The sequence below is a fragment of the Athene noctua genome, unplaced genomic scaffold (genome assembly GCF_965140245.1).
Source record: "Athene noctua unplaced genomic scaffold, bAthNoc1.hap1.1 HAP1_HAP1_scaffold_193, whole genome shotgun sequence".
Lineage (NCBI taxonomy): Eukaryota > Metazoa > Chordata > Aves > Strigiformes > Strigidae > Athene > Athene noctua.
This window is the reverse complement of record NW_027437663.1, coordinates 147020-216620: the sequence shown is the minus strand read 5'-3', so window position 1 is coordinate 216620 and position 69601 is coordinate 147020.

Below are 69601 nucleotides of genomic sequence, written 5' to 3'. Positions count from 1 at the left end.
GCTGCAGTGCCCCGGGCTGCAGAGGTTATTGTGCAGAAAAGCCCTTGGTTAGTGGAGAAATTCTGTGTTGGAATAATTCTGCATCTGGGCAGTGGAATGGGATATTTACCTTGTGACACAGAGGTGCCTCTCGGGCAAAGCAAAACACTAAGAGATTTTTTGGAGGAATGTTCATTTTTGTTCTGATTTCATGCTGTCTGAAATGTCTCTTGCCCTTTTTTCCCCTTGGAGAAGTCTCATGAAGTTTTTGCAGCTGTCCTGACTCTCCTCCCCTGCCCTCCCTGGCAGCAGTGTGGCAGTGAGAGCTGCCCCCCGGGAGGAGGTGTGCTCTGCTGGCTGTTAAAGAGTTGGCAGCGCTGGGCTCTGTGCTCATCTCCAAAGGTTCCCTGTTCTCCCTGGGCAGTGGATTTGAGTGTTCTGCCATTCTGAGAACAGGAACATCTGTACAGATACAAACCCTCGAGTGCATGGATTGGGTTCGTGAAGGCCCGATTCTTTTAATCTCCTTTGGCAGCTCTATTGCCCCACATTTTCTCTCTGCCCTCTTCTCTGTCAAACTGTCTCACAGGTGGCCTTCTTGCCCAGGCTTTGCCTCGTCCCCTGGTCAGACTCGAGCTGTTCAGTCCCTGCAGGCCCAGCGGCTGCTGGGGGATCTGAGCTGGGCAGAGGCAGCAGGGCCTGATCGCTGAAGGAAGCAGGTGTTGTGCTCTGACTCTGATCTTGCTGAAGCTGCTTTTGTTACCCTTCCAGAAAACCAAGCGAGGGCTGAATCAGAGCTGGCGGTTTGCTGAAGGTACCAAAGAACAGGGGCTTTAGAAGGCAATGCCGAATCCCGTGGACAACCGTAATGCTGTTTGTTTGTTAACTTGTCCGAGGTATTTCATTGTGGGTTTTGTGTAAGGTGCTATCAAGCAATCCCATGCAGCTGGAAGCCAGAGGCAAGCCCGTTTACTTCAGGGCTGTGAAGATCTCTACTCCTGGGACAGCTGTCTCGCTGCTGCAGGGGTTGGTTTTTATTTTGCTGTGGAGAAACGGACCAAAAATTTTCATGCCACTTCCTTTTCCCTGAGGTGGGAGAATTCCTGGAAGTCTCCGCATAGAGTTAAGGGGAGCCTTCCTCTTTTTTCCCGGAGCTGGGCTGAGTGCAGCTCCCAGAAGGCCGGGCTTTGGAAGGCCGGGAGCGCTGACCCGACCAGGCAAGAGGACTCCTGACAGCAGGGCTGGGCTGCAGTTGTGGCTGCAGGTGCTGCGGGGAGATGCTGGGTGTCTGGGGGGCTGACCTGGCCGGTTTGGTGGTTTGAGGGCGCTGTACGCTCTGCCCCAGGTGCTGAGAAGGTGTTTTCTGTCGGCAGGGCTGGTGGCCCATCAGTCTGTGTTCTCAGAGGTGAGCCCACAGGAGTCCCTCGCTGGGGCTTGGCTGCAGAGAGCTCTGTGGTACCTTGAACGTGTTTGACCTTTCCCAGAGTGCTCAAACCTGCCAGTTGACGCTCTTTAACACTGTCCTCTGAAAGAGCCTTCCAGCAGGGATGCCTATCATCTCTGGCTTTCCCTTCAGAGAATTGTCACCAAAAGCTGCTGTATCTTTGTCACTTGCCAGATGCCACCTTGTTGCTCTGGGCTTTTCCACAAGAGGGCTGTGAGGAGGCTGTGGTTGTCTGACGTGTGGTGTAGGCAGGCTCTCGGTTGCCTCTGCGTGGCCAGCTGATAGCCTTCTGGCTCTCAGTACACTCTGGGTGGCAGCACAGGCTCTAAGACAACTGTAATGAGGATGTGAGTGGTCAGCTTTAGTCTCCAAGTGGCCCCAAGATGCTAGCCCAGGGGCTCTGAGTAGGGTCTCTGGCCAGCTCGGGTCCAAGAGGGCTGTGAGTAGGCTCTGGTTGGCTGTCCTGTGGTGTAGGCGGGCTGTAGGTTGCCTCTGGCTGGCCAGGTGGTGTCCTACTGGGCTCCAGTTAGTCTCTGGATGGCATGCTGGTCTCAAGAAGTACTCTGAGTAGGCTCTGGCTGGCCAGCTGTGCTGTCCCGTGCGCTCCAAGTAGGCTTTGGATCGCAGGCTGCAGGCCACCATGTCTCTGGGGAGGCTCTGTCTGGCCAGCGGCTGCCGCCCAAGAGGGCTGTGAGCAGGTGGTGGCTAGCTGAGCTGTGCTCCAGACTGACTCTGAAGTTTCCTCTGGCTGGCCATCTGGTATCTAGCTGTGCTCTGAATAGGCTCTGGGTGGCAGGCCGGGCTCCAAGGCAACTCTGAATAGGAGCTGTCCGTCCAGCTGTGGTCCACAAGGGATGCAAGTAGGCTCTGCCTGAATTACCTCTTGTCCAGGTGGACACTTAGTTGCCTCTGGCTGGCCAGGTGGTGTCCAGTTGGGCTTGAGAAAGGCTCTGGCTGGCACACGGGGCTCAAAGACAACCCTGAGTGGGATCTGGCTGGCAAGCTGGGCTCCAAGACGGCTCTGAGTAGGCTTCAGCTGGCTGAGCTGTGGTCTAGGCAGGCTCTATGTTGCCTCTGGCTGGCCAGCTTGTGTCCAAGTGAGCTCTAAGTAGGCTCTGGGTGCCATGCCGTTCTCAAGGACAAATCTGAGTAGGATCTGTCTGGCCAGCTTTGGTCCAAGAGGGCTGCAAGTAGGCTCTGACTGGCGTGCTGCAGGCCACCAGGGCTCTGAGTAGGCTCTTGCAGGACGACCTCTGCTGCAGGCAGGTTCTAGGTTGCCTCTGGGTGGCCAGGTGGTGTCTAGCTGGGCTCTAATTCGTCTCTGGGTGGCAGGCCAGGATCAAAGACAACCCTGAGTAGGATCTGGCTGGCCAGGTTTGGTCCAAGATGGCTCCAGGTGGGCTCTGGTGGTTGGCTTTAAAACTCCTTTAAAAAATGGACAGAAGATTCTTACCACCGTCCGGCATGATAGAAAAGAAATACATCAAGTGCTAATGAGACTCAAAAAGGATGGAGAACACTGATGGTGGGCAAGGTTAATTTGGTGGTCACCAACAGTCACAGGACTGTTTAATTCCATGTTTCACCCAGCCATGATTTTCCTAATTCTAACTTTAATATGTTTACTGCTTATAGTAGTATTGTATATTAAGGTTTGGGGGATGGTTAGACAGATTATGCAGTTACAAAAGTGTCCCCGTGTGTATACTTCTCCAAAATATATATATATATATATATATATTTTTTTTTTAATAGAAGCTAATCAAACACAAAATCGCCTCCAATTATAACTGGATTGTGGCATCCTCTGTTTATAGGCGTAGAGGCAAGAGGCAACCACACTGCCCCTCTATGGACAAGATAAATTGACTTCAGTCATGAGGTGGATTGTGGTGGTGCAATTCTGACCCCTCCCTGCCCCTCCTTGCTGGGCTGCTTGGTGCCAGGTGTGATTCCAGCTGCCTCCCCGGAGCTGTACACCCATCTGTGGAGATAAGGACTGATAACGTTAAGGCGCCCCCTTAACAAGCCTGGCTCCTGCCCTCCTGAGTGCTCGGAAATGGTTATAATTTCCCAGCGGCCTGGCACACCTGTGCCTGGGATGGGGTCAAATGGGAACAGTAACAGAGCTGCACATGCGTCAAGTTCTTGTGCGACTGCTGGGAAGCCCGACAATACTTTGTTGTTCAAGCTGGGCATGAGCAAAAGGGATCTGACAAAAGTCAGTTGTCTTGGAGCCTATAAATTGCGACCCCAAGGGAGACCCTTTGAGCTCTCCTGGATGGCAGCGGCCTGTGACCAGCATCTCCCCGGGGCTGGGAGCCTCTCGGATATCAAAACCCTTACGGTGTTTCTGCTGCCAGAGCTGAGGGAAGGGCAGGGCCAAGTCAACCCGCGCGAGTCTCAGTTATCGCCCGTTGAGGAATGCCGAGGCATTGTGGGTATTTACTCTAAACTCAAGAGGAGGGAGATTTTACTTTGAGCTACCTTCTCTTTCACCCACCCTCTTCTGCTTACTGGTGTGTGGGTACATACTTCATCCTACTGGACACTTTTGTCTCTGTGTGTGCGTCTGCGTCTGCGCTGGCCGTAAGGGTTTTGGGCCGGACGCTCGAGGCGGGAGCGGTCCCTCAACCGCACGGGCCCACGGCGGCTGGAGCGGCTGCTGCCCTCGAGCGCTGGGGAGTCCTGGGATGGCCCCGATCCAGCCGGGCTACCAGTGCCAGAGCCAGCCATGTCTGAGATGTCAGTGGAGTCTGTAAGAGGAAGCAGGATAGTCCTGGGCACAGAGGCCACTGTGCAGAGGCCAGAGCGGTGCCCCCAGCCCTCCCGGGGCAGAGAGGCTCTGCCAAGCCCAGCCTGGGCACCCGCTGCCAGGCCTTGCCTGGGCCCTGGCCCCAGCCCAGGGGCATGAAGGTGCTTTGCCTCTTACCGGTGCCCTGGCCAGCACAGCTCTCGCACTCCCAGCTGGTTCTGCTGGTGCTCAAGTTGGAGCAGCGCCGGTGGGTGCCCTCGGCAGCGCAGGATCTGCAGAGCAGCAGTTCCCAGGGCCTGGGGAAGCAAAAGGGTTCATGGCTGTGAGGACAGAGTGACCGCAGCACGGGAATGTGCGGCACAGCTCCTGCTCTCAGTCCTTCTGCTTCAAGCTCTTGGCGAGGCAGAGATCCCGTGCAGAGCCCAGGGTGCTGCTTTGGCTACTTACCCCCGTTCCTCTGCCTGCTCCCTGCCTCCAGGACAAAGGCACTGGCGGGCATCGCAGCGGCTGTGCCTCAGCATTAGTGCTTCATCCTGAGCCCCGTTGTCCTGTGATGGCAATCTGATGGAGAAAGGGAAATGGCTGAGCCCCTGCTGCCCCGGCATGAGGCCGATGCAGGGAATCCCTCCTCCTCTCCCCTGCCCGGTTTCCAGCTCCTGCGTGAAGCTGAAGCCCAGGCAGACGGGACAGCGGAGGGGCAGGACTGCAGGGGCAGCCCCGGGCACGGCACAGGGCTTGCAGCCTCCTGTGCTGTGAGCCGGCAGGACACCAACCTCAAGGGCAGTCGGATGCCCATGGTGACCATGTTCAGGATGAAGTCACGCCTGTCTCTGCACAGGGGGCACTTGAAGGCACTAATACCGCTGTACCGAGCCTGGCCCTGCGGCGGAAACAAAAGGAGCAGGAGTGAGGCCCTGGTGCTGCCCAGCGCCTGCCGTGCCCCGGGGGTGAGGGAACGGCTCCTACCTGGATGCAGCCCCTGTGGAACCAGGCGTGTTTGCAGGTGGGGCACACCATGTTGCGGTAGGACTTTGTGTCCTCCACACGCTCCAGGCAGATGAGGCAGGTGCTGTCGTCGTCCGGAGCCGCCTCCACCTGCTGCTCTGGGCGGTGCTCTCTGCAGAAGGACCTGGGGGGCAGAGGGAAGGGATGGGTGAGGTGAGAAGCGCTGGGTCCTTCCCCGGTGGGGGCGAGGAGGGGAGAGGGGGTACCTGTATGGAGAGAAGTACTGGGTGATGCATTCACCCTCGATGGCGCAGGGCAGATGAAAGCTGCGGTCACAGCCCTCCTGGCAGCAGGTGACGGCGGCCCCGCTCTCCCCGCAGACGAAGCATCGCTGGAGAGAGCAGAGCAGCCCCGTCAGCGGCAGCCTCAGGGCCTCCCCAGCCAGCCCCACGCCTCCGGGCAGGGCGCAGGACGTGGCCGCTGCCGGGCCACAGCCCACAGATCCGCCCGGCGCACGAGGCTCCTGGGCTGGAGCTCTGTGGAGCTGCGGGGAGCAGGGCTTTTGTCCCGGGGCTGCTTGGAGGGGCGGGGATTTCTTTCCTGGGCTCTGGGCTAAGGTGCCCCAAACCTGTCCTGGCACAAATCTCCCCGATCTTGTCAGGTCCTCACCTTCTGCTCGACCTGCTCGACTGTGCAGCGAATGTGCTCAGGGTCAAATCCCAGCACCCCTGATTCCTCGTCCTGCCAGTAAAGAAGCTTGTTGGCAAAAAACTGCAGAAGAGAAGAGAAGAGAAGATGAGCTGATGAGGAGAGCATGGGCAGGAGTGCCTGTCGGTGAGCTGGAGGGAGCCCTGGGGCACTCACCAGGCAGAAGAGGTGGGCACAGAGCCCTCCCTGCTGGATTTTCTCGCCACAGAGAAACGGGTCCGCCGCTGCCCGGCCACACAGCACGCACACTGGAGGGAGAGAGCAAATGCCGTCGGGAATGAGCACCTCTGCGGGGCCGGGGGAGGCGTCCCTGAGGGATCGTCCCCAGGGCCCTGCTCCGTCCCTGGGGGGTGAGGGGCAGGGCTGGGGGCCGTGGCGAGGAAGGGGCATCGCAGGCACTGCCTCCCCCTGCCACCGCGCTCGGCCCCACGCTGACTGCCCCGACAGCCCCCCTGCTGTGCTGCGGGAGGGACACTTTGCTCTCACCGTGCTCCATCGAGTCGGGGGCCTCCTCCTCTCTCCTCTCAGCCATGGACAGGTCCACAGCGGGCGCCGGGAGCGTCCCTGTCCCAGGAGCACTGGGCTGTCTCTGAGGGAGAAGCGGGGCGCGGGTCAGCTCTCAGCACAGCCCCAGCGCCCCGAGGCGTGGGACCCCCCCTCCTCCCTCGGCAGCCCCCCGCAAGCCCCCTCCCTCCCCTGCCCGCTCCTCACCTCCCAGGTGACACTGACACACAGCTGGAGCCACAGAGCCAGAGCCTCCCGCTCCTCCTCACTACTCACCTCCTCCTCGCTACTCGCCACCTCCTCGCTACTCGCCACGTCGTCACTGTGCGCCTCCTCCTCCTCCTCCTCACTGCTCGCCTCCTCCTCACTAACTCGCCGCCGCCTCCTCCTCGCTACTCAACTCCTCCGCGCCAACTCACGCCTGCTCACTACTCGCCTTCTCCTCCTCAAAGGATGGCCGCTGCCCTGGCGCTGCTGGTCACATCCAGCGTTACTGGGACACAGCAGGGGCGGGGCTTCACTCGGCCAATGGGGGCAGAGCTGCCCTGGTCACTAGGATACTGGGCAGGGGCAGAGTTTCGCTCAGCCAATCACAAAAGTGCTGCTGCCCTAATTGTTAGCAGCTGGAAGGGGGCGGGGCTTAGCTCGGTGAATGACAGCAGTGCTGCCCAATTGCTAGAAGTTGGATGGGGGCGGGGCTTTGATCGATGAATGACAGCAGTGATGCCCAAGTGCCAGGAGCCGGATGGGGGCGGGGCTTTGCTTGGTGAATGACAGCAGTGCTGCCCAAGTGCTAGGAGCTGGAAGGGGGAGGGGCTTTGCTCGGTGAATGACAGCAGTGCTGCCCAAGTGCCAGGAGCTGGATGGGGGCGGGGCTTTGCTCGGTGAATGACAGCAGTGCTGCCCAAGTACCAGGAGCTGGATGGGGGCGGGGTTTGCTCGTTGAATGACAGCAGTGCTGTCCAAGGGCCAGGAACTGGATGGGGGCGGGGCTTTGCTAAGTGAATGACAGCAGTGCTGCCCAAGTGCCAGGAGCTGGATGGGGGCGGGGTTTGCTCGTTGAATGACAGCAGTGCTGTCCAAGTACCAGGAGCTGGATGGGGGCGGGGTTTGCTCGTTGAATGACAGCAGTGCTGCCCAAGTGCCAGGAGCTGGATGGGGGCGGGGTTTGCTCGGTGAATGACAGCTGTGCTGCCCAAGTGCCAGGAGCTGGATGTGGGCGGGGCTTTGCTCGGTGAATGACAGCAGTGCTACCCAAGAGCTAGGAGCCGGATGGGGGCGGGGCTTTGCTCGGTGAATGACAGCAGTGCTGCCCAAGTGCCAGGAGCTGGATGGGGGCGGGGCTTTGCTCGGTGAATGACAGCAGTGCTGCCCAAGTGCCAGGAGCTGGATGCGGGCGGGGCTTTGCTCGGTGAATGACAGCAGTGCTGCCCAAGTGACAGTATCTGGATGGGGGCGGGGCTTTGCTCGGTGAATGACAGCAGTGCTGCCCAAGTGCCAAGAGCTGGATGTGGGCGGGGCTTTGCTCGGTGAATGACAGCAGTGCTGCCCAAGAGCCAGGAGCTGGATGGGGGCGGGGCTTTGCTCGGTGAATGACAGCAGTGCTGCGCAAGTGCTAGGAGCTGGAAGAGGGCGGGGCTTTGCTCTGTGAATGACAGCAGCACTGAGCAAGTGCTAGGAGCTGGATGGGGGCGGGGTTTGCTCGTTGAATGACAGCAGTGCTGCCCAAGTGCCAGGAGCTGGATGTGGGCGGGGCTTTGCTCGGTGAATGACAGCAGAGCTGCCGAAGTGCTAGGGGCCGTATGGGGGCGGGGCTTTGCTCGGTGAATGACAGCAGCACTGACCAAGTGCCAGGAGCTGGATGGGGGCGGGGCTTTGCTCGGTGAATGACAGCAGTGCTGCCCAAGTGCCAGGAGCTGGATGGGGGCGGGGCTTTGTTCTGTGAATGACAGCAGTGCTGCCCAAGTGCCAGGAGGTGGATGTGGGCGGGGCTTTGCTCGGTGAATGACAGCAGTGCTGCCCAAGTGCTAGGGGCCATATGGGGGCGGGGCTTTGCTCGGTGAATGACAGCAGCACTGACCAAGTGCTAGGAGCTGGATGGGGGCGTGGCTTTGCTCGGTGAATGACAGCAGTGCTGCCCAAGTACCAGGAGCTGGATGGGGGCGGGGTTTGCTCCCTGAATGACAGCAGTGCTGCCCAAGTGCCATAAGCTGGATGGGGGCGGGGTTTGCTCCCTGAATGACAGCAGTGCTGCCCAAGTGCCAGGAGCTGTATGGGGGCGGGGTTTGCTCCGTGAATGACAGCAGTGCTGCCCAAGTACCAGGAGCTGGATGGGGGCGGGGCTTTGCTCTGTGAATGACAGCAGTGCTGCCCAAGTACCAGGAGCTGGATGGGGGCGGGGCTTTGCTCTGTGAATGACAGCAGTGCTGCCCAAGTACCAGGAGCTGGATGTGGGCGGGGCTTTGCTCGGTGAATGACAGCAGTTCTGCCCAAGAGCTAGCAGCTGGAAGGGGGCGGGGCTTTGCTCGGTGAATGACAGCAGTTCTGCCCAAGAGCTAGCAGCTGGAAGGGGGCGGAGCTTTGCTCTGTGAATGACAGCAGTGCTGCCCAAGTGCCATAAGCTGGATGGGGGCGGGGTTTTCTTGGTGAATGAGAGCAGTGCTGCCCAATTGCTAGGGGCCGTATGGGGGCGGGGCTTTGCTCGGTGAATGACAGCTGTGCTGCCCAAGATCCAGGAGCTGGATGTGGGCGGGGCTTTGCTCGGTGAATGACAGCAGTGCTGCCCAAGTGCCAGGAGCTGGATGGGGGCGGGGCTTTGCTCGGTGAATGACAGCAGTGCTGCCCAAGTGCCAGGAGCTGTATTGGGGCGGGGCTTTGCTCGCTGAATGACAGCCGTGCTGCCCAAGTGCTAGAGATAGATGGGGGCGGGGTTTGCTCGGTGAATGACAGCAGTGCTGCCCAAGTGCCATAAGCTGGATGGGGGCGGGGTTTGCTCGGTGAATGACAGCAGTGTTGCCCAAGTGCCAAGAGCTGGATGGGGGCGGGGCTTTGCTCGGTGAATGACAGCACTGCTGTCCAAGTGACAGGAGCTGGATGGGGGCGGGGCTTTGCTCTGTGAATGACAGCAGTGCTGCCCAAGTGCCAGTATCTGGATGGGGGCGGGGCTTTACTCGGTGAATGACAGCAGTGCTGCCCAAGTGCCAGGAGCTGGATGGGGGCGGGGTTTGCTCCGTGAATGACAGCAGTGCTGCCCAAGTGCCAGGAGCTGGATGGGGGCGGGGCTTTGCTCGGTGAATGACAGCAGTGCTGCCCAAGTGCCAGGAGCTGGATGGGGGCGGGGCTTTGCTCGGTGAATGACAGCAGTGCTGCCCAAGTGCCATAAGCTGAATGGGGGCGGGGCTTTGCTCGGTGAATGACAGCAGCACTGACCAAGTGCTAGGAGTTTTATGGGGGCGTGGCTTTCGTCGGTGAATGACAGCAGTGCTGCCCAAGTGCCAGGAGCTGGATGGGGGCGGGGCTTTGCTCGCTGAATGACAGCAGTGCTGGCCGAGCGCCAGGAGCTGGATGGGGGCGGGGCTTTTCTCGGTGAATGACAACAGTTTTGTCCACGTGCTAGGGGCCGTATAGGGGCGGGGCTTTGCTCGGTGAATGACAGCAGTGCTGCAGAAGTGCTAGGGGCCGTATGGGGGCGGGGCTTTGCTAAGTGAATGACAGCAGTGCTGGCCAACTGCTAGGAGCTGGATGGGGGCGGGGCTTTGCTCGGTGAATGACAGCCGTGCTGCCCAAGTACTAGAGATAGATGGGGGCGGGGTTTGCTCGGTGAATGACAGCAGTGCTGCCCAAGTGCCATAAGCTGGATGGGGGCGGGGTTTGCTCGGTGAATGACAGCAGTGTTGCCCAAGTGCCAAGAGCTGGATGGGGGCGGGGCTTTGCTCGGTGAATGACAGCACTGCTGTCCAAGTGACAGGAGCTGGATGGGGGCGGGGCTTTGCTCTGTGAATGACAGCAGTGCTGCCCAAGTGCCAGTATCTGGATGGGGGCGGGGCTTTACTCGGTGAATGACAGCAGTGCTGCCCAAGTGCCAGGAGCTGGATGGGGGCGGGGTTTGCTCCGTGAATGACAGCAGTGCTGCCCAAGTGCCAGGAGCTGGATGGGGGCGGGGCTTTGCTCGGTGAATGACAGCAGTGCTGCCCAAGTGCCAGGAGCTGGATGGGGGCGGGGCTTTGCTCGGTGAATGACAGCAGTGCTGCCCAAGTGCCATAAGCTGAATGGGGGCGGGGCTTTGCTCGGTGAATGACAGCAGCACTGACCAAGTGCTAGGAGTTTTATGGGGGCGTGGCTTTCGTCGGTGAATGACAGCAGTGCTGCCCAAGTGCCAGGAGCTGGATGTGGGCGGGGCTTTGCTCGGTGAATGACAGCAGTGCTGCCCAAGTGCCAGGAGCTGGATGGGGGCGGGGCTTTGCTCGGTGAATGACAGCAGTGCTGCCCAAGTGCCAGGAGGTGGATGGGGGCGGGGCTTTGCTCGGTGAATGACAGCAGTGCTGGCCAAGCGCCAGGAGCTGGATGGGGGCGGGGCTTTTCTCGGTGAATGACAACAGTTTTGTCCACGTGCTAGGGGCCGTATAGGGGCGGGGCTTTGCTCGGTGAATGACAGCAGTGCTGCCCAAGTGCCAGGAGCTGTATTGGGGCGGGGCTTTGCTCGGTGAATGACAGCAGTGCTGCCCAAGTGCCAGGAGCTGGATGTGGGCGGGGTTTGCTCGGTGAATGACAGCAGTGCTGCCCAAGTGCCATAAGCTGGATGGGGGCGGGGTTTGCTCGGTGAATGACAGCAGTGCTGCCCAAGTGCCATAAGCTGGATGGGGGCGGGGTTTGCTCGGTGAATGACAGCAGTGCTGCCCAAGTGCCAAGAGCTGGATGGGGGCGGGGCTTTGCTCGGTGAATGACAGCAGTGCTGTCCAAGTGACAGGAGCTGGATGGGGGCGGGGCTTTGCTCTGTGAATGACAGCAGTGCTGCCCAAGTGCCAGTATCTGGATGGGGGCGGGGCTTTACTCGGTGAATGACAGCAGTGCTGCCCAAGTGCCAGGAGCTGGATGGGGGCGGGGTTTGCTCCGTGAATGACAGCAGTGCTGCCCAAGTGCCAGGAGCTGGATGGGGGCGGGGCTTTGCTCGGTGAATGACAGCAGTGCTGCCCAAGTGCCAGGAGCTGGATGGGGGCGGGGCTTTGCTCGGTGAATGACAGCAGTGCTGCCCAAGTGCCATAAGCTGAATGGGGGTGGGGCTTTGCTCGGTGAATGACAGCAGTGCTGCCCAAGTGCCAGGAGCTGGATGGGGGCGGGGTTTGCTCCGTGAATGACAGCAGTGCTGCCCAAGTGCCAGGAGCTGGATGGGGGCGGGGCTTTGCTCGGTGAATGACAGCAGTGCTGCCCAAGTGCCATAAGCTGAATGGGGGCGGGGCTTTGCTCGGTGAATGACAGCAGCGCTGACCAAGTGCTAGGAGTTTTATGGGGGCGGGGCTTTGCTCGTTTAATGACAGCAGTGCTGCCCAAGTGCCAGGAGCTGGATGGGGGCGGGGCTTTGCTCGGTGAATGACAGCAGTGGTGCCCAAGTGCCAGGAGCTGGATGTGGGCGGGGCTTTGCTCGGTGAATGACAGCAGTGCTGCCCAAGTGCCAGGAGCTGGATGGGGGCGGGGCTTTGCTCGGTGAATGACAGCAGTGCTGCCCAAGTGCCAGGAGGTGGATGGGGGCGGGGCTTTGCTCGGTGAATGACAGCAGTGCTGGCCAAGCGCCAGGAGCTGGATGGGGGCGGGGCTTTGCTCGGTGAATGACAACAGTTTTGTCCACGTGCTAGGGGCCGTATAGGGGCGGGGCTTTGCTCGGTGAATGACAGCAGTGCTGCCCAAGTGCCAGGAGCTGTATTGGGGCGGGGCTTTGCTCGGTGAATGACAGCAGTGCTGCCCAAGTGCCAGGAGCTGAATGGGGCGGGGATTTGCTCGGTGAATGACAGCAGTGCTTCCCAAGAGCTAGGAGCCGGATGTGGGCGGGGCTTTGCTCAGTGAATGACAGCAGTGCTGCCCAAGTGCCAGGATCTGGATGGGGGCGGGGCTTTGCTCGGTGAATGACAGCAGTGCTGCCCAAGTGCCAGGAGCTGGATGGGGGCGGGGCTTTGCTCGGTGAATGACAGCAGTGCTGCCCAAGTGCCATAAGCTGGATGGGGGCGGGGTTTGCTCCGTGAATGACAGCAGTGCTGCCCAAGTGCCAGGAGCTGTATGGGGGCGGGGTTTGCTCCGTGAATGACAGCAGTGCTGCCCAAGTGCCAGGAGCTGTATTGGGGCGGGGCTTTGCTCGGTGAATGACAGCAGTGCTGCCCAAGTGCTAGGAGCTGGAAGGGGGCGGGGCTTTGCTCGGTGAATGACAGCAGTGCTGCCCAAGTGCCAGGAGCTGGATGGGGGCGGGGCTTTGCTCGGTGAATGACAGCAGTGCTGCCCAAGTGACAGTATCTGGATGGGGGCGGGGCTTTGCTCGGTGAATGACAGCAGTGCTGCCCAAGTGCCAAGAGCTGGATGTGGGCGGGGCTTTGCTCGGTGAATGACAGCAGTGCTGCCCAAGTGCCAGGAGCTGGATGGGGGCGGAGCTTTGCTCTGTGAATGACAGCAGTGCTGCCCAAGTGCCAGGAGCTGGATGTGGGCGGGGCTTTGCTCGGTGAATGACAGCAGTGCTGCCCAAGTGCTAGGAGCTGGAAGAGGGCGGGGCTTTGCTCTGTGAATGACAGCAGCACTGAGCAAGTGCTAGGAGCTGGATGGGGGCGGGGTTTGCTCGGTGAATGGCGGCAGCGTCATCAGCATTCAAGTTAGAAGATTAACGTTGTCTAAATTAATGACGCCCTTGTCTTAGAAGATTAACGGCGTCTAGATTAACGACGGCGAAAAGCGAAAGAATTTGTGCTCCTTAGGGAAGAAACAGAGAAGAAGGGGATCGGTAGAGTAACAAAGCAGAAATTTATCTACCGGTTGTGCACGCTTAGTAGCGCTTGTTGAAAGTGCTGAGAGGAACGAGTTGTTGAAATGAGCATGCGCCAGAGCCACACACGGGTTTGCTGTCACAAGAATATATAAGGACTTGTTTTTCTAATAAACGTTGGAGCTTGACTGTTAACCATATCGGGGTGTGTCTTGTCTCACAGCCTCGTCCTGCAAATAAGGGGGTTCCTGCTACACCCGCTGTTCAGAAGAACAGATGCAACCTTCCGCAACTTTTCTTTGCCTGTTGCTGACGTAGAGCACAGGAAGATGGCTTATGGCAGAGGCTGTTATTTTCTCTGACCTGAGTGGAAGGAGTTCCAGTTGTGCAAAAATGAATCTAAAGACATAATTTTCCTTTGCTTTCTGCTTGAATTGAAGCCATCAGCTGGTGGCAGAAACTCTCCAGGTTTCTAGTTCCGTGGATCCCATGGAACAGAAGAAGCATTCGCTATCCTGAACAATTTTTTTTGGTGGATAATGGAACAGAGGGGTGTAGAATATCTGTGTGGTATAATGCATAGCCATGTGATGTATTCTGTATGGGTTCAGAAGGTTGTTACAATCATTATCCTTGCTTTTTTTATATCAGTAATAGGAAATGACAAGTCACACCTGAAGAACTTGCACACTGTCTTCTCTGACAGCACCTTCAAATCACCAGGATTGGCCACAGTCCCATAACAAGGTTATGCCCAGTTTAAGAGCTCCCATGAAGAAATCAGCAGTGAGACAAGTGATGGTCAGTCACAAGTGCTTTTTTCCTTTTTAAGTGAGACTTCATTCTGAGAATTAAATGAAATCCTTTTGGCATTTTTTTTTTTTTTAAATTCACTATCTGAAAGCTTCTTTTTAAGTGAAATTTTGAAATCTAGATTTGTATTAAAGGGCAGAAGGCAGTACCATATCATCCTCTTATTTTTAGTTTGAAAGGAGAATGTGTGTGTTTGGTTGAAATCCAAGTATAACAGCGAATGTGGTTGGACCGGCACACAGAGTTAATTAAAAGTATGCCAGAAAGCCGTCAGGTCTGCCCTGACAACAGCAGTAATGATGGACTTCTTACATTCTGAGCAGCATTAACATTTAAATTCCTACACCTCTCCATTAGAGTTAAAGTTTCTGACCCAGAGCCCTGAGGCACCAACCGCAGGCAATGAGGCTGCATATCACTGCACCATTTGTCTCTGTCAGGGAGCCAGGAAGGGATCTGTTCGTTGTGGAGCTGAGAAATTAATTTTTGATTACCTGATTTTCTGAACACAAACAGACGGCCCACTGCAATTCAAAGTCATTCTTTTGGGGAATGCATCAAAATGAGGATCTGCAGGCTTTCTGCGGACTCACGTGTGTTTCACCAAGCATTTAGTTTTCCTTTTGGCGCCGTGGCGCTCTGGAAGTGGCAGCGTGTTGCTTTGGGGCTGGAAGGGTGGGAGGTTGCTCAGCAGTAAAGCGGCCTGATGGATCAATTGCCACGGCAAGTCCAACGCTTCTGTTGAAGTTCTTCAGGGTGAGGTGCCAAGCTTCAGCTTCAGCGTTGTGTGGTGTGGCCGACGGGGAAGAGATGCCCCAGTGCCCTGGGCAGCTGTTAGGCTGAGCAGTTCTCCTGGGGATGCAGAGAAATGCTCTGAGTGCTGCCATGGACAGGCCGGCTCCGCAGAGTTTTACTCTGCCTCTGTAGGCAGCAAGAGGCTGGGAAAGGAATTTGCAGCTTTCTAGAGAGTTGAGTTGGAGTATTCGGTAGTTCAGGGTTGTTGGTCAGCAGCAGGGCAAGTGCTATAGGGGAGGGAAAATAAAATCCTACTGCAGTGCTGCCTAACAGAGGTCAGGCTTGGGTTCCTCGTTACTGTAAGTTGTCTCACACATTTCAGACAAGAATGATTTAACAGCACAGAGACACTGCACACAGATTTCTCTGAGACGGCACCATGCCAAGGAAAGGCGACGCTATCTTGTGGATTTTCTTTATGTATTCCTGCACGAAGCTGCGGCTATTTCTGTTTTTCAGTCTGTGACTCTGGCAGGAAGACACTGGCTGGGCGGCACACGGTGTTCTGCAGAGGCACAAGGTGCTGCCGACGGCAGGAGCTGCCGTGGCTGGGGCAGGCGCAGCTCTCTGTGTTCCACCGGGCTCCTTCTCTGCCTGGGAAAGGAGAGTGGGATGGCATGCTCCTGGGTCGCAGAGTTTACATCACAGACTGTTACGGCGAAGGACCTTAAAAATGCATTTTCCCACTTGTAGTGGCACCTTGTGGAAGTTCAGTACTGAACACTTGTACCGTGGGTCCTCGTAAGGTTGCGGTGAAGCGGAGGAGGGATGGAGCAGAGAGCTGGGGTTGTGATCAGCTCTGCCTGAAGAATCTCCTGCTGAATGGGAGTGCAAAAAGTCACCTGCGGAGTCAGTTGTTCAGAGACTTACTATTTGAGTAAGCCAGACAGACCTGGAGTAGGAGTGGAGACAGGACCTTCGGGTTGAAGAGATTACCTGAGGTGATGGAGCAGAAAGTGCTGAATTATGTAAAAGCTCCGAGTTTCCTCTGTGACTGACGTCCCTTTAGGTTATGCTGCCTTTCAGGTGCAATGTTGGAGTCCTTCTAGTTGATAGTTTGGTCAAACTCAAAAAATAAAAGCAAAATACAAGCTGGTGACAAGTTTTTATCTTCTTTCATATCCAAACAAGATAAAGTACAAGATTAATATTAGCTGTGGTAAGTCAGAAGACTTTCACAAGCTGTGTAACCAAGCAAATCATCTCCTGGCTCCGATTCCACTGAAAATGCCTTTTTGAAAGCAGAGAGTTGCTGAGTCAGAGCAGATGATCACCTGCTCTTTTTCCAAAAGGCATGAAATCTCCTTTTCCTCGGACACTCAGGCCAAGCCGTGCGGTGAGTGGAGCAGATGAAGGCTGCTGCTTTTGTCAACGCAAGCAGATCTTCCCTGGCAACAGTCAAGGGTGTTAGTGCGAGTCCTGGCGTTTTATGGCCTGCAAACCACAGGGCTGTTAATGTAACCTTATAAATAATGAGAATATATAATTTTGGAGACTTATTTTGTACATGGGAAATACCATGTGCGTTGGTAGTTTTTCTCTGCTTTATCTCTGATAAATGACACAAGAATCTTTAGTGTCATATTTTACTTTTTGAGATAGTCCGTGGAAAATGAACAGTTATCGATCTGTTCAGGGGTGGTACCTGCAAAACACTGTCTGACATGGGGGTTTGCACACCAAGATTTTTTTTAACGTGTGATGTTTACATTCTCGCAGACTGATCTGGAACGTCCCCAGGGATCAGGATGCCCAACTGTCCCTGACCCACTGTGCTGTCAGGTGCTGTCGTGCCTCCCGGGTATCCTGAGCGAAGGGGAAACAACAGCCCCATCACATCCCTGCAGTTCATCCTTCTGCGGACAGCCTGAGTCACCGTCTGGAAGGAGGACGCACACAGCACCCAGTTATTTGCAGGGTAGGAGGGCGCTTGCCTCCAGTGCAGGACTGGAGCTGAGAGCAGCGCCAGCTCAGCACACCTGTGATGAAGTACTGCCCAGGCAGGGACCAGGAGAAGGAAAATGAAGTCTTCATTTTTGTTTCCTTTCTCATCGCCTAAAGGAACCGATGAACGCTGAACTTAGTTCAATGTGCTCGTAGTTGTAAGCACGTGTGATTTGTTGTTTCGGTGTTCGTGGTTTTTTAGTGTTCTAGCCCAGTACTTTCCAATTCTGCCACTTGCACCCCGATGCAACCGATGTCCCAAACCCCCAGGACGTGGCAGCACAGTCTGGAAATCCTCTGTTCCCAGTTGAAACAAGTGGGAATTTTCAGTAGAAAAACTGCAGAGCTGTGCAAGGCCTTTCCTTCCTCTGGCTCCCTCTGCTTGGAGGAGGCAGGAGCTTTGCCTCTGGCTGCTGAAGGATGTGATTTTTCAAAACCGAGTTGGAATCTCTCTCTGTCCTCTTACCTGCACCTCACTGGAGAAGGTGGATGCTGTTCCTCAGTAATGAGGTGGCAGTGCTGGCAGGGGAGTTTGTCAAAGAAATATTACCTGTCTTTACTGGTAAAAGGAACCTGTTGGGTTTGGGGTTTTGTAAGATGCTAAACACGACTCTGGCTAAAGGTAAAGCCCATTTACAGAGTCTGTTTTGGATTACTGCTTTTTGTTCTTGAATCCTGTGCTGACTGAGGGTCTTACTGTATAAAACTTGTCAAATTCTGTCATTGCTCTGTGTCTGTTGTTACAGATCACGGCACCAGAACAGAGTCCAGCAGCTTCCGTCACCGTCAGGGCCGTCAAGATGAGGAAGGAGATGGAAGCCCGGAAAGGGCTCTTGGCCTGGGCACTCCTTAATGTGTCTCTCGCAGGCATGATATATCCTGAAATGTGCGTTAATTGTCACACCTGAGTCAAACAAGCAAAGCCTCCTCCTTCCTGTCTCCCGAAATATTTCCTGGGACGGAGTAGTTGCAAAATGCTAACTTCTCTTTTTTCTTTTCAGGACTGGAAACCTCATCAGCTCGTATTACAACATCGCGTGCTGGCCGCTCTGGTGCCTTGGTGAGTTGCTGCAGCATATAAATTGGTTTTCAGGGTTCTTTTCTTGTTTTCACTTGTCAGTTTGATTGCTGAAGAGGTAGACTTTACACTAGCTGTTTTATGAAAAAAAAAAATGGGTTTTTTTGTTTATTTAAATTGAAACCAAAGCTTGGGTTTGCTTTCTGCTGTGTCCCTTGAAACTTGGCATTTCATCCAGTGTAGTGACAGGTAAGGAGTGTTAACAGCTCTCTTAGATAGGAAGAACTTAGTTGGTGCCTTAAATCTGTTGACCGTGTAGAGGAAGGCTTTGGGGAACACGGCAGATTTCCCTGCTCTGTTGTACTGCGGGCGTGGATGGCATTTCACAAGAATTCAAGTTTGTTTTGGAGGAGCAGACTCTAAGCCAGCTGTATCAAATATGGTTAGAGGATGAAGCAGGAGGAGGAGAAAAATCCTGAGATGAGTGACAGATGAACTGACAGAAGATGGTTTTTGAGAAATACTGTGCAACTTCATTGTAGTAGATTTGGAAAATAACTGTCCATCTTTAAACATTCCATTTTAGCCGTACCGATTATCTCAATACAGGAAGGAAAATAATCTCCAAGGGTTCTGGTATAAAAAGGTGAAGAAATCTTGGCTGTTGCCCAGATTGGTACTTACCGACAGCACTAATAACTAGACCTGTTTTGAATGGGCATAAGCCCGTTTTTGCAAGCAAGACACTTTGGTTACTCCCCGTGCTCAAGCGACGGTAAAAACTTCTCTGTTTCTTCTAGAACTCCCACTGGCATCCCTGCTCAGCCTGAACGCCGCCTTTGGTTTCTGGGTGTGCTTCAAATACACAGGGGCACCGACCAGCCTGGTCGCGCGTCCTCGCCAGCAGAGCCTGCTGGGGTTGCAGAATGCAGGTGGGTGCAGTCAATCTCTCTGGCAATTCTGTTTTTATTCTTTTCTTTTGTTTCCAGACGGTCTCTGTCTCAAGGGCAGGATTCTCTAGCGAAGCGCGCTCTGAATCGCCTCCTCTGACAGGAGCGGTAACCTGAATTACCCGCAGCGTATTAAAATTCCCCACGTCAAGTGATCATTTGATGCGTGTTTGTGGGAGAACTGGAGGGGAAACAAACGCAGGCGGTGGGAAAGGGCAGGATGAGAGCGGCTGCTGAAGGACAGGGAGGGACTTGAACCCTGTGAGGCTGGGCAGGGAATCTGTGACTTGTCCACGGAAGTAGGAGCCAGGCAGAGAGCGCAGGTTCATATTTAATTTTGATGTCCTACTCCTGTCACGCGGGGCCAGGAGAACCCAAGGAGAGGTGTTGTGGTAGAGATGGACACAACAATGTTTTTGCAGCAGAATAGCCTCCTTTACGGCTCCTCTCATATCTTATCTACTTTATCCTTTTATCCACACATCATTCTCATTGGTTACACGGATATTAGACTATTATTTTATTGCTACTTTTCTGGAAATTCCACACTGCTCAGGTATCTGATAACCACAGTATTTTTCTTCAGCTTATCATTTCCATTCTCAGGCTGGCTGACAGAGCGCTCCTCCGGGACTTGTCCAGCTGCTCGGGGGTACACAACAAGCTGGTCAGGGTCAAACAGTTCTCTCTGTGTCAGGCATTTGGCGGAGGCGCTGCCTCCCCCGACAGTTATGTGCCAGGGTCCCAGGCCAAAGCGTGCAGGCGGGGTGTCTGCCATCTCCCAGGGCTGGTGAATGCCTTGCAGCCAGGAGTGGTTGAAAATGTCCTCCAGGGATGGTCTGTCTGAAGGTTGCAAGGACAAGCACCACCTGATAAGATGCTCGCACTCTGGGGAGAGAAACCAGACACCGCCGGTCAGAGAAGGCTCCTGTCCACCTTCCCCCACCGTCCGCAGTGCCCGGGCCGTGCTGGCTGTGCTCAGAGCTACCCCCAAACCTCCCAGTCCAGGAGCTGTTTTGGAGGAGAGCGGGATGGCAGGACACGTGCCACCTCCCCCCGGTAACCGCGGGAGATCACCCTCCTCCCGTGCCACCTCCCCCAGCTGACCCCGGGACATCACCCTCCTCCACAGCCCTAAGAGCGGGGATGCTCCTGCGCCCGGGGCCGTCTCCCACACCCGCTGCCCGCCACGACGCCGGGTACCCACCGAGGGAGATCGGCTGGGGGAAGAAGAGCTGGCCCCTGACGATGTCCTCATCCTGCTTGAAGGGGACGTCCCCGCAGACCAAGTCGAAGAGCAGGATGCCCAGGGACCAGACTGTTGCTGACCAGCCGTGGTAGTAGTGGAAGCGGACCCACTCCGGCGGGCTGTACTCTCGTGTTCCTGCAGGAGACAGGCGGAGCTCGTCAGGTGGATGGTGCCCAATCCCAGATCCTCACCCGAGCGTCCCTGGGGACACGGGGGCTGCACCGGTGGCGGAGGGGACAACGCACGGTGTGACCCGCCACCCCCTCGCCAACATGGGACTCTTGCTTACAAACTTTGGGTTGTAAAGAAAGCCACCGGTGAGAGAAGAGGGCAGCACGGGCCCGGCTGTTACGTGCAAAAAAACCCCTTGCCAAAGAAAAAAAATCTAAAAAGCCAAGGCAAACAAGGGGAGCGGAGCAGCCCAAGCCCTTCCACGCCTGCAAACCAAACTGGCCAGTATACGGGTTTTGCAGGCCCCCCCGCACCCACACCCTCTGCAACCCCACCGGTGTTTGTTTTTGTCAGGCTGGCTCCCCCCTCCCCAGCCCCGGGCAGGGTGGGTGGCAGCGGCTGGGAGCCGGCTCCCATTTCACAACATCCACCCCGCGCCAAAAAGCAACTTGGCAGCCGGATGAGTAATTAATTCCCCCACGCCCCCTCCCAAGGGGGAACCGGTGCCCGGCCAGGCTGGGCCGTGCAGTGCCGGGAGCAGCCCCCCGGGTGTGGGCTCACCTGCAAATTCGGTGTAGGCCGCGTCCTGGAGGAAGGTGCCACAGCCGAAGTCGATGAGCTTCAGCTCATCGGTGGCGAGGTCGATGATGATATTTTCCGTCTTGATGTCCCGGTGCAGGACACCGCAGGCGTTGCAGTGCCGCACGGCCTCCAGCACCTGCCGGAACAGCCCCCGCGCCACCTCCTCCGACAAGGATCCCCTCTCGAGCGTGAAATCGAAGAGATCCTGCACGAGCTCGGGACGCTCCATCACCAGGACGAAGCTGTCCGGCAGCTCGAACCAGTCGAGCAGGTGGCTGATGCCACGGAAGCCGGAGGAGCCCACGGCGTTCAGCAGCACGATCTCCATCGGTACTCGAGTGCCGCTGGGCTGCGGGGGGACGCGATGCCGTCAGAGGGACGGGGCAAGGGGCCGGTAGCCCCCGCCTGGGGTGCCCCAGTGCCCCCACCCGACCCCACCGGTGCCTGGGGGTCCCCCCTGCCAAGGGGGTGCTCCTGTGCCCCCCTCCCACCCCGCCCCGGTACTGGACAGCCCATTCCCCCGGGATGCTCCGTGTCCCCCAGTGACTCCCCGCCCGCTCCCACCGTGGTGTCCCGGTTTCCACCCTCTTGGGCCTCCCCTTATCCCCCCGCCCGTGACGCCCCGGTTTCTCCCGGCAGCCCCGGTCACTCACCAGCTCACCCCACGCTGTGACGCGTTCCCGGGACACGTGTTTGATGGCCACCTGCAAGACAAGGGGAGCGGCGGGATGAGCCTCCTCCTCCTGATCCTCCTCCCCCCGCCCCGCCGCCGTCCCGCCACTTACCGGGCTGCCATCGGAGAGGCGGGTGCCCGAGTACACGGAGCCGTAGCCGCCGCTCCCCAGTAGCGGCCCCTGCCGGTACAGCTCCTCCAGCCGCCCATTCTCCGTCCCTGTGGGCCAGACCGGGCCGTCACCGCTCGGCCCCGGCCGCCCAACCGCCCCCCCGCTCAACCGGCCCGGCCCGCTCTGACCGGGCGCTGCTGTGGCCGCGCGTCGCTCCCCGCCGCTCCCGGAACGGAGATGGGCCGCCGAGGTGATCTCCGGCACCGGCACCGCGGCCCCCTCGCTCCATTCCGGGGCCGGGCTTGGCAGCTCCCGACCCGGACCAGTGACCGGGGACTCAGTGCCGGCGCTCAGGCTGCCGAGCGGCTCCAGGCGGGCGGGGGAGCCTGAGGAGAAGGAGATGGACACGGGGGAGGCAGGGACGGAGGGGGCGGCCTCGATGCTGCGGCTCCCGGTCGGCCCCGGGGAAAGCGGGGGCCGGGCCATGGCCGGGCAGAACTGGGTGGTGGCGCCGCTGCACCGGGACGTCCAGCGGTTCCAACGCCAACATGGGCGGCGGATCCTGGCACGGCGGGAAGGGGAAGGGGCCGGAGGCGCCCGGCAGGGTTTGGGGGCGAGAAACGCCGGGACAGGCAGACAGCTGCTGATGCAGCCCATTGCTCATCCGCTGCGTGACTGCCCAGCCGCAGGCTCACTGCCCAGGGAGCCCCAGCACATTCCGTGGTTGCCACGGCCCCATTGCCCAGGGAGCCCCGGCACGTTCCATGGTTGCCACGGCACGTTCCGTGGTTGCCACGGCCCCATTGCCCAGGGAGCCCCAGCACGTTCCATGGTTGCCACGGCACGTTCCGAGGTTGCCACGGCCCCTTTGCCTAGGGAGCCCCGGCATGTTCCGCGGTTGCCACGGCTCACAGGATGCAAACGGGGCGGGGCGGGGGCGCAGGGATGGGGTGCATTCCGGCCCGGCCCTGCCACCAGCACCGCCCAGCTGGCCGCCACAGAGCTCCTCTTCCTTCCGCATCTGCACCAAAGGCCCCATGGTTTATTGCCTTGTTGTTCCCTTCATTGTGCTTTCCCTGCCATCTCACAACTTCCCGGTGGAGCCCGTCCCGCCCTCCCGCCCCACCGTTACTTCATCACTGGCAAACCGCTGCCAGAACTCTTCCCTCTTCTAGTAAAAGTGGCAACTCCAGCTGGGGACTCTTGACTAATAACCCTTTTAAAATTTTTTTTCCCCTCCTCTTTTTTTCCCCTCAGAAGTCACTGAGATGCTTCCCCAAGTTCCAGAGATAAGATAAATAATTTCCTGGATGGGGTCTCTGATTACCAGAGAGGAGGGTGCTCAGAGCCACCCCGGCACAGAGAAGACCGGCACGTGGGGGCCAGAAAGAGGCCAGGAAAAATCGATGTGACACGCAGAGATCTCTGGGGCACGTGCGCACACACACACTGCCTGCAGACACACGCCGGGTACAAAGAGAAGGTGCGATGCCCACCCGGAGCGTGCGCACACCCGCGCTGCAAGAGACACGCTGGAACACAGAGCGCAAGGCGCAGTGTGCACACACACCCCGAGTGTGCGCACACACACACACACACACGCGCTGCAGCACGAGGAATGCACCCTCCCACCCCCCGCACGCACCCACCCCGCGTGCACCCGCCCCTGCGCCCACCCGCGAGCTCCCAGCGAGCTCCCAGCGATGCGCGCGCTCGCAGAACGCCCCTCCCACGGGGGCACACGCAAACTCTGCCCTCCTCTCCCCGCTGCAGCTTTTCCAGCTCTTTCTGGGGCTTCCTCCCCCGGCTTCTTAAACACCTTCTGACAGCGGCGCTGCCACCAGCGCTGACGGGCTCAGCCTTGGCCGGCAGCGGGGCCGCCTTGGGGCCGGGGAAGCTTCCAGCAGGTTCTCGCAGGAGCCGCCCCTGTAGCCCCGCACCCCCCCCAACCCGACCCCGACCCAAACTGCATTTCCCCTATCGCCCCGCTGTTAAGGGATGCTGCTGCTAAAATAGAGGGTTCTTTGAATACAGAATATTTAATAGGTTATAGAAAAACATCTCAAGAAGCAAACGTGCTGAATTTATAAACTACTTCTTCTCTAAGCAGAACATATCTCCTGTCCACGGAAAATAACTGACTAGCTAACTAAATGGTAAAAATATAGACATAATTCACATTTCTTCCTTTAAAAGTAAAAAAATCCGTAGTGTTACATTTCTTCTCTATAGGAAACTCCCGCACCAGAGGCTGCTGATGGGTCCTTTAAAGACACAGCAAGCAGTTCTTGTGGTGGTATTTTTTTCTCCCCCAAGTGTTTCTGTGTCGTCTGAGAATGAAGCTGGTCAGTGTCAATGCAGATGTCTCTGTCTCTGGAAAAATCTTGTCCCTTGGCAGTGCCAGCAGTATGGGGGGAGTGTCCCAAAGTCTGTGTGGGCTCTGAAGGGTGTCTGGCCCTTGGACGAGAGATGCCGGACTGCTCCAGTAAGACGGGGAACCGTGGGGCAGGGGCTGAGGCCCGGACAGGTACCGGATCTCAGGGGGTGTCTTCGTGTGCGCGCGTGGGAGCGGAAGGGCAGAGCCTGCCTGGGAAAGGGAGAGCCCCTGGCCCGGGCTGTCTGACCTGGCGTGGAGCCCTCGTGCCTCTTCCGTCCCCTGCTCCCGGCACGCACATTGTGCCACTCGTCCCCCTGAGCTCCGAGCGAGCGTCGGGGACAACCTCTGGGCTGCAGGGAGGTGCCTGGAGGGAAGGGCCGCCCCGAGGTGCCCCAGGCCGGCAGAGGAGGCTGCAGCAAGCCTTTGGCTCCAGGTGGCATCCCCAGCCCTGCCCAGGGCTCACAGACACCCCCCCGCGGAGGCCGCGTCGTCTCCTCTGCAAAGGCCGAGAACCGGGGGCTGCTGGTCCCCAAGCGCAGCGAAGGCCGGGGGCTGCTGCCAGGGCCCTGTGGTCCCCGCTGGAGCCCCCGGCCAGCGGCACCTCCTCCAGCTCCGCGGGGGCCATCGGCCCCAGCGCGAGCTTCCCCTGCCCTTCTGGGCGGGGCCGGCGGGAAGCGCCGCCGCGGCCGTGGCTCCGTCTCCCCGAGGCGGCTGCCGGCCGCTTGCTCCGCTCGCCGCGTCTCGGTGTCGGCGCTGCGGCGCTCGGCGCTGCCGGAGGGTCCGGCGGGGCCAGCGGGGCCGGGTGCGGCCGCTCGGTCCCGGGACGCCGGTTCCTCCGGGCGGGGGATTCCCGCGGGCTCTGTGCATGGACCCGGGGCGGGCGGCCGGGAACATGCCGGGGGGGGATCTGCGGAGGGTGTGCGCGTGTTGGTGGGAGAGAGAAAGTGGGCGAGGGGCGGATCAAAAGTGCAAAGGACAGTTAAAAAAATGAGAGTGAAATGGGGGCTTCTGGGCGCCAAGGCCGCGTGGAAATTGCACTTTGGGCAAGAGTGAGGTTGAGCAAAGGATTCGTTTCCTCGCTCCTTCCCGGTCTAACCGGGACGGTGGGTGTTTTCGGGGGGTTTGGAAAGCTGGAGGTGAGCTGTCTCGAGGGAACGCCGCTGTCAGACTCCCGGCGGTACCGGGCGTTCCCCTCCAGACCCCATCTGCCGAGGTTCCCGGAGATCTGGGTTAGAGTCTGGCCTGGGGTGGCTGTTACTGTAAAACACTTTAATCAAGGGAAGAGTGTAACGGGTGAGAAACCAGAATTAATGCCCTGGCTGCTGCTGGGTGTAAAGAGGAAGGAAACGTAGAGAAGTGTCAGGATTCTTTTTGGTGCAGGAGGAACCCCGGGCAGTGGTGCCAGGATCTGTGTGATCGTGTGTTTCGGGGATACACCCACGGTGAAGCGATGCTCCAGACCCTGGGTTTCTGCTCTTGGTAATGTTACTGATTTTATTATTAACGGATCAAATTGTGTTTGATTGTGTTTTGATTTTAGTATAAGTGTGGAACTAAAAGATATTTTAGTAAAAATCATTTTACATTTATTGTATTTTGAACCTAACAACCAGCTGCTACTCTAAATGTTCCCTGTACAGCCCCGTACCGAGGCCGAAGGGATTGGCGGCAATTATCTAGTAGAAACACAAGATCCCTCCCAGCACCCCACTAGTCCCCACTGGACCCTTCTTGCACCCCATTATAGTTCCCCAGGACCCCATTATCTCCCCCAGAAACTGCCCTCAGGAGCCCTTTAGACACACCACCCCCCCTGCCCCCCCCCCAGACAGTGATAACCCCCTCAACTCCCCCATGGCCCCAATAACACCACCCAAGCACCAAGACCCCATTACTTCCTTCAAGACACCCCCAGAGCCCAGTAACTCCCCCTGAACCCCCTCCAGGACGTCCCCACTCCCCCCACCTCAGACACCAATATCTCCCTCAAGACACCCCCCTCCCCCCGAGGACCCCAATACCCCTCCCAAACCCCTCCAGGACACACAGAGCCCCCACCCCCCGACTCCATTACACTCCCTCTAGGGCCCAAATAATCCCCCAGGACCCCAATAACCCCCACACCTCCCACAGAACCCCCATAACACCCCCCAATAGCCCCCAGGTCCCCAGTGCCCCCTCACGGCACAGGCAGGAGTGTGGGCAGGTGCTGGGGGGACACAACGTGCTGGAGCCCCCCGGGGTCCCCTGGCCCCACAGGGCCTACTGCCTGCGACACTCTGCCAGGGCTCTGTGCTCTGAGGGAGGCGGCCTGGGCAGGAGGCCTCCAGCTCTCCATGGTCTCCCCTGAGGGATGTTCCTGCAGAGATTTGGTTCACCCGGCAAGGGGGAATTGCTCCTTTGAAAACACTCCCTTTGGTCTGGGTGGTGACTGAGTGTTTCTCCTGCCAAGGGGGCACCAGCCCCAGCAGCCCCAGCACTAGTGGTGGTGGCTCTGGCCCAGCAGTGGGTGGGCGCAGGGGGCTGGGGCCCATTTCCCTGCCGGGGGTGGGGGCATCGCCGGGGAAGGGAAAGCTTTGGTCTAAAACCCCAAACTTTTTCATGGTTCTGAATTTGTTTTCAAAATGAAAGGTTTGTTGTCCCAGTTGTGGCACTCCAGACGTTCTGCTGTGTGACTGTGCTTGTCCTTTTCCCTTGAACTCGGTGGGTTTTGCTGTCTGTTGGGGTCTGTGCTGTCTGCGGGGTTTATCTGTCGGGTTACCCCAGGGAAAGGGAATTTTAGCCCTTTATTTTTACTTCAAGGGTGAAAGAGGTGACCCATTAAATATTTTCTGCCCGCTGTGGTGATTTGGGGTGGGTGGGTTCAGTCTGATGAAACACCCCGGAGTGGTGCTTCAGAGGGTGCCGGTCACCAGAGCCGAGAGGTGCTGCTCAGAATCCGGCATTAAGGCCGAGGGCGAGAGCTGGCCCAGGGGGGCTCTTGCCCTCCGGCTGGGGGACAGTGTTTCCCAGCTGGGAGGTGCTTGGAGAGATGGGGGGTGAGCAGGGCTGTGCTGGAGCCCAGCCCCTCTGCAGAGCCCGGCTGCTCCTCTGGCTTTCTGCACAAAGGTCAGGTTCTGTGCAGAGCTGCTAATTCGCGCCTTTGCCAAAAGACCAATCCTGTTTTTTTCAAGTCGGAACGTCCTGCTCTGCTTTCAGGAAAGAGTCTCTTGACATCTGCCGGCAGAGCCGAAATCTCCCACACTGAAGCTACAAGAAGGAACTGAAAAGTAATAAAAGGACAAGTGTCTGTGTGCCGGGAAACTGGGAGTGCCTCTGGGTGGGAAATCCGGCAGCAGCCGTTGCTCTGAGGCTGCAAACTGCCGGCACAGCAGCTGCCGCGGGGGGCACTGCTTCAGCCTCCTCCGGCAGGCTCTCCTTCACCTCCACCTCTCCCCCCTGCAGCAGCTCTGCAGAAAATCGTCACTTTTCACTGCCCGCGGCTGTGGATTGCTGTGAACGGGATGTAACCGGTTGCCACCGTGTTTCCCTGCAAGCTTGTCCTGCCTGATGTGCTGTCAGTCTGCAGATCGTCACCTCGTTCCTAGGTGAGTGTTGGGGCTTCTCCTGGGGTCTCCTGTGCATCTTCTTACGTGTTGACAAAATGCCCATGGGAAAAGAGAATTATCATCAGGATAATTGATCAGGAAGAATTCATCCAGATCTTTACAAAAGCAGTCTCCTGTCCAGAACACCTGTGTAGTTCATCTTGCCTGTTTTTTCTTCCCGTCACCTTCCAGCTCCTGTTGGGTTCTGCTTTGCCCTGCACCTCTGCTTGTTCTCATCCCCATTTCATGGAGCCAGGCAGACCGACTTCCTCCTCCTCCTCCTTTTGCCTGCTTTTCTCCCTGTGACATCTGTTTTCTGTAACTGCCTGGTCTTTGTGGAACACATTTAACAAGGGCTCTGGCAGGTTCCCCTTTCAGGAGGTGCCTGTGGCTGCAGGGATGCCGTGTGGAGCAGGTGGGACAGGGCTGGCGTCTGCTCCGGGTCAGGGTTCGCACCCTCGGGTGCTGCGCAGAGGCCGGGTGCTGTGGGCTCGCGGCGGTAGCTCGGGCTCGGAGCAGAACCTGGTCTTTGGGGAAAACGTGGGTTTTCCTGAAGTGACTCCCTGTGCCGAGGCTGGCTGGCGGCCTGCAGCCGGCGTGTGCCCTGTGCCGGGGAGCTGGCCGGGGGTGTCAGGGAGCGGAGAGGTCTGACAGCACCTTCCTGGGCGCTGGCTGGGACAGGCCGGGGAGGGCTTGAGCTCTGTGTGTGGTGGCCAGGAGAGGCGATGCAGCAGGTGGAGCCGGCTCGTCTCTGATCGACCTTTTGAGGCGATTCCTGTTGGGGATTTAGGTTTTAGGACAGTTAACTGAAATCTTGCTCTATAAGTTGCTGATGAGTATGAGCAATGCAACCCCTGAGAATGGCAGTACTCAGAGGTGGCTGCATCTGCACCCAGGGGATGCTCCTCTGTCCTTAGAACTTGAGGAAGGAAGCTTTGCAGGGGTCAGCAGTGCTGCGGCTGAGGGGACTGGGTTTTCCAGGGCTGGGCAGCAGATTCTTCCCCTGTCTATCCTGCGTCTGCACTGTGAAAGCTTGTGCACAGCAGTGCCTTGCTGCCTGTGCCTTCTGTTTCAGCGCTCTGCTGCCAGTTATTTCACTGGCTGTGGTGAGCACCAGGCATCTGAAGGTGGTGGTGAAAATGTGATGGATCAGGAGAGGCAGCAGGACCAGCGGCAGTGAAAGATTGTCAGGTGTTCAGTGTCACAGGAGAAGCACCCGAGAGGTTTCAGAATGGTGATTTGTTTGAAGAGGGGTCACACAGGGTCACCAGGACATCATGAAGTTTAATTTAGGGTTGTAAAGAGATTTTCCACTCTGAACTTCAGGCAAGTAGCAGTTGTTTCTTGGTATTTTAAAAGCGGTTAGAATCTCCTCTACTCCTTCTGTCATTGCCAGGTGTTGAACTGGCAGCTGACAGCCCCAGAGCTCTCACTTCTGTCTCACCATCTTCCACCTCACAGGAGCTGGTGCTGTGTGGTCGGGCTGTGTGCATTGCTGAAGGCCTGCACACGTTCCTCTCTATGCCATGGTTTCCTACGGGAAAAATGGAATTGGGAACAGTCACACTTTGGGGATTCCATCCTGGGCAGGCAGTGGGATGCGCCTGAAACTGTCGTTTGACTCTGTGGGGAATTGTTGCAGAACCAGAGTGTAGGGTTGAGGAGACAAGATGTTCCCGCAGCAATGGAGAGAGAAGTATGCAAAGGTTTCAGCTGCCAGCCTGCACACACTGGCTGTGCATGTACTCGAATGCTCGGCTGCAGTGCCCCGGGCTGCAGAGGTTATTGTGCAGAAAAGCCCTTGGTTAGTGGAGAAATTCTGTGTTGGAATAATTCTGCATCTGGGCAGTGGAATGGGATATTTACCTTGTGACACAGAGGTGCCTCTCGGGCAAAGCAAAACACTAAGAGATTTTTTGGAGGAATGTTCATTTTTGTTCTGATTTCATGCTGTCTGAAATGTCTCTTGCCCTTTTTTCCCCTTGGAGAAGTCTCATGAAGTTTTTGCAGCTGTCCTGACTCTCCTCCCCTGCCCTCCCTGGCAGCAGTGTGGCAGTGAGAGCTGCCCCCCGGGAGGAGGTGTGCTCTGCTGGCTGTTAAAGAGTTGGCAGCGCTGGGCTCTGTGCTCATCTCCAAAGGTTCCCTGTTCTCCCTGGGCAGTGGATTTGAGTGTTCTGCCATTCTGAGAACAGGAACATCTGTACAGATACAAACCCTCGAGTGCATGGATTGGGTTCGTGAAGGCCCGATTCTTTTAATCTCCTTTGGCAGCTCTATTGCCCCACATTTTCTCTCTGCCCTCTTCTCTGTCAAACTGTCTCACAGCTGGCCTTCTTCCCCAGGCTTTGCCTCGTCCCCTGGTCAGACTCGAGCTGTTCAGTCCCTGCAGGCCCAGCGGCTGCTGGGGGATCTGAGCTGGGCAGAGGCAGCAGGGCCTGATCGCTGAAGGAAGCAGGTGTTGTGCTCTGACTCTGATCTTGCTGAAGCTGCTTTTGTTACCCTTCCAGAAAACCAAGCGAGGGCTGAATCAGAGCTGGCGGTTTGCTGAAGGTACCAAAGAACAGGGGCTTTAGAAGGCAATGCCGAATCCCGTGGACAACCGTAATGCTGTTTGTTTGTTAACTTGTCCGAGGTATTTCATTGTGGGTTTTGTGTAAGGTGCTATCAAGCAATCCCATGCAGCTGGAAGCCAGAGGCAAGCCCGTTTACTTCAGGGCTGTGAAGATCTCTACTCCTGGGACAGCTGTCTCGCTGCTGCAGGGGTTGGTTTTTATTTTGCTGTGGAGAAACGGACCAAAAATTTTCATGCCATTTCCTTTTCCCTGAGGTGGGAGAATTCCTGGAAGTCTCCGCATAGAGTTAAGGGGAGCCTTCCTCTTTTTTCCCGGAGCTGGGCTGAGTGCAGCTCCCAGAAGGCCGGGCTTTGGAAGGCCGGGAGCGCTGACCCGACCAGGCAAGAGGACTCCTGACAGCAGGGCTGGGCTGCAGTTGTGGCTGCAGGTGCTGCGGGGAGATGCTGGGTGTCTGGGGGGCTGACCTGGCCGGTTTGGTGGTTTGAGGGCGCTGTACGCTCTGCCCCAGGTGCTGAGAAGGTGTTTTCTGTCGGCAGGGCTGGTGGCCCATCAGTCTGTGTTCTCAGAGGTGAGCCCACAGGAGTCCCTCGCTGGGGCTTGGCTGCAGAGAGCTCTGTGGTACCTTGAACGTGTTTGACCTTTCCCAGAGTGCTCAAACCTGCCAGTTGACGCTCTTTAACACTGTCCTCTGAAAGAGCCTTCCAGCAGGGATGCCTATCATCTCTGGCTTTCCCTTCAGAGAATTGTCACCAAAAGCTGCTGTATCTTTGTCACTTGCCAGATGCCACCTTGTTGCTCTGGGCTTTTCCACAAGAGGGCTGTGAGGAGGCTGTGGTTGTCTGACGTGTGGTGTAGGCAGGCTCTCGGTTGCCTCTGCGTGGCCAGCTGATAGCCTTCTGGCTCTCAGTACACTCTGGGTGGCAGCACAGGCTCTAAGACAACTGTAATGAGGATGTGAGTGGTCAGCTTTAGTCTCCAAGTGGCCCCAAGATGCTAGCCCAGGGGCTCTGAGTAGGGTCTCTGGCCAGCTCGGGTCCAAGAGGGCTGTGAGTAGGCTCTGGTTGGCTGTCCTGTGGTGTAGGCGGGCTGTAGGTTGCCTCTGGCTGGCCAGGTGGTGTCCTACTGGGCTCCAGTTAGTCTCTGGATGGCATGCTGGTCTCAAGAAGTACTCTGAGTAGGCTCTGGCTGGCCAGCTGTGCTGTCCCGTGCGCTCCAAGTAGGCTTTGGATCGCAGGCTGCAGGCCACCATGTCTCTGGGGAGGCTCTGTCTGGCCAGCGGCTGCCGCCCAAGAGGGCTGTGAGCAGGTGGTGGCTAGCTGAGCTGTGCTCCAGACTGACTCTGAAGTTTCCTCTGGCTGGCCATCTGGTATCTAGCTGTGCTCTGAATAGGCTCTGGGTGGCAGGCCGGGCTCCAAGGCAACTCTGAATAGGAGCTGTCCGTCCAGCTGTGGTCCACAAGGGATGCAAGTAGGCTCTGCCTGAATTACCTCTTGTCCAGGTGGACACTTAGTTGCCTCTGGCTGGCCAGGTGGTGTCCAGTTGGGCTTGAGAAAGGCTCTGGCTGGCACACGGGGCTCAAAGACAACCCTGAGTGGGATCTGGCTGGCAAGCTGGGCTCCAAGACGGCTCTGAGTAGGCTTCAGCTGGCTGAGCTGTGGTCTAGGCAGGCTCTATGTTGCCTCTGGCTGGCCAGCTTGTGTCCAAGTGAGCTCTAAGTAGGCTCTGGGTGCCATGCCGTTCTCAAGGACAAATCTGAGTAGGATCTGTCTGGCCAGCTTTGGTCCAAGAGGGCTGCAAGTAGGCTCTGACTGGCGTGCTGCAGGCCACCAGGGCTCTGAGTAGGCTCTTGCAGGACGACCTCTGCTGCAGGCAGGTTCTAGGTTGCCTCTGGGTGGCCAGGTGGTGTCTAGCTGGGCTCTAATTCGTCTCTGGGTGGCAGGCCAGGATCAAAGACAACCCTGAGTAGGATCTGGCTGGCCAGGTTTGGTCCAAGATGGCTCCAGGTGGGCTCTGGTGGTTGGCTTTAAAACTCCTTTAAAAAATGGACAGAAGATTCTTACCACCGTCCGGCATGATAGAAAAGAAATACATCAAGTGCTAATGAGACTCAAAAAGGATGGAGAACACTGATGGTGGGCAAGGTTAATTTGGTGGTCACCAACAGTCACAGGACTGTTTAATTCCATGTTTCACCCAGCCATGATTTTCCTAATTCTAACTTTAATATGTTTACTGCTTATAGTAGTATTGTATATTAAGGTTTGGGGGATGGTTAGACAGATTATGCAGTTACAAAAGTGTCCCCGTGTGTATACTTCTCCAAAATATATATATATATATATATATATTTTTTTTAATAGAAGCTAATCAAACACAAAATCGCCTCCAATTATAACTGGATTGTGGCATCCTCTGTTTATAGGCGTAGAGGCAAGAGGCAACCACACTGCCCCTCTATGGACAAGATAAATTGACTTCAGTCATGAGGTGGATTGTGGTGGTGCAATTCTGACCCCTCCCTGCCCCTCCTTGCTGGGCTGCTTGGTGCCAGGTGTGATTCCAGCTGCCTCCCCGGAGCTATACACCCATCTGTGGAGATAAGGACTGATAACGTTAAGGCGCCCCCTTAACAAGCCTGGCTCCTGCCCTCCTGAGTGCTCGGAAATGGTTATAATTTCCCAGCGGCCTGGCACACCTGTGCCTGGGATGGGGTCAAATGGGAACAGTAACAGAGCTGCACATGCGTCAAGTTCTTGTGCGACTGCTGGGAAGCCCGACAATACTTTGTTGTTCAAGCTGGGCATGAGCAAAAGGGATCTGACAAAAGTCAGTTGTCTTGGAGCCTATAAATTGCGACCCCAAGGGAGACCCTTTGAGCTCTCCTGGATGGCAGCAGCCTGTGACCAGCATCTCCCCGGGGCTGGGAGCCTCTCGGATATCAAAACCCTTACGGTGTTTCTGCTGCCAGAGCTGAGGGAAGGGCAGGGCCAAGTCAACCCGCGCGAGTCTCAGTTATCGCCCGTTGAGGAATGCCGAGGCATTGTGGGTATTTACTCTAAACTCAAGAGGAGGGAGATTTTACTTTGAGCTACCTTCTCTTTCACCCACCCTCTTCTGCTTACTGGTGTGTGGGTACATACTTCATCCTACTGGACACTTTTGTCTCTGTGTGTGCGTCTGCGTCTGCGCTGGCCGTAAGGGTTTTGGGCCGGACGCTCGAGGCGGGAGCGGTCCCTCAACCGCACGGGCCCACGGCGGCTGGAGCGGCTGCTGCCCTCGAGCGCTGGGGAGTCCTGGGATGGCCCTGATCCAGCCGGGCTACCAGTGCCAGAGCCAGCCATGTCTGAGATGTCAGTGGAGTCTGTAAGAGGAAGCAGGATAGTCCTGGGCACAGAGGCCACTGTGCAGAGGCCAGAGCGGTGCCCCCAGCCCTCCCGGGGCAGAGAGGCTCTGCCAAGCCCAGCCTGGGCACCCGCTGCCAGGCCTTGCCTGGGCCCTGGCCCCAGCCCAGGGGCATGAAGGTGCTTTGCCTCTTACCGGTGCCCTGGCCAGCACAGCTCTCGCACTCCCAGCTGGTTCTGCTGGTGCTCAAGTTGGAGCAGCGCCGGTGGGTGCCCTCGGCAGCGCAGGATCTGCAGAGCAGCAGTTCCCAGGGCCTGGGGAAGCAAAAGGGTTCATGGCTGTGAGGACAGAGTGACCGCAGCACGGGAATGTGCGGCACAGCTCCTGCTCTCAGTCCTTCTGCTTCAAGCTCTTGGCGAGGCAGAGATCCCGTGCAGAGCCCAGGGTGCTGCTTTGGCTACTTACCCCCGTTCCTCTGCCTGCTCCCTGCCTCCAGGACAAAGGCACTGGCGGGCATCGCAGCGGCTGTGCCTCAGCATTAGTGCTTCATCCTGAGCCCCGTTGTCCTGTGATGGCAATCTGATGGAGAAAGGGAAATGGCTGAGCCCCTGCTGCCCCGGCATGAGGCCGATGCAGGGAATCCCTCCTCCTCTCCGCTGCCCGGTTTCCAGCTCCTGCGTGAAGCTGAAGCCCAGGCAGACGGGACAGCGGAGGGGCAGGACTGCAGGGGCAGCCCCGGGCACGGCACAGGGCTTGCAGCCTCCTGTGCTGTGAGCCGGCAGGACACCAACCTCAAGGGCAGTCGGATGCCCATGGTGACCATGTTCAGGATGAAGTCACGCCTGTCTCTGCACAGGGGGCACTTGAAGGCACTAATACCGCTGTACCGAGCCTGGCCCTGCGGCGGAAACAAAAGGAGCAGGAGTGAGGCCCTGGTGCTGCCCAGCGCCTGCCGTGCCCCGGGGGTGAGGGAACGGCTCCTACCTGGATGCAGCCCCTGTGGAACCAGGCGTGTTTGCAGGTGGGGCACACCATGTTGCGGTAGGACTTTGTGTCCTCCACACGCTCCAGGCAGATGAGGCAGGTGCTGTCGTCGTCCGGAGCCGCCTCCACCTGCTGCTCTGGGCGGTGCTCTCTGCAGAAGGACCTGGGGGGCAGAGGGAAGGGATGGGTGAGGTGAGAAGCGCTGGGTCCTTCCCCGGTGGGGGCGAGGAGGGGAGAGGGGGTACCTGTATGGAGAGAAGTACTGGGTGATGCATTCACCCTCGATGGCGCAGGGCAGATGAAAGCTGCGGTCACAGCCCTCCTGGCAGCAGGTGACGGCGGCCCCGCTCTCCCCGCAGACGAAGCATCGCTGGAGAGAGCAGAGCAGCCCCGTCAGCGGCAGCCTCAGGGCCTCCCCAGCCAGCCCCACGCCTCCGGGCAGGGCGCAGGACGTGGCCGCTGCCGGGCCACAGCCCACAGATCCGCCCGGCGCACGAGGCTCCTGGGCTGGAGCTCTGTGGAGCTGCGGGGAGCAGGGCTTTTGTCCCGGGGCTGCTTGGAGGGGCGGGGATTTCTTTCCTGGGCTCTGGGCTAAGGTGCCCCAAACCTGTCCTGGCACAAATCTCCCCGATCTTGTCAGGTCCTCACCTTCTGCTCGACCTGCTCGACTGTGCAGCGAATGTGCTCAGGGTCAAATCCCAGCACCCCTGATTCCTCGTCCTGCCAGTAAAGAAGCTTGTTGGCAAAAAACTGCAGAAGAGAAGAGAAGAGAAGATGAGCTGATGAGGAGAGCATGGGCAGGAGTGCCTGTCGGTGAGCTGGAGGGAGCCCTGGGGCACTCACCAGGCAGAAGAGGTGGGCACAGAGCCCTCCCTGCTGGATTTTCTCGCCACAGAGAAACGGGTCCGCCGCTGCCCGGCCACACAGCACGCACACTGGAGGGAGAGAGCAAATGCCGTCGGGAATGAGCACCTCTGCGGGGCCGGGGGAGGCGTCCCTGAGGGATCGTCCCCAGGGCCCTGCTCCGTCCCTGGGGGGTGAGGGGCAGGGCTGGGGGCCGTGGCGAGGAAGGGGCATCGCAGGCACTGCCTCCCCCTGCCACCGCGCTCGGCCCCACGCTGACTGCCCCGACAGCCCCCCTGCTGTGCTGCGGGAGGGACACTTTGCTCTCACCGTGCTCCATCGAGTCGGGGGCCTCCTCCTCTCTCCTCTCAGCCATGGACAGGTCCACAGCGGGCGCCGGGAGCGTCCCTGTCCCAGGAGCACTGGGCTGTCTCTGAGGGAGAAGCGGGGCGCGGGTCAGCTCTCAGCACAGCCCCAGCGCCCCGAGGCGTGGGACCCCCCCTCCTCCCTCGGCAGCCCCCCGCAAGCCCCCTCCCTCCCCTGCCCGCTCCTCACCTCCCAGGTGACACTGACACACAGCTGGAGCCACAGAGCCAGAGCCTCCCGCTCCTCCTCACTACTCACCTCCTCCTCGCTACTCGCCACCTCCTCGCTACTCGCCACGTCGTCACTGTGCGCCTCCTCCTCCTCCTCCTCACTGCTCGCCTCCTCCTCACTAACTCGCCGCCGCCTCCTCCTCGCTACTCAACTCCTCCGCACCAACTCACGCCTGCTCACTACTCGCCTTCTCCTCCTCAAAGGATGGCCGCTGCCCTGGCGCTGCTGGTCACATCCAGCGTTACTGGGACACAGCAGGGGCGGGGCTTCACTCGGCCAATGGGGGCAGAGCTGCCCTGGTCACTAGGATACTGGGCAGGGGCAGAGTTTCGCTCAGCCAATCACAAAAGTGCTGCTGCCCTAATTGTTAGCAGCTGGAAGGGGGCGGGGCTTAGCTCGGTGAATGACAGCAGTGCTGCCCAATTGCTAGAAGTTGGATGGGGGCGGGGCTTTGATCGATGAATGACAGCAGTGATGCCCAAGTGCCAGGAGCCGGATGGGGGCGGGGCTTTGCTTGGTGAATGACAGCAGTGCTGCCCAAGTGCTAGGAGCTGGAAGGGGGAGGGGCTTTGCTCGGTGAATGACATCAGTGCTGCCCAAGTGCCAGGAGCTGGATGTGGGCGGGGCTTTGCTCGGTGAGTGACAGCAGTGCTGCCCAAGTGCCAGGAGCTGGATGGGGGCGGGGCTTTGCTCGGTGAATGACAGCAGTGCTGCCCAAGTACCAGGAGCTGGATGGGGGCGGGGTTTGCTCGTTGAATGACAGCAGTGCTGCCCAAGTGCCAGGAGCTGGATGGGGGCGGGGTTTGCTCGTTGAATGACAGCAGTGCTGTCCAAGTACCAGGAGCTGGATGGGGGCGGGGTTTGCTCGTTGAATGACAGCAGTGCTGCCCAAGTGCCAGGAGCTGGATGGGGGCAGGGTTTGCTCGGTGAATGACAGCTGTGCTGCCCAAGATCCAGGAGCTGGATGTGGGCGGGGCTTTGCTCGGTGAATGACAGCAGTGCTGCCCAAGTGCCAGGATCTGGATGGGGGCGGGGCTTTGCTCGGTGAATGACAGCAGTGCTGCCCAAGTGCCAGGAGCTGGATGGGGGCGGGGCTTTGCTCGTTGAATGACAGCAGTGCTGCCCAAGTGCCAGGAGCTGGATGCGGGCGGGGCTTTGCTCGGTGAATGACAGCAGTGCTGCCCAAGTGACAGTATCTGGATGGGGGCGGGGCTTTGCTCGGTGAATGACTGTAGTGCTGCCCAAGTGCCAAGAGCTGGATGTGGGCGGGGCTTTGCTCGGTGAATGACAGCAGTGCTGCCCAAGTGACAGTATCTGGATGGGGGCGGGGCTTTGCTCGGTGAATGACAGCAGTGCTGCCCAAGTGCCAGGAGCTGGATGGGGGCGGGGCTTTGCTCGTTGAATGACAGCAGTGCTGCCCAAGTGCCAGGAGCTGGATGCGGGCGGGGCTTTGCTCGGTGAATGACAGCAGTGCTGCCCAAGTGCCAGGAGCTGTATTGGGGCGGGGCTTTGCTCGGTGAATGACAGCAGTGCTGCCCAAGTGCCAGGAGCTGGATGTGGGCGGGGCTTTGCTCGGTGAATGACAGCAGTGCTGCCCAAGTGCTAGGAGCTGGAAGAGGGCGGGGCTTTGCTCTGTGAATGACAGCAGCACTGAGCAAGTGCTAGGAGCTGGATGTGGGCGGGGCTTTGCTCGGTGAATGACAGCAGTGCTGCCCAAGTGCCAGGAGCTGGATGGGGGCGGGGCTTTGCTCGGTGAATGACAGCAGTGCTGGCCAAGCGCCAGGAGCTGTATTGGGGCGGGGCTTTGCTCGGTGAATGACAGCAGTGCTGTCCAAGTGCCATAAGCTGGATGGGGGCGGGGCTTTGCTCGTTGAATGACAGCAGTGCTGTCCAAGGCCCAGGAACTGGATGGGGGCGGGGCATTGCTCGGTGAATGACAGCAGTTCTGCCAAGTGCCAGGAGCTGGATGCGGGCGGGGCTTTGCTCGGTGAATGACAGCAGTGCTGCCCAAGTGCCAGGAGCTGGATGGGGGCGGGGCTTTGCTCGGTGAATGACAGCAGTGCTGCCCAAGTGCCAGTATCTGGATGGGGGCGGGGCTTTGCTCGGTGAATGACAGCAGTGCTGCCCAAGTGCCAGGAGCTGGATGGGGGCGGGGCTCTACTTGGTGAATGACAGCAGTGCTGCCCAAGTGCTAGGAGCTGGAAGAGGGCGGGGCTTTGCTCTGTGAATGACAGCAGCACTGAGCAAGTGCCAGGAGCTGGATGGGGGCGGGGTTTGCTCCGTGAATGACAGCAGTGCTGCCCAAGTGCCATAAGCTGGATGGGGGTGGGGCTTTGCTCGGTGAATGACAGCAGTGCTGCCCAAGTGCTAGGAGCTGGAAGGGGGCGGGGCTTTGCTCGGTGAATGACAGCAGTGCTGCCCAAGTGCCATAAGCTGGATGGGGGCGGGGCTTTGCTCGGTGAATGACAGCAGTGCTGCCCAAGTGACAGTATCTGGATGGGGGCGGGGCTTTGCTCGGTGAATGACAGCAGTGCTGCCCAAGTGCCAAGAGCTGGATGTGGGCGGGGCTTTGCTCGGTGAATGACAGCAGTGCTGCCCAAGTGCCAGGAGCTGGATGGGGGCGGGGCTTTGCTCGGTGAATGACAGCAGTGCTGCCCAAGTGACAGTATCTGGATGGGGGCGGGGCTTTGCTCGGTGAATGACAGCAGTGCTGCCCAAGTGCCAAGAGCTGGATGTGGGCGGGGCTTTGCTCGGTGAATGACAGCAGTGCTGCCCAAGTGCCAGGAGCTGGATGGGGACGGGGTTTGCTCGTTGAATGACAGCAGCACTGACCAAGTGCCAGGAGATGGATGGGGGCGGGGCTTTGCTCGGTGAATGACAGCAGTGCTGCCCAAGTGCCAGGAGCTGGATGGGGGCGGGGCTTTGTTCTGTGAATGACAGCAGTGCTGCCCAAGTGCCAGGAGGTGGATGTGGGCGGGGCTTTGCTCGGTGAATGACAGCAGTGCTGCCCAAGTGCTAGGGGCCATATGGGGGCGGGGCTTTGCTCGGTGAATGACAGCAGCACTGACCAAGTGCTAGGAGCTGGATGGGGGCGTGGCTTTGCTCGGTGAATGACAGCAGTGCTGCCCAAGTACCAGGAGCTGGATGGGGGCGGGGTTTGCTCCCTGAATGACAGCAGTGCTGCCCAAGTGCCATAAGCTGGATGGGGGCGGGGTTTGCTCCCTGAATGACAGCAGTGCTGCCCAAGTGCCAGGAGCTGTATGGGGGCGGGGTTTGCTCCCTGAATGACAGCAGTGCTGCCCAAGTACCAGGAGCTGGATGGGGGCGGGGCTTTGCTCTGTGAATGACAGCAGTGCTGCCCAAGTACCAGGAGCTGGATGTGGGCGGGGCTTTACTCGGTGAATGACAGCAGTTCTGCCCAAGAGCTAGCAGCTGGAAGGGGGCGGGGCTTTGCTCGGTGAATGACAGCAGTTCTGCCCAAGAGCTAGCAGCTGGAAGGGGGCGGAGCTTTGCTCTGTGAATGACAGCAGTGCTGCCCAAGTGCCATAAGCTGGATGGGGGCGGGGTTTTCTTGGTGAATGAGAGCAGTGCTGCCCAATTGCTAGGGGCCGTATGGGGGCGGGGCTTTGCTCGGTGAATGACAGCTGTGCTGCCCAAGATCCAGGAGCTGGATGTGGGCGGGGCTTTGCTCGGTGAATGACAGCAGTGCTGCCCAAGTGCCAGGAGCTGGATGGGGGCGGGGCTTTCCTCGGTGAATGACAGCAGTGCTACCCAAGAGCTAGGAGCCGGATGGGGGCGGGGCTTAGCTCGGTGAATGACAGCAGTGCTGCAGAAGTGCTAGGGGCCGTATGGGGGCGGGGCTTTGCTAAGTGAATGACAGCAGTGCTGGCCAACTGCTAGGAGCTGGATGGGGGCGGGGCTTTGCTCGGTGAATGACAGCCGTGCTGCCCAAGTGCTAGAGATAGATGGGGGCGGGGTTTGCTCGGTGAATGACAGCAGTGTTGCCCAAGTGCCAAGAGCTGGATGGGGGCGGGGCTTTGCTCGGTGAATGACAGCACTGCTGTCCAAGTGACAGGAGCTGGATGGGGGCGGGGCTTTGCTCTGTGAATGACAGCAGTGCTGCCCAAGTGCCAGTATCTGGATGGGGGCGGGGCTTTACTCGGTGAATGACAGCAGTGCTGCCCAAGTGCCAGGAGCTGGATGGGGGCGGGGTTTGCTCCGTGAATGACAGCAGTGCTGCCCAAGTGCCAGGAGCTGGATGGGGGCGGGGCTTTGCTCGGTGAATGACAGCAGTGCTGCCCAAGTGCCAGGAGCTGGATGGGGGCGGGGCTTTGCTCGGTGAATGACAGCAGTGCTGCCCAAGTGCCATAAGCTGAATGGGGGCGGGGCTTTGCTCGGTGAATGACAGCAGCACTGACCAAGTGCTAGGAGTTTTATGGGGGCGTGGCTTTCGTCGGTGAATGACAGCAGTGCTGCCCAAGTGCCAGGAGCTGGATGGGGGCGGGGCTTTGCTCGGTGAATGACAGCAGTGGTGCCCAAGTGCCAGGAGCTGGATGTGGGCGGGGCTTTGCTCGGTGAATGACAGCAGTGCTGCCCAAGTGCCAGGAGCTGGATGGGGGCGGGGCTTTGCTCGGTGAATGACAGCAGTGCTGCCCAAGTGCCAGGAGGTGGATGGGGGCGGGGCTTTGCTCGGTGAATGACAGCAGTGCTGGCCAAGCGCCAGGAGCTGGATGGGGGCGGGGCTTTGCTCGGTGAATGACAACAGTTTTGTCCACGTGCTAGGGGCCGTATAGGGGCGGGGCTTTGCTCGGTGAATGACAGCAGTGCTGCCCAAGTGCCAGGAGCTGTATTGGGGCGGGGATTTGCTCGGTGAATGACAGCAGTGCTGCCCAAGTGCCAGGAGCTGTATTGGGGCGGGGATTTGCTCGGTGAATGACAGCAGTGCTGCCCAAGTGCCAGGAGCTGGATGTGGGCGGGGTTTGCTCGGTGAATGACAGCAGTGCTGCCCAAGTGCCATAAGCTGGATGGGGGCGGGGTTTGCTCGGTGAATGACAGCAGTGCTGCCCAAGTGCCAAGAGCTGGATGGGGGCGGGGCTTTGCTCGGTGAATGACAGCAGTGCTGCCCAAGTGCCAGGAGCTGGATGTGGGCGGGGTTTGCTCGGTGAATGACAGCAGTGCTGCCCAAGTGCCATAAGCTGGATGGGGGCGGGGTTTGCTCGGTGAATGACAGCAGTGCTGCCCAAGTGCCATAAGCTGGATGGGGACGGGGTTTGCTCGGTGAATGACAGCAGTGCTGCCCAAGTGCCAAGAGCTGGATGGGGGCGGGGCTTTGCTCGGTGAATGACAGCAGTGCTGTCCAAGTGACAGGAGCTGGATGGGGGCGGGGCTTTGCTCTGTGAATGACAGCAGTGCTGCCCAAGTGACAGGAGCTGGATGGGGGCGGGGCTTTACTCGGTGAATGACAGCAGTGCTGCCCAAGTGCCAGGAGCTGGATGGGGGCGGGGTTTGCTCCGTGAATGACAGCAGTGCTGCCCAAGTGCCAGGAGCTGGATGGGGGCGGGGCTTTGCTCGGTGAATGACAGCAGTGCTGCCCAATTGCCAGGAGCTGGATGGGGGCGGGGTTTGCTCCGTGAATGACAGCAGTGCTGCACAAGTGCCAGGAGCTGTATGGGGGCGGGGCTTTGCTCGGTGAATGACAGCAGTGCTGCCCAAGTGCCATAAGCTGAATGGGGGTGGGGCTTTGCTCGGTGAATGACAGCAGCGCTGACCAAGTGCTAGGAGTTTTATGGGGGCGTGGCTTTCGTCGGTGAATGACAGCAGTGCTGCCCAAGTGCCAGGAGCTGGATGGGGGCGGGGTTTGCTCCGTGAATGACAGCAGTGCTGCCCAAGTGCCAGGAGCTGTATGGGGGCGGGGTTTGCTCCGTGAATGACAGCAGTGCTGCCCAAGTGCCAGGAGCTGTATTGGGGCGGGGCTTTGCTCGGTGAATGACAGCAGTGCTGTCCAAGTGCCAGGAGCTGGATGGGGGCGGGGCTTTGCTCGTTGAATGACAGCAGTGCTGCCCAAGTGCCAGGAGCTGGATGCGGGCGGGGCTTTGCTCGGTGAATGACAGCAGTGCTGCCCAAGTGCCAAGAGCTGGATGTGGGCGGGGCTTTGCTCGGTGAATGACAGCAGTGCTGCCCAAGTGACAGTATCTGGATGGGGGCGGGGCTTTGCTCGGTGAATGACAGCAGTGCTGCCCAAGTGCCAGGAGCTGGATGTGGGCGGGGCTTTGCTCGGTGAATGACAGCAGTGCTGCCCAAGTGCTAGGAGCTGGAAGAGGGCGGGGCTTTGCTCTGTGAATGACAGCAGCACTGAGCAAGTGCTAGGAGCTGGATGTGGGCGGGGCTTTGCTCGGTGAATGACAGCAGTGCTGCCCAAGCGCCAGGAGCTGGATGGGGGCGGGACTTTGCTCGGTGAATGACAACAGTTTTGTCCACGTGCTAGGGGCCGTATAGGGGCGGGGCTTTGCTCGGTGAATGACAGCAGTGCTGCCCAAGTGCCAGGAGCTGTATTGGGGCGGGGCTTTGCTCGGTGAATGACAGCAGTGCTGTCCAAGTGCCATAAGCTGGATGGGGGCGGGGCTTTGCTCGTTGAATGACAGCAGTGCTGTCCAAGGTCCAGGAACTGGATGGGGGCGGGGCATTGCTCGGTGAATGACAGCAGTTCTGCCAAGTGCCAGGAGCTGGATGCGGGCGGGGCTTTGCTCGGTGAATGACAGCAGTGCTGCCCAAGTGCCAGGAGCTGGATGGGGGCGGGGCTTTGCTCGGTGAATGACAGCAGTGCTGCCCAAGTGCCAGGAGCTGGATGGGGGCGGGGCTTTGCTCGTTGAATGACAGCAGTGCTGCCCAAGTGCCAGGAGCTGGATGCGGGCGGGGCTTTGCTCGGTGAATGACAGCAGTGCTGCCCAAGTGACAGTATCTGGATGGGGGCGGGGCTTTGCTCGGTGAATGACAGCAGTGCTGCCCAAGTGCCAGGAGCTGGATGGGGGCGGGGCTTTGCTCGTTGAATGACAGCAGTGCTGCCCAAGTGCCAGGAGCTGGATGCGGGCGGGGCTTTGCTCGGTGAATGACAGCAGTGCTGCCCAAGTGCCAGGAGCTGTATTGGGGCGGGGCTTTGCTCGGTGAATGACAGCAGTGCTGCCCAAGTGCCAGGAGCTGGATGTGGGCGGGGCTTTGCTCGGTGAATGACAGCAGTGCTGCCCAAGTGCTAGGAGCTGGAAGAGGGCGGGGCTTTGCTCTGTGAATGACAGCAGCACTGAGCAAGTGCTAGGAGCTGGATGTGGGCGGGGCTTTGCTCGGTGAATGACAGCAGTGCTGCCCAAGTGCCAGGAGCTGGATGGGGGCGGGGCTTTGCTCGGTGAATGACAGCAGTGCTGGCCAAGCGCCAGGAGCTGTATTGGGGCGGGGCTTTGCTCGGTGAATGACAGCAGTGCTGTCCAAGTGCCATAAGCTGGATGGGGGCGGGGCTTTGCTCGTTGAATGACAGCAGTGCTGTCCAAGGCCCAGGAACTGGATGGGGGCGGGGCATTGCTCGGTGAATGACAGCAGTTCTGCCAAGTGCCAGGAGCTGGATGCGGGCGGGGCTTTGCTCGGTGAATGACAGCAGTGCTGCCCAAGTGCCAGGAGCTGGATGGGGGCGGGGCTTTGCTCGGTGAATGACAGCAGTGCTGCCCAAGTGCCAGTATCTGGATGGGGGCGGGGCTTTGCTCGGTGAATGACAGCAGTGCTGCCCAAGTGCCAGGAGCTGGATGGGGGCGGGGCTCTACTTGGTGAATGACAGCAGTGCTGCCCAAGTGCTAGGAGCTGGAAGAGGGCGGGGCTTTGCTCTGTGAATGACAGCAGCACTGAGCAAGTGCCAGGAGCTGGATGGGGGCGGGGTTTGCTCCGTGAATGACAGCAGTGCTGCCCAAGTGCCATAAGCTGGATGGGGGTGGGGCTTTGCTCGGTGAATGACAGCAGTGCTGCCCAAGTGCTAGGAGCTGGAAGGGGGCGGGGCTTTGCTCGGTGAATGACAGCAGTGCTGCCCAAGTGCCATAAGCTGGATGGGGGCGGGGCTTTGCTCGGTGAATGACAGCAGTGCTGCCCAAGTGACAGTATCTGGATGGGGGCGGGGCTTTGCTCGGTGAATGACAGCAGTGCTGCCCAAGTGCCAAGAGCTGGATGTGGGCGGGGCTTTGCTCGGTGAATGACAGCAGTGCTGCCCAAGTGCCAAGAGCTGGATGGGGGCGGGGCTTTGCTCGGTGAATGACAGCACTGCTGTCCAAGTGACAGGAGCTGGATGGGGGCGGGGCTTTGCTCTGTGAATGACAGCAGTGCTGCCCAAGTGCCAGTATCTGGATGGGGGCGGGGCTTTACTCGGTGAATGACAGCAGTGCTGCCCAAGTGCCAGGAGCTGGATGGGGGCGGGGTTTGCTCCGTGAATGACAGCAGTGCTGCCCAAGTGCCAGGAGCTGGATGGGGGCGGGGCTTTGCTCGGTGAATGACAGCAGTGGTGCCCAAGTGCCAGGAGCTGGATGTGGGCGGGGCTTTGCTCGGTGAATGACAGCAGTGCTGCCCAAGTGCCAGGAGCTGGATGGGGGCGGGGCTTTGCTCGGTGAATGACAGCAGTGCTGCCCAAGTGCCAGGAGGTGGATGGGGGCGGGGCTTTGCTCGGTGAATGACAGCAGTGCTGGCCAAGCGCCAGGAGCTGGATGGGGGCGGGGCTTTGCTCGGTGAATGACAACAGTTTTGTCCACGTGCTAGGGGCCGTATAGGGGCGGGGCTTTGCTCGGTGAATGACAGCAGTGCTGCCCAAGTGCCAGGAGCTGTATTGGGGCGGGGCTTTGCTCGGTGAATGACAGCAGTGCTGCCCAAGTGCCAGGAGCTGGATGTGGGCGGGGCTTTGCTCGGTGAATGACAGCAGTGCTGCCCAAGTGCCATAAGCTGGATGGGGGCGGGGTTTGCTCGGTGAATGACAGCAGTGCTGCCCAAGTGCCAAGAGCTGGATGGGGGCGGGGCTTTGCTCGGTGAATGACAGCAGTGCTGCCCAAGTGCCAGGAGCTGGATGTGGGCGGGGTTTGCTCGGTGAATGACAGCAGTGCTGCCCAAGTGCCAAGAGCTGGATGGGGGCGGGGCTTTGCTCGGTGAATGACAGCAGTGCTGTCCAAGTGACAGGAGCTGGATGGGGGCGGGGCTTTGCTCTGTGAATGACAGCAGTGCTGCCCAAGTGCCAGTATCTGGATGGGGGCGGGGCTTTACTCGGTGAATGACAGCAGTGCTGCCCAAGTGCCAGGAGCTGGATGGGGGCGGGGTTTGCTCCGTGAATGACAGCAGTGCTGCCCAAGTGCCAGGAGCTGGATGGGGGCGGGGCTTTGCTCGGTGAATGACAGCAGTGCTGCCCAAGTGCCAGGAGCTGGATGGGGGCGGGGCTTTGCTCGGTGAATGACAGCAGTGCTGCCCAAGTGCCAGGAGCTGGATGGGGGCGGGGTTTGCTCCGTGAATGACAGCAGTGCTGCACAAGTGCCAGGAGCTGTATGGGGGCGGGGCTTTGCTCGGTGAATGACAGCAGTGCTGCCCAAGTGCCATAAGCTGAATGGGGGTGGGGCTTTGCTCGGTGAATGACAGCAGCGCTGACCAAGTGCTAGGAGTTTTATGGGGGCGTGGCTTTCGTCGGTGAATGACAGCAGTGCTGCCCAAGTGCCAGGAGCTGGATGGGGGCGGGGTTTGCTCCGTGAATGACAGCAGTGCTGCCCAAGTGCCAGGAGCTGTATGGGGGCGGGGTTTGCTCCGTGAATGACAGCAGTGCTGCCCAAGTGCCAGGAGCTGTATTGGGGCGGGGCTTTGCTCGGTGAATGACAGCAGTGCTGTCCAAGTGCCAGGAGCTGGATGGGGGCGGGGCTTTGCTCGTTGAATGACAGCAGTGCTGCCCAAGTGCCAGGAGCTGGATGCGGGCGGGGCTTTGCTCGGTGAATGACAGCAGTGCTGCCCAAGTGCCAAGAGCTGGATGTGGGCGGGGCTTTGCTCGGTGAATGACAGCAGTGCTGCCCAAGTGACAGTATCTGGATGGGGGCGGGGCTTTGCTCGGTGAATGACAGCAGTGGTGCCCAAGCGCCAGGAGCTGGATGGGGGCGGGACTTTGCTCGGTGAATGACAACAGTTTTGTCCACGTGCTAGGGGCCGTATAGGGGCGGGGCTTTGCTCGGTGAATGACAGCAGTGCTGCCCAAGTGCCAGGAGCTGTATTGGGGCGGGGCTTTGCTCGGTGAATGACAGCAGTGCTGTCCAAGTGCCATAAGCTGGATGGGGGCGGGGCTTTGCTCGTTGAATGACAGCAGTGCTGTCCAAGGCCCAGGAACTGGATGGGGGCGGGGCATTGCTCGGTGAATGACAGCAGTTCTGCCAAGTGCCAGGAGCTGGATGGGGGCGGGGCTTTGCTCGGTGAATGACAGCAGTGCTGCCCAAGTGCCAGGAGCTGGATGGGGGCGGGGCTCTACTTGGTGAATGACAGCAGTGCTGCCCAAGTGCTAGGAGCTGGAAGAGGGCGGGGCTTTGCTCTGTGAATGACAGCAGCACTGAGCAAGTGCCAGGAGCTGGATGGGGGCGGGGTTTGCTCGGTGAATGACAGCAGTGCTGCCCAAGTGCCAGGAGCTGTATGGGGGCGGGGCTTTGCTCGGTGAATGACAGCAGTGCTGCCCAAGTGCCATAAGCTGAATGGGGGTGGGGCTTTGCTCGGTGAATGACAGCAGTGCTGCCCAAGTGCCAGGAGCTGGATGGGGGCGGGGTTTGCTCCGTGAATGACAGCAGTGCTGCACAAGTGCCAGGAGCTGGATGGGGGCGGGGCTTTGCTCGGTGAATGACAGCAGTGCTGCCCAAGTGCCATAAGCTGAATGGGGGCGGGGCTTTGCTCGGTGAATGACAGCAGCACTGACCAAGTGCTAGGAGTTTTATGGGGGCGTGGCTTTCGTCGGTGAATGACAGCAGTGCTGCCCAAGTGCCAGGAGCTGGATGGGGGCGGGGCTTTGCTCGGTGAATGACAGCAGTGCTGCCCAAGTGCCAGGAGCTGGATGGGGGCGGGGCTTTGCTCGGTGAATGACAACAGTTTTGTCCACGTGCTAGGGGCCGTATAGGGGCGGGGCTTTGCTCGGTGAATGACAGCAGTGCTGCCCAAGTGCCAGGAGCTGTATTGGGGCGGGGCTTTGCTCGGTGAATGACAGCAGTGCTTCCCAAGAGCTAGGAGCCGGATGTGGGCGGGGCTTTGCTCAGTGAATGACAGCAGTGCTGCCCAAGTGCCAGGATCTGGATGGGGGCGGGGCTTTGCTCGGTGAATGACAGCAGTGCTGCCCAAGTGCCAGGAGCTGGATGGGGGCGGGGCTTTGCTCGGTGAATGACAGCAGTGCTGCCCAAGTGCCATAAGCTGGATGGGGGCGGGGTTTGCTCCGTGAATGACAGCAGTGCTGCCCAAGTGCCAGGAGCTGTATGGGGGCGGGGTTTGCTCCGTGAATGACAGCAGTGCTGCCCAAGTGCCAGGAGCTGTATTGGGGCGGGGCTTTGCTCGGTGAATGACAGCAGTGCTGCCCAAGTGCTAGGAGCTGGAAGGGGGCGGGGCTTTGCTCGGTGAATGACAGCAGTGCTGCCCAAGTGCCAGGAGCTGGATGGGGGCGGGGCTTTGCTCGGTGAATGACAGCAGTGCTGCCCAAGTGACAGTATCTGGATGGGGGCGGGGCTTTGCTCGGTGAATGACAGCAGTGCTGCCCAAGTGCCAAGAGCTGGATGTGGGCGGGGCTTTGCTCGGTGAATGACAGCAGTGCTGCCCAAGTGCCAGGAGCTGGATGGGGGCGGAGCTTTGCTCTGTGAATGACAGCAGTGCTGCTCAAGTGCCAGGAGCTGGATGTGGGCGGGGCTTTGCTCGGTGAATGACAGCAGTGCTGCCCAAGTGCCAGGAGCTGGATGGGGGCGGGGTTTGCTCGGTGAATGGCGGCAGCGTCATCAGCATTCAAGTTAGAAGATTAACGTTGTCTAAATTAATGACGCCCTTGTCTTAGAAGATTAACGGCGTCTAGATTAACGACGGCGAAAAGCGAAAGAATTTGTGCTCCTTAGGAAGAAACAGAGAAGAAGGGGATCGGTAGAGTAACAAAGCAGAAATTTATCTACCGGTTGTGCACGCTTAGTAGCGCTTGTTGAAAGTGCTGAGAGGAACGAGTTGTTGAAATGAGCATGCGCCAGAGCCACACACGGGTTTGCTGTCACAAGAATATATAAGGACTTGTTTTTCTAATAAACGTTGGAGCTTGACTGTTAACCATATCGGGGTGTGTCTTGTCTCACAGCCTCGTCCTGCAAATAAGGGGGTTCCTGCTACACCCGCTGTTCAGAAGAACAGATGCAACCTTCCGCAACTTTTCTTTTTGCCTGTTGCTGACGTAGAGCACAGGAAGATGGCTTATGGCAGAGGCTGTTATTTTCTCTGACCTGAGTGGAAGGAGTTCCAGTTGTGCAAAAATGAATCTAAAGACATAAATTTCCTTTGCTTTCTGCTTGAATTGAAGCCATCAGCTGGTGGCAGAAACTCTCCAGGTTTCTAGTTCCGTGGATCCCATGGAACAGAAGAAGCATTCGCTATCCTGAACAATTTTTTTTGGTGGATAATGGAACAGAGGGGTGTAGAATATCTGTGTGGTATAATGCATAGCCATGTGATGTATTCTGTATGGGTTCAGAAGGTTGTTACAATCATTATCCTTGCTTTTTTTATATCAGTAATAGGAAATGACAAGTCACACCTGAAGAACTTGCACACTGTCTTCTCTGACAGCACCTTCAAATCACCAGGAGTGGCCACAGTCCCATAACAAGGTTATGCCCAGTTTAAGAGCTCCCATGAAGAAATCAGCAGTGAGACAAGTGATGGTCAGTCACAAGTGCTTTTTTCCTTTTTAAGTGAGACTTCATTCTGAGAATTAAATGAAATCCTTTTGGCATTTTTTTTTTTTTTAAATTCACTATCTGAAAGCTTCTTTTTAAGTGAAATTTTGAAATCTAGATTTGTATTAAAGGGCAGAAGGCAGTACCATATCATCCTCTTATTTTTAGTTTGAAAGGAGAATGTGTGTGTTTGGTTGAAATCCAAGTATAACAGCGAATGTGGTTGGACCGGCACACAGAGTTAATTAAAAGTATGCCAGAAAGCCGTCAGGTCTGCCCTGACAACAGCAGTAATGATGGACTTCTTACATTCTGAGCAGCATTAACATTTAAATTCCTACACCTCTCCATTAGAGTTAAAGTTTCTGACCCAGAGCCCTGAGGCACCAACCGCAGGCAATGAGGCTGCATATCACTGCACCATTTGTCTCTGTCAGGGAGCCAGGAAGGGATCTGTTCGTTGTGGAGCTGAGAAATTAATTTTTGATTACCTGATTTTCTGAACACAAACAGACGGCCCACTGCAATTCAAAGTCATTCTTTTGGGGAATGCATCAAAATGAGGATCTGCAGGCTTTCTGCGGACTCACGTGTGTTTCACCAAGCATTTAGTTTTCCTTTTGGCGCCGTGGCGCTCTGGAAGTGGCAGCGTGTTGCTTTGGGGCTGGAAGGGTGGGAGGTTGCTCAGCAGTAAAGCGGCCTGATGGATCAATTGCCACGGCAAGTCCAACGCTTCTGTTGAAGTTCTTCAGGGTGAGGTGCCAAGCTTCAGCTTCAGCGTTGTGTGGTGTGGCCGACGGGGAAGAGATGCCCCAGTGCCCTGGGCAGCTGTTAGGCTGAGCAGTTCTCCTGGGGATGCAGAGAAATGCTCTGAGTGCTGCCATGGACAGGCCGGCTCCGCAGAGTTTTACTCTGCCTCTGTAGGCAGCAAGAGGCTGGGAAAGGAATTTGCAGCTTTCTAGAGAGTTGAGTTGGAGTATTCGGTAGTTCAGGGTTGTTGGTCAGCAGCAGGGCAAGTGCTATAGGGGAGGGAAAATAAAATCCTACTGCAGTGCTGCCTAACAGAGGTCAGGCTTGGGTTCCTCGTTACTGTAAGTTGTCTCACACATTTCAGACAAGAATGATTTAACAGCACAGAGACACTGCACAGAGATTTCTCTGAGACGGCACCATGCCAAGGAAAGGCGACGCTATCTTGTGGATTTTCTTTATGTATTCCTGCACGAAGCTGCGGCTATTTCTGTTTTTCAGTCTGTGACTCTGGCAGGAAGACACTGGCTGGGCGGCACACGGTGTTCTGCAGAGGCACAAGGTGCTGCCGACGGCAGGAGCTGCCGTGGCTGGGGCAGGCGCAGCTCTCTGTGTTCCACCGGGCTCCTTCTCTGCCTGGGAAAGGAGAGTGGGATGGCATGCTCCTGGGTCGCAGAGTTTACATCACAGACTGTTACGGCGAAGGACCTTAAAAATGCATTTTCCCACTTGTAGTGGCACCTTGTGGAAGTTCAGTACTGAACACTTGTACCGTGGGTCCTCGTAAGGTTGCGGTGAAGCGGAGGAGGGATGGAGCAGAGAGCTGGGGTTGTGATCAGCTCTGCCTGAAGAATCTCCTGCTGAATGGGAGTGCAAAAAGTCACCTGCGGAGTCAGTTGTTCAGAGACTTACTATTTGAGTAAGCCAGACAGACCTGGAGTAGGAGTGGAGACAGGACCTTCGGGTTGAAGAGATTACCTGAGGTGATGGAGCAGAAAGTGCTGAATTATGTAAAAGCTCCGAGTTTCCTCTGTGACTGACGTCCCTTTAGGTTATGCTGCCTTTCAGGTGCAATGTTGGAGTCCTTCTAGTTGATAGTTTGGTCAAACTCAAAAAATAAAAGCAAAATACAAGCTGGTGACAAGTTTTTATCTTCTTTCATATCCAAACAAGATAAAGTACAAGATTAATATTAGCTGTGGTAAGTCAGAAGACTTTCACAAGCTGTGTAACCAAGCAAATCATCTCCTGGCTCCGATTCCACTGAAAATGCCTTTTTGAAAGCAGAGAGTTGCTGAGTAAGAGCAGATGATAACCTGCTCTTTTTCCAAAAGGCATGAAATCTCCTTTTCCTCGGACACTCAGGCCAAGCCGTGCGGTGAGTGGAGCAGATGAAGGCTGCTGCTTTTGTCAACGCAAGCAGATCTTCCCTGGCAACAGTCAAGGGTGTTAGTGCGAGTCCTGGCGTTTTATGGCCTGCAAACCACAGGGCTGTTAATGTAACCTTATAAATAATGAGAATATATAATTTTGGAGACTTATTTTGTACATGGGAAATACCATGTGCGTTGGTAGTTTTTCTCTGCTTTATCTCTGATAAATGACACAAGAATCTTTAGTGTCATATTTTACTTTTTGAGATAGTCCGTGGAAAATGAACAGTTATCGATCTGTTCAGGGGTGGTACCTGCAAAACACTGTCTGACATGGGGGTTTGCACACCAAGATTTTTTTTAACGTGTGATGTTTACATTCTCGCAGACTGATCTGGAACGTCCCCAGGGATCAGGATGCCCAACTGTCCCTGACCCACTGTGCTGTCAGGTGCTGTCGTGCCTCCCGGGTGTCCTGAGCGAAGGGGAAACAACAGCCCCATCACATCCCTGCAGTTCATCCTTCTGCGGACAGCCTGAGTCACCGTCTGGAAGGAGGACGCACACAGCACCCAGTTATTTGCAGGGTAGGAGGGCGCTTGCCTCCAGTGCAGGACTGGAGCTGAGAGCAGCGCCAGCTCAGCACACCTGTGATGAAGTACTGCCCAGGCAGGGACCAGGAGAAGGAAAATGAAGTCTTCATTTTTGTTTCCTTTCTCATCGCCTAAAGGAACCGATGAACGCTGAACTTAGTTCAATGTGCTCGTAGTTGTAAGCACGTGTGATTTGTTGTTTCGGTGTTCGTGGTTTTTTAGTGTTCTAGCCCAGTACTTTCCAATTCTGCCACTTGCACCCCGATGCAACCGATGTCCCAAACCCCCAGGACGTGGCAGCACAGTCTGGAAATCCTCTGTTCCCAGTTGAAACAAGTGGGAATTTTCAGTAGAAAAACTGCAGAGCTGTGCAAGGCCTTTCCTTCCTCTGGCTCCCTCTGCTTGGAGGAGGCAGGAGCTTTGCCTCTGGCTGCTGAAGGATGTGATTTTTCAAAACCGAGTTGGAATCTCTCTCTGTCCTCTTACCTGCACCTCACTGGAGAAGGTGGATGCTGTTCCTCAGTAATGAGGTGGCAGTGCTGGCAGGGGAGTTTGTCAAAGAAATATTACCTGTCTTTACTGGTAAAAGGAACCTGTTGGGTTTGGGGTTTTGTAAGATGCTAAACACGACTCTGGCTAAAGGTAAAGCCCATTTACAGAGTCTGTTTTGGATTACTGCTTTTTGTTCTTGAATCCTGTGCTGACTGAGGGTCTTACTGTATAAAACTTGTCAAATTCTGTCATTGCTCTGTGTCTGTTGTTACAGATCACGGCACCAGAACAGAGTCCAGCAGCTTCCGTCACCGTCAGGGCCGTCAAGATGAGGAAGGAGATGGAAGCCCGGAAAGGGCTCTTGGCCTGGGCACTCCTTAATGTGTCTCTCGCAGGCATGATATATCCTGAAATGTGCGTTAATTGTCACACCTGAGTCAAACAAGCAAAGCCTCCTCCTTCCTGTCTCCCGAAATATTTCCTGGGACGGAGTAGTTGCAAAATGCTAACTTCTCTTTTTTCTTTTCAGGACTGGAAATCTCATCAGCTCGTATTACAACATCGCGTGCTGGCCGCTCTGGTGCCTTGGTGAGTTGCTGCAGCATATAGATTGGTTTTCAGGGTTCTTTTCTTGTTTTCACTTGTCAGTTTGATTGCTGAAGAGGTAGACTTTACACTAGCTGTTTTATGAAAAAAGGGTTTTTTTGTTTATTTAAATTGAAACCAAAGCTTGGGTTTGCTTTCTGCTGTGTCCCTTGAAACTTGGCATTTCATCCAGTGTAGTGACAGGTAAGGAGTGTTAACAGCTCTCTTAGATAGGAAGAACTTAGTTGGTGCCTTAAATCTGTTGACCGTGTAGAGGAAGGCTTTGGGGAACACGGCAGATTTCCCTGCTCTGTTGTACTGCGGGCGTGGATGGCATTTCACAAGAATTCAAGTTTGTTTTGGAGGAGCAGACTCTAAGCCAGCTGTATCAAATATGGTTAGAGGATGAAGCAGGAGGAGGAGAAAAATCCTGAGATGAGTGACAGATGAACTGACAGAAGATGGTTTTTGAGAAATACTGTGCAACTTCATTGTAGTAGATTTGGAAAATAACTGTCCATCTTTAAACATTCCATTTTAGCCGTACCGATTATCTCAATACAGGAAGGAAAATAATCTCCAAGGGTTCTGGTATAAAAAGGTGAAGAAATCTTGGCTATTGCCCAGATTGGTACTTACCGACAGCACTAATAACTAGACCTGTTTTGAATGGGCATAAGCTGGTTTTTGCAAGCAAGACACTTTGGTTACTCCCCGTGCTCAAGCGACGGTAAAAACTTCTCTGTTTCTTCTAGAACTCCCACTGGCATCCCTGCTCAGCCTGAACGCCGCCTTTGGTTTCTGGGTGTGCTTCAAATACACAGGGGCACCGACCAGCCTGGTCGCGCGTCCTCGCCAGCAGAGCCTGCTGGGGTTGCAGAATGCAGGTGGGTGCAGTCAATCTCTCTGGCAATTCTGTTTTTATTCTTTTCTTTTGTTTCCAGACGGTCTCTGTCTCAAGGGCAGGATTCTCTAGCGAAGCGCGCTCTGAATCGCCTCCTCTGACAGGAGCGGTAACCTGAATTACCCGCAGCGTATTAAAATTCCCCACGTCAAGTGATCATTTGATGCGTGTTTGTGGGAGAACTGGAGGGGAAACAAACGCAGGCGGTGGGAAAGGGCAGGATGAGAGCGGCTGCTGAAGGACAGGGAGGGACTTGAACCCTGTGAGGCTGGGCAGGGAATCTGTGACTTGTCCACGGAAGTAGGAGCCAGGCAGAGAGCGCAGGTTCATATTTAATTTTGATGTCCTACTCCTGTCACGCGGGGCCAGGAGAACCCAAGGAGAGGTGTTGTGGTAGAGATGGACACAACAATGTTTTTGCAGCAGAATAGCCTCCTTTACGGCTCCTCTCATATCTTATCTACTTTATCCTTTTATCCACACATCATTCTCATTGGTTACACGGATATTAGACTATTATTTTATTGCTACTTTTCTGGAAATTCCACACTGCTCAGGTATCTGATAACCACAGTATTTTTCTTCAGCTTATCATTTCCATTCTCAGGCTGGCTGACAGAGCGCTCCTCCGGGACTTGTCCAGCTGCTCGGGGGTACACAACAAGCTGGTCAGGGTCAAACAGTTCTCTCTGTGTCAGGCATTTGGTGGAGGCGCTGCCTCCCCTGACGGTTATGTGCCAGGGTCCCAGGCCAAAGCGTGCAGGCGGGGTGTCTGCCATCTCCCAGGGCTGGTGAATGCCTTGCAGCCAGGAGTGGTTGAAAATGTCCTCCAGGGATGGTCTGTCTGAAGGTTGCAAGGACAAGCACCACCTGATAAGATGCTCGCACTCTGGGGAGAGAAACCAGACACCGCCGGTCAGAGAAGGCTCCTGTCCACCTTCCCCCACCGTCCGCAGTGCCCGGGCCGTGCTGGCTGTGCTCAGAGCTACCCCCAAACCTCCCAGTCCAGGAGCTGTTTTGGAGGAGAGCGGGATGGCAGGACACGTGCCACCTCCCCCCGGTAACCGCGGGAGATCACCCTCCTCACGCGCCACCTCCCCCAGCTGACCCCGGGACATCACCCTCCTCCACAGCCCTAAGAGCGGGGATGCTCCTGCGCCCGGGGCCGTCTCCCACACCCGCTGCCCGCCACGACGCCGGGTACCCACCGAGGGAGATCGGCTGGGGGAAGAAGAGCTGGCCCCTGACGATGTCCTCATCCTGCTTGAAGGGGACGTCCCCGCAGACCAAGTCGAAGAGCAGGATGCCCAGGGACCAGACTGTTGCTGACCAGCCGTGGTAGTAGTGGAAGCGGACCCACTCCGGCGGGCTGTACTCTCGTGTTCCTGCAGGAGACAGGCGGAGCTCGTCAGGTGGATGGTGCCCAATCCCAGATCCTCACCCGAGCGTCCCTGGGGACACGGGGGCTGCACCGGTGGCGGAGGGGACAACGCACGGTGTGACCCGCCACCCCCTCGCCAACATGGGACTCTTGCTTACAAACTTTGGGTTGTAAAGAAAGCCACCGGTGAGAGAAGAGGGCAGCACGGGCCCGGCTGTTACGTGCAAAAAAACCCCTTGCCAAAGAAAAAAAATCTAAAAAGCCAAGGCAAACAAGGGGAGCGGAGCAGCCCAAGCCCTTCCACGCCTGCAAACCAAACTGGCCAGTATACGGGTTTTGCAGGCCCCCCCGCACCCACACCCTCTGCAACCCCACCGGTGTTTGTTTTTGTCAGGCTGGCTCCCCCCTCCCCAGCCCCGGGCAGGGTGGGTGGCAGCGGCTGGGAGCCGGCTCCCATTTCACAACATCCACCCCGCGCCAAAAAGCAACTTGGCAGCCGGATGAGTAATTAATTCCCCCACGCCCCCTCCCAAGGGGGAACCGGTGCCCGGCCAGGCTGGGCCGTGCAGTGCCGGGAGCAGCCCCCCGGGTGTGGGCTCACCTGCAAATTCGGTGTAGGCCGCGTCCTGGAGGAAGGTGCCACAGCCGAAGTCGATGAGCTTCAGCTCATCGGTGGCGAGGTCGATGATGATATTTTCCGTCTTGATGTCCCGGTGCAGGACACCGCAGGCGTTGCAGTGCCGCACGGCCTCCAGCACCTGCCGGAACAGCCCCCGCGCCACCTCCTCCGACAAGGATCCCCTCTCGAGCGTGAAATCGAAGAGATCCTGCACGAGCTCGGGACGCTCCATCACCAGGACGAAGCTGTCCGGCAGCTCGAACCAGTCGAGCAGGTGGCTGATGCCACGGAAGCCGGAGGAGCCCACGGCGTTCAGCAGCACGATCTCCATCGGTACTCGAGTGCCGCTGGGCTGCGGGGGGACGCGATGCCGTCAGAGGGACGGGGCAGGGGGCCGGTAGCCCCCGCCTGGGGTGCCCCAGTGCCCCCACCCGACCCCACCGGTGCCTGGGGGTCCCCCCTGCCAAGGGGGTGCTCCTGTGCCCCCCTCCCACCCCGCCCCGGTACTGGACAGCCCATTCCCCCGGGATGCTCCGTGTCCCCCAGTGACTCCCCGCCCGCTCCCACCGTGGTGTCCCGGTTTCCACCCTCTTGGGCCTCCCCTTATCCCCCCGCCCGTGACGCCCCGGTTTCTCCCGGCAGCCCCGGTCACTCACCAGCTCACCCCACGCTGTGACGCGTTCCCGGGACACGTGTTTGATGGCCACCTGCAAGACAAGGGGAGCGGCGGGATGAGCCTCCTCCTCCTGATCCTCCTCCCCCCGCCCCGCCGCCGTCCCGCCACTTACCGGGCTGCCATCGGAGAGGCGGGTGCCCGAGTACACGGAGCCGTAGCCGCCGCTCCCCAGTAGCGGCCCCTGCCGGTACAGCTCCTCCAGCCGCCCCTTCTCCGTCCCTGTGGGCCAGACCGGGCCGTCACCGCTCGGCCCCGCCCGCCCAACCGCCCCCCCGCTCAACCGGCCCGGCCCGCTCTGACCGGGCGCTGCTGTGGCCGCGCGTCGCTCCCCGCCGCTCCCGGAACGGAGATGGGCCGCCGAGGTGATCTCCGGCACCGGCACCGCGGCCCCCTCGCTCCATTCCGGGGCCGGGCTTGGCAGCTCCCGACCCGGACCAGTGACCGGGGACTCAGTGCCGGCGCTCAGGCTGCCGAGCGGCTCCAGGCGGGCGGGGGAGCCCGAGGAGAAGGAGATGGACACGGGGGAGGCAGGGACGGAGGGGGCGGCCTCGATGCTGCGGCTCCCGGTCGGCCCCGGGGAAAGCGGGGGCCGGGCCATGGCCGGGCAGAACTGGGTGGTGGCGCCGCCGCACCGGGACGTCCAGCGGTTCCAACGCCAACATGGGCGGCGGATCCTGGCACGGCGGGAAGGGGAAGGGGCCGGAGGCGCCCGGCAGGGTTTGGGGGCGAGAAACGCCGGGACAGGCAGACAGCTGCTGATGCAGCCCATTGCTCATCCGCTGCGTGACTGCCCAGCCGCAGGCTCACTGCCCAGGGAGCCCCAGCACATTCCGTGGTTGCCACGGCCCCATTGCCCAGGGAGCCCCAGCACGTTCCATGGTTGCCACGGCACGTTCCGTGGTTGCCACGGCCCCATTGCCTAGGGAGCCCCGGCATGTTCCGCGGTTGCCACGGCTCACAGGATGCAAACGGGGCGGGGCGGGGGCGCAGGGATGGGGTGCATTCCGGCCCGGCCCTGCCACCAGCACCGCCCAGCTGGCCGCCACAGAGCTCCTCTTCCTTCCGCATCTGCACCAAAGGCCCCATGGTTTATTGCCTTGTTGTTCACTTCATTGTGCTTTCCCTGCCATCTCACAACTTCCCGGTGGAGCCCGTCCCGCCCTCCCGCCCCACCGTTACTTCATCACTGGCAAACCGCTGCCAGAACTCTTCCCTCTTCTAGTAAAAGTGGCAACTCCAGCTGGGGACTCTTGACTAATAACCCTTTTAAAATTTTTTTTCCCCTCCTCTTTTTTTCCCCTCAGAAGTCACTGAGATGCTTCCCCAAGTTCCAGAGATAAGATAAATAATTTCCTGGATGGGGTCTCTGATTACCGGAGAGGAGGGTGCTCAGAGCCACCCCGGCACAGAGAAGACCGGCACGTGGGGGCCAGAAAGAGGCCAGGAAAAATCGATGTGACACGCAGAGATCTCTGGGGCACGTGCGCACACACACACTGCCTGCAGACACATGCGGGGTACAAAGAGAAGGTGCGATGCCCACCCGGAGCGTGCGCACACCCGCGCTGCAAGAGACACGCTGGAACACAGAGCGCAAGGCGCAGTGTGCACACACACCCCGAGTGTGCGCACACACACACACACACGATGCAGCACGAGGAATGCACCCTCCCACCCCCCGCACGCACCCACCCCGCGTGCACCCGCCCCTGCGCCCACCCGCGAGCTCCCAGCGAGCTCCCAGCGATGCGCGCGCTCGCAGAACGCCCCTCCCACGGGGGCACACGCAAACTCTGCCCTCCTCTCCCCGCTGCAGCTTTTCCAGCTCTTTCTGGGGCTTCCTCCCCCGGCTTCTTAAACACCTTCTGACAGCGGCGCTGCCACCAGCGCTGACGGGCTCAGCCGTGGCCGGCAGCGGGGCCGCCTTGGGGCCGGGGAAGCTTCCAGCAGGTTCTCGCAGGAGCCGCCCCTGTAGCCCCGCACCCCCCCCAACCCGACCCCAACCCAAACTGCATTTCCCCTATCGCCCCGCTGTTAAGGGATGCTGCTGCTAAAATAGAGGGTTCTTTGAATACAGAATATTTAATAGGTTATAGAAAAACATCTCAAGAAGCAAACGTGCTGAATTTATAAACTACTTCTTCTCTAAGCAGAACATATCTCCTGTCCACGGAAAATAACTGACTAGCTAACTAAATGGTAAAAATATAGACATAATTCACATTTCTTCCTTTAAAAGTAAAAAAATCCGTAGTGTTACATTTCTTCTCTATAGGAAACTCCCGCACCAGAGGCTGCTGATGGGTCCTTTAAAGACACAGCAAGCAGTTCTTGTGGTGGTATTTTTTTCTCCCCCAAGTGTTTCTGTGTCGTCTGAGAATGAAGCTGGTCAGTGTCAATGCAGATGTCTCTGTCTCTGGAAAAATCTTGTCCCTTGGCAGTGCCAGCAGTATGGGGGGAGTGTCCCAAAGTCTGTGTGGGCTCTGAAGGGTGTCTGGCCCTTGGACGAGAGATGCCGGACTGCTCCAGTAAGACGGGGAACCGTGGGGCAGGGGCTGAGGCCCGGACAGGTACCGGATCTCAGGGGGTGTCTTCGTGTGCGCGCGTGGGAGCGGAAGGGCAGAGCCTGCCTGGGAAAGGGAGAGCCCCTGGCCCGGGCTGTCTGACCTGGCGTGGAGCCCTCGTGCCTCTTCCGTCCCCTGCTCCCGGCACGCACATTGTGCCACTCGTCCCCCTGAGCTCCGAGCGAGCGTCGGGGACAACCTCTGGGCTGCAGGGAGGTGCCTGGAGGGAAGGGCCGCCCCGAGGTGCCCCAGGCCGGCAGAGGAGGCTGCAGCAAGCCTTTGGCTCCAGGTGGCATCCCCAGCCCTGCCCAGGGCTCACAGACACCCCCCCGCGGAGGCCGCGTCGTCTCCTCTGCAAAGGCCGAGAACCGGGGGCTGCTGGTCCCCAAGCGCAGCGAAGGCCGGGGGCTGCTGCCAGGGCCCTGTGGTCCCCGCTGGAGCCCCCGGCCAGCGGCACCTCCTCCAGCTCCGCGGGGGCCATCGGCCCCAGCGCGAGCTTCCCCTGCCCTTCTGGGCGGGGCCGGCGGGAAGCGCCGCCGCGGCCGTGGCTCCGTCTCCCCGAGGCGGCTGCCGGCCGCTTGCTCCGCTCGCCGCGTCTCGGTGTCGGCGCTGCGGCGCTCGGCGCTGCCGGAGGGTCCGGCGGGGCCAGCGGGGCCGGGTGCGGCCGCTCGGTCCCGGGACGCCGGTTCCTCCGGGCGGGGGATTCCCGCGGGCTCTGTGCATGGACCCGGGGCGGGCGGCCGGGAACATGCCGGGGGGGGACCTGCGGAGGGTGTGCGCGTGTTGGTGGGAGAGAGAAAGTGGGCGAGGGGCGGATCAAAAGTGCAAAGGACAGTTAAAAAAATGAGAGTGAAATGGGGGCTTCTGGGCGCCAAGGCCGCGTGGAAATTGCACTTTGGGCAAGAGTGAGGTTGAGCAAAGGATTCGTTTCCTCGCTCCTTCCCGGTCTAACCGGGACGGTGGGTGTTTTCGGGGGGTTTGGAAAGCTGGAGGTGAGCTGTCTCGAGGGAACGCCGCTGTCAGACTCCCGGCGGTACCGGGCGTTCCCCTCCAGACCCCATCTGCCGAGGTTCCCGGAGATCTGGGTTAGAGTCTGGCCTGGGGTGGCTGTTACTGTAAAACACTTTAATCAAGGGAAGAGTGTAACGGGTGAGAAACCAGAATTAATGCCCTGGCTGCTGCTGGGTGTAAAGAGGAAGGAAACGTAGAGAAGTGTCAGGATTCTTTTTGGTGCAGGAGGAACCCCGGGCAGTGGTGCCAGGATCTGTGTGATCGTGTGTTTCGGGGATACACCCACGGTGAAGCGATGCTCCAGACCCTGGGTTTCTGCTCTTGGTAATGTTACTGATTTTATTATTAACGGATCAAATTGTGTTTGATTGTGTTTTGATTTTAGTATAAGTGTGGAACTAAAAGATATTTTAGTAAAAATCATTTTACATTTATTGTATTTTGAACCTAACAACCAGCTGCTACTCTAAATGTTCCCTGTACAGCCCCGTACCGAGGCCGAAGGGATTGGCGGCAATTATCTAGTAGAAACACAAGATCCCTCCCAGCACCCCACTAGTCCCCACTGGACCCTTCTTGCACCCCATTATAGTTCCCCAGGACCCCATTATCTCCCCCAGAAACTGCCCTCAGGAGCCCTTTAGACACACCACCCCCCCTGCCCCCCCCCCAGACAGTGATAACCCCCTCAACTCCCCCATGGCCCCAATAACACTACCCAAGCACCAAGACCCCATTACGTCCTTCAAGACACCCCCAGAGCCCAGTAACTCCCCCTGAACCCCCTCCAGGACGTCCCCACTCCCCCCACCTCAGACACCAATATCTCCCTCAAGACACCCCCCTCCCCCCGAGGACCCCAATACCCCTCCCAAACCCCTCCAGGACACACAGAGCCCCCACCCCCCGACTCCATTACACTCCCTCTAGGGCCCAAATAATCCCCCAGGACCCCAATAACCCCCACACCTCCCATAGAACCCCCATAACACCCCCCAATAGCCCCCAGGTCCCCAGTGCCCCCTCACGGCACAGGCAGGAGTGTGGGCAGGTGCTGGGGGGACACAACGTGCTGGAGCCCCCCGGGGTCCCCTGGCCCCACAGGGCCTACTGCCTGCGACACTCTGCCAGGGCTCTGTGCTCTGAGGGAGGCGGCCTGGGCAGGAGGCCTCCAGCTCTCCATGGTCTCCCCTGAGGGATGTTCCTGCAGAGATTTGGTTCACCCGGCAAGGGGGAATTGCTCCTTTGAAAACACTCCCTTTGGTCTGGGTGGTGACTGAGTGTTTCTCCTGCCAAGGGGGCACCAGCCCCAGCAGCCCCAGCACTAGTGGTGGTGGCTCCGGCCCAGCAGTGGGTGGGCGCAGGGGGCTGGGGCCCATTTCCCTGCCGGGGGTGGGGGCATCGCCGGGGAAGGGAAAGCTTTGGTCTAAAACCCCAAACTTTTTCATGGTTCTGAATTAGTTTTCAAAAAATGAAAGGTTTGTTGTCCCGGTTGTGGCACTCCAGACGTTCTGCTGTGTGACTGTGCTTGTCCTTTTCCCTTGAACTCGGTGGGTTTTGCTGTCTGTTGGGGTCTGTGCTGTCTGCGGGGTTTATCTGTCGGGTTACCCCAGGGAAAGGGAATTTTAGCCCTTTATTTTTACTTCAAGGGTGAAAGAGGTGACCCATTTAATATTTTCTGCCCGCTGTGGTGATTTGGGGTGGGTGGGTTCAGTCTGATGAAACACCCCGGAGTGGTGCTTCAGAGGGTGCCGGTCACCAGAGCCGAGAGGTGCTGCTCAGAATCCGGCATTAAGGCCGAGGGCGAGAGCTGGCCCAGGGGGGCTCTTGCCCTCCGGCTGGGGGACAGTGTTTCCCAGCTGGGAGGTGCTGGGAGAGATGGGGGGTGAGCAGGGCTGTGCTGGAGCCCAGCCCCTCTGCAGAGCCCGGCTGCTCCTCTGGCTTTCTGCACAAAGGTCAGGTTCTGTGCAGAGCTGCCAATTCGCGCCTTTGCCAAAAGACCAATCCTGTTTTTTTCAAGTCGGAACGTCCTGCTCTGCTTTCAGGAAAGAGTCTCTTGACATCTGCCGGCAGAGCCGAAATCTCCCACACTGAAGCTACAAGAAGGAACTGAAAAGTAATAAAAGGACAAGTGTCTGTGTGCCGGGAAACTGGGAGTGCCTCTGGGTGGGAAATCCGGCAGCAGCCGTTGCTCTGAGGCTGCAAACTGCCGGCACAGCAGCTGCCGCGGGGGGCACTGCTTCAGCCTCCTCCGGCAGGCTCTCCTTCACCTCCACCTCTCCCCCCTGCAGCAGCTCTGCAGAAAATCGTCACTTTTCACTGCCCGCGGCTGTGGATTGCTGTGAACGGGATGTAACCGGTTGCCACCGTGTTTCCCTGCAAGCTTGTCCTGCCTGATGTGCTGTCAGTCTGCAGATCGTCACCTCCTTCCTAGGTGAGTGTTGGGGCTTCTCCTGGGGTCTCCTGTGCATCTTCTTACGTGTTGACAAAATGCCCATGGGAAAAGAGAATTATCATCAGGATAATTGATCAGGAAGAATTCATCCAGATCTTTACAAAAGCAGTCTCCTGTCCGGAACACCTGTGTAGTTCATCTTGCCTGTTTTTTCTTCCCGTCACCTTCCAGCTCCTGTTGGGTTCTGCTTTGCCCTGCACCTCTGCTTGTTCTCATCCCCATTTCATGGAGCCAGGCAGACCGACTTCCTCCTCCTCCTCCTTTTGCCTGCTTTTCTCCCTGTGACATCTGTTTTCTGTAACTGCCTGGTCTTTGTGGAACACATTTAACAAGGGCTCTGGCAGGTTCCCCTTTCAGGAGGTGCCTGTGGCTGCAGGGATGCCGTGTGGAGCAGGTGGGACAGGGCTGGCGTCTGCTCCGGGTCGGGGTTCGCACCCTCGGGTGCTGCGCAGAGGCCGGGTGCTGTGGGCTCGCGGCGGTAGCTCGGGCTCGGAGCAGAACCTGGTCTTTGGGGAAAACGTGGGTTTTCCTGAAGTGACTCCCTGTGCCGAGGCTGGCTGGCGGCCTGCAGCCGGCGTGTGCCCTGTGCCGGGGAGCTGGCCGGGGGTGTCAGGGAGCGGAGAGGTCTGACAGCACCTTCCTGGGCGCTGGCTGGGACAGGCCGGGGAGGGCTTGAGCTCTGTGTGTGGTGGCCAGGGGAGGCGATGCAGCAGGTGGAGCCGGCTCGTCTCTGATCGACCTTTTGAGGCGATTCCTGCTGGGGATTTAGGTTTTAGGACAGTTAACTGAAATCTTGCTCTATAAGTTGCTGATGAGTATGAGCAATGCAACCCCTGAGAATGGCAGTACTCAGAGGTGGCTGCATCTGCACCCAGGGGATGCTCCTCTGTCCTTAGAACTTGAGGAAGGAAGCTTTGCAGGGGTCAGCAGTGCTGCGGCTGAGGGGACTGGGTTTTCCAGGGCTGGGCAGCAGATTCTTCCCCTGTCTATCCTGCGTCTGCACTGTGAAAGCTTGTGCACAGCAGTGCCTTGCTGCCTGTGCCTTCTGTTTCAGCGCTCTGCTGCCAGTTATTTCACTGGCTGTGGTGAGCACCAGGCATCTGAAGGTGGTGGTGAAAATGTGATGGATCAGGAGAGGCAGCAGGACCAGCGGCAGTGAAAGATTGTCAGGTGTTCAGTGTCACAGGAGAAGCACCCGAGAGGTTTCAGAATGGTGATTTGTTTGAAGAGGGGTCACACAGGGTCACCAGGACATCATGAAGTTTAATTTAGGGTTGTAAAGAGATTTTCCACTCTGAACTTCAGGCAAGTAGCAGTTGTTTCTTGGTATTTTAAAAGCGGTTAGAATCTCCTCTACTCCTTCTGTCATTGCCAGGTGTTGAACTGGCAGCTGACAGCCCCAGAGCTCTCACTTCTGTCTCACCATCTTCCACCTCACAGGAGCTGGTGCTGTGTGGTCGGGCTGTGTGCATTGCTGAAGGCCTGCACACGTTCCTCTCTATGCCATGGTTTCCTACGGGAAAAATGGAATTGGGAACAGTCACACTTTGGGGATTCCATCCTGGGCAGGCAGTGGGATGCGCCTGAAACTGTCGTTTGACTCTGTGGGGAATTGTTGCAGAACCAGAGTGTAGGGTTGAGGAGACAAGATGTTCCCGCAGCAATGGAGAGAGAAGTATGCAAAGGTTTCAGCTGCCAGCCTGCACACACTGGCTGTGCATGTACTCGAATGCTCGGCTGCAGTGCCCCGGGCTGCAGAGGTTATTGTGCAGAAAAGCCCTTGGTTAGTGGAGTAATTCTGTGTTGGAATAATTCTGCATCTGGGCAGTGGAATGGGATATTTACCTTGTGACACAGAGGTGCCTCTCGGGCAAAGCAAAACACTAAGAGATTTTTTGGAGGAATGTTCATTTTTGTTCTGATTTCATGCTGTCTGAAATGTCTCTTGCCCTTTTTTCCCCTTGGAGAAGTCTCATGAAGTTTTTGCAGCTGTCCTGACTCTCCTCCCCTGCCCTCCCTGGCAGCAGTGTGGCAGTGAGAGCTGCCCCCCGGGAGGAGGTGTGCTCTGCTGGCTGTTAAAGAGTTGGCAGCGCTGGGCTCTGTGCTCATCTCCAAAGGTTCCCTGTTCTCCCTGGGCAGTGGATTTGAGTGTTCTGCCATTCTGAGAACAGGAACATCTGTACAGATACAAAGCCTCGAGTGCATGGATTGGGTTCGTGAAGGCCCGATTCTTTTAATCTCCTTTGGCAGCTCTATTGCCCCACATTTTCTCTCTGCCCTCTTCTCTGTCAAACTGTCTCACAGGTGGCCTTCTTGCCCAGGCTTTGCCTCGTCCCCTGGTCAGACTCGAGCTGTTCAGTCCCTGCAGGCCCAGCGGCTGCTGGGGGATCTGAGCTGGGCAGAGGCAGCAGGGCCTGATCGCTGAAGGAAGCAGGTGTTGTGCTCTGACTCTGATCTTGCTGAAGCTGCTTTTGTTACCCTTCCAGAAAACCAAGCGAGGGCTGAATCAGAGCTGGCGGTTTGCTGAAGGTACCAAAGAACAGGGGCTTTAGAAGGCAATGCCGAATCCCGTGGACAACCGTAATGCTGTTTGTTTGTTAACTTGTCCGAGGTATTTTATTGTGGGTTTTGTGTAAGGTGCTATCAAGCAATCCCATGCAGCTGGAAGCCAGAGGCAAGCCCATTTACTTCAGGGCTGTGAAGATCTCTACTCCTGGGACAGCTGTCTTGCTGCTGCAGGGGTTGGTTTTTATTTTGCTGTGGAGAAACGGACCAAAAATTTTCATGCCACTTCCTTTTCCCTGAGGTGGGAGAATTCCTGGAAGTCTCCGCATAGAGTTAAGGGGAGCCTTCCTCTTTTTTCCCGGAGCTGGGCTGAGTGCAGCTCCCAGAAGGCCGGGCTTTGGAAGGCCGGGAGCGCTGACCCGACCAGGCAAGAGGACTCCTGACAGCAGGGCTGGGCTGCAGTTGTGGCTGCAGGTGCTGCGGGGAGATGCTGGGTGTCTGGGGGGCTGACCTGGCCGGTTTGGTGGTTTGAGGGCGCTGTACGCTCTGCCCCAGGTGCTGAGAAGGTGTTTTCTGTCGGCAGGGCTGGTGGCCCATCAGTCTGTGTTCTCAGAGGTGAGCCCACAGGAGTCCCTCGCTGGGGCTTGGCTGCAGAGAGCTCTGTGGTACCTTGAACGTGTTTGACCTTTCCCAGAGTGCTCAAACCTGCCAGTTGACGCTCTTTAACACTGTCCTCTGAAAGAGCCTTCCAGCAGGGATGCCTATCATCTCTGGCTTTCCCTTCAGAGAATTGTCACCAAAAGCTGCTGTATCTTTGTCACTTGCCAGATGCCACCTTGTTGCTCTGGGCTTTTCCACAAGAGGGCTGTGAGGAGGCTGTGGTTGTCTGACGTGTGGTGTAGGCAGGCTCTCGGTTGCCTCTGCGTGGCCAGCTGATAGCCTTCTGGCTCTCAGTACACTCTGGGTGGCAGCACAGGCTCTAAGACAACTGTAATGAGGATGTGAGTGGTCAGCTTTAGTCTCCAAGTGGCCCCAAGATGCTAGCCCAGGGGCTCTGAGTAGGGTCTCTGGCCAGCTCGGGTCCAAGAGGGCTGTGAGTAGGCTCTGGTTGGCTGTCCTGTGGTGTAGGCGGGCTGTAGGTTGCCTCTGGCTGGCCAGGTGGTGTCCTACTGGGCTCCAGTTAGTCTCTGGATGGCATGCTGGTCTCAAGAAGTACTCTGAGTAGGCTCTGGCTGGCCAGCTGTGCTGTCCCGTGCGCTCCAAGTAGGCTTTGGATCGCAGGCTGCAGGCCACCATGTCTCTGGGCCGGATGGGGGCGGGGCTTTGCTCGGTGAATGACAGCAGTGCTGCCCAAGTGCCAGGAGCTGGATGGGGGCGGGGCTTTGCTCGGTGAATGACAGCAGTGCTGCCCAAGTGCCAGGAGCTGGATGGGGGCGGGGCTTTGCTCGGTGAATGGCGGCAGTGTCATCAGCATTCAAGTTAGAGGATTAACGATGTCTAAATTAATGACGCCCTTGTCTTAGAAGATTAACGGCGTCTAGATTAACAACAGCGAAAAGCGAAAGAATTTGTGTTCGTTAGGGAAGAAACAGAGAAGAAGGGGATCGGTAGAGTAACAAAGCAGAAATTTATCTACCGGTTGTGCACGCTTAGTAGCGCTTGTTGGAAGTGCTGAGAGGAACGAGTTGTTGAAATGAGCATGCGCCAGAGCCACACACGGGTTTGCTGTCACAAGAATATATAAGGACTTGTTTTTCTAATAAACGTTGGAGCTTGACTGTTAACCATATCGGGGTGTGTCTTGTCTCACAGCCTCGTCCTGCAAATAAGGGGGTTCCTGCTACACCCGCTGTTCAGAAGAACAGATGCAACCTTCCGCAACTTTTCTTTTTGCCTGTTGCTGACGTAGAGCACAGGAAGATGGCTTATGGCAGAGGCTGTTATTTTCTCTGACCTGAGTGGAAGGAGTTCCAGTTGTGCAAAAATGAATCTAAAGACATAATTTTCCTTTGCTTTCTGCTTGAATTGAAGCCATCAGCTGGTAGCAGAAACTCTCCAGGTTTCTAGTTCCGTGGATCCCATGGAACAGAAGAAGCATTCGCTATCCTGAACAATTTTTTTTGGTGGATAATGGAACAGAGGGGTGTAGAATATCTGTGTGGTATAATGCATAGCCATGTGATGTATTCTGTATGGGTTCAGAAGGTTGTTACAATCATTATCCTTGCTTTTTTTATATCAGTAATAGGAAATGACAAGTCACACCTGAAGAACTTGCACACTGTCTTCTCTGACAGCACCTTCAAATCACCAGGAGTGGCCACAGTCCCATAACAAGGTTATGCCCAGTTTAAGAGCTCCCATGAAGAAATCAGCAGTGAGACAAGTGATGGTCAGTCACAAGTGCTTTTTTCCTTTTTAAGTGAGACTTCATTCTGAGAATTAAATGAAATCCTTTTGGCATTTTTTTTTTTTAAATTCACTATCTGAAAGCTTCTTTTTAAGTGAAATTTTGAAATCTAGATTTGTATTAAAGGGCAGAAGGCAGTACCATATCATCCTCTTATTTTTAGTTTGAAAGGAGAATGTGTGTGTTTGGTTGAAATCCAAGTATAACAGCGAATGTGGTTGGACCGGCACACAGAGTTAATTAAAAGTATGCCAGAAGGCCATCAGGTCTGCCCTGACAACAGCAGTAATGATGGACTTCTTACATTCTGAGCAGCATTAACATTTAAATTCCTACACCTCTCCATTAGAGTTCAAGTTTCTGACCCAGAGCCCTGAGGCACCAACTGCAGGCAATGAGGCTGCATATCACTGCACCATTTGTCTCTGTCAGGGAGCCAGGAAGGGATCTGTTCGTTGTGGAGCTGAGAAATTAATTTTTGATTACCTGATTTTCTGAACACAAACAGACTGCCCACTGCAATTCAAAGTCATTCTTTTGGGGAATGCATCAAAATGAGGATCTGCAGGCTTTCTGCGGACTCACATGTGTTTCACCAAGCATTTAGTTTTCCTTTTGGCGCCGTGGCGCTCTGGAAGTGGCAGCGTGTTGCTTTGGGGCTGGAAGGGTGGGAGGTTGCTCAGCAGTAAAGCGGCCTGATGGATCAATTGCCACGGCAAGTCCAACGCTTCTGTTGAAGCTCTTCAGGGTGAGGTGCCAAGCTTCAGCTTCAGCGTTGTGTGGTGTGGCCGACGGGGAAGAGATGCCCCAGTGCCCTGGGCAGCTGTTAGGCTGAGCAGTTCTCCTGGGGATGCAGAGAAATGCTCTGAGTGCTGCCATGGACAGGCCGGCTCCGCAGGGAAAAAAAAATCACTCTTAAGAGTGTGATTGAAATTTAGCATTTTGCTCTACAGCTCAATCTTTCTTTCAAAAAACCCCAAAGCACAGCAATGTTAGATTGTATTTAATCCTCCAGGAAGCCCTCAGCGATGGGAAGAGCTGCTTGGGGCCGCGACTGAGCCTACAGCAGCCGATTAACCCCGGAGCCCTGATGCAGCTTGAGCACAGTCTGTCTTCATGCACAAACCCGTGGATGCTGCTGAAACCTCCAACTGTGAGCTGCTGCCTTGTGGCACTGAAGTGACACCTGACAAGTCGGACACGACAGACGCTCGAAAAGCAGCTTTTCGCTGACCTTCATTCTTGGGAATGTTGGTGGCATCTTTTAGAAAAGGTTTTTTCCTATGAGTTTTACCAGACAGCTTCAGGTTTTCTTACCTGTGCCTTCTGTTCCGAGCTAAGTGACCCCTGAACTCATTTTTACTTGACATCTTAAATAGTGTCATACTTAGTTCCACCACGCCTGGACTCTGAGAGAACTCAGTGCTTTCTAGAGTGCAAGGAGAATGTAAACCATTTTGAAGTAGGTTTTTTTTCCCCATAAAATATCAGTGAGGTCACAGCCCCCAAAACCCACCTTCAGAAGCTTCTGACATTTTTAATAGTTTTCATTTAACTCAAGAAAAGGAAAGAAAACACAAAGCTGCTGGAAATGATGAATACAACTACACTGCGGTTATGTTTTTCTACACCGTTTAGAAGAAGAGCTACAACGTAGAGCAATGTGAATATTACCCGAAGAAGAAAACCAGGTTTTTCAACAGCAGAAAGACCAACCATCATCAGGGAAGAGAGAAACTGAAATTCGCATCTGGGGAAAGATGCTCAGAAGACTGAAGACTCAGTATTAGGTTTCAGCGAAACAGTAAATCAGCCTGGAAAGTTCTGGCAGCTACAGTTCTTCAGAATTTGAGGAAAAATGGTGCAAAATCAATAAAGAATGTGGTTTCACATAAAATGTGAAATGTAGTACATTCAGTAGCACATGCCAGTGCTACTGAAGAGAAGAATGCTTATCACAAGATGGTCGGCAGAATAAATTTCCACCTGCTGTATTAAGGCAAAGCATTAATTCCAAGCACTTTGAGGAGTTCAGGTAAAGCCCTTTGTACAAAAGAAAAATTTTATTCGTGTTTCCAAGAGCGTATTTTTTTGAGAAATTGAGATAAAAGGCATACATGGACATCACCATGATTACATACTATGAAATGCCCACTGAAATCTATCAAACATATTTGTGTTGAGGAAACCATTAAGGCTTGTAGCCCATGGCAAAAATAAAATCAAACGGAAGGAAAACACCCTCATCATTGTCATATGAAAAATCACCACTCGGAAATGCCATGGGCGAAATTCTGATTATGTTGATTGAGGAGGGGGGGAAAAGGGCAAGAAAAAAAAATCAAACCATAAACATACAGGGCAGTATGACTTAAGATAGATCACAAATAGATGATATCCCCAACTTCAAAAAGGGAAAAAAAAAGATGTTAAAATAGA